General features: G+C 36.9%; 4 protein-coding genes across 4 annotated transcripts; all 4 read right to left on the reverse strand.

The window, feature by feature from the left end:
• Positions 1-15,693: 15,693 nt before the first annotated feature.
• On the reverse strand, positions 15,694-19,077 carry LOC111885922 (KIN14B-interacting protein At4g14310). Its single transcript, XM_023882159.3, has 3 exons — positions 17,246-19,077; positions 16,479-17,095; positions 15,694-16,393 (listed from the first exon to the last, which is right to left on the reverse strand). Exons 1-3 carry the CDS (start codon positions 18,923-18,925, stop codon positions 15,838-15,840), a joined length of 2,853 nt encoding a protein of 950 aa, XP_023737927.1. The 5' UTR covers positions 18,926-19,077; the 3' UTR covers positions 15,694-15,837.
• A 6,109-nt stretch (positions 19,078-25,186) lies between these two features.
• On the reverse strand, positions 25,187-26,407 carry LOC128127571 (uncharacterized). The gene is made up of 2 exons (XM_052766162.1): positions 26,328-26,407; positions 25,187-26,231 (listed from the first exon to the last, which is right to left on the reverse strand). Exons 1-2 carry the CDS (start codon positions 26,405-26,407, stop codon positions 25,187-25,189), a joined length of 1,125 nt encoding a protein of 374 aa, XP_052622122.1.
• Positions 26,408-28,946: 2,539 nt separating this feature from the next.
• Positions 28,947-31,746, reverse strand: LOC111885953 (uncharacterized mitochondrial protein AtMg00810-like). The gene is made up of 5 exons (XM_023882195.1): positions 31,577-31,746; positions 29,969-30,200; positions 29,813-29,866; positions 29,060-29,707; positions 28,947-29,015 (listed from the first exon to the last, which is right to left on the reverse strand). Exons 1-5 carry the CDS (start codon positions 31,744-31,746, stop codon positions 28,947-28,949), a joined length of 1,173 nt encoding a protein of 390 aa, XP_023737963.1.
• A 32,345-nt stretch (positions 31,747-64,091) lies between these two features.
• Positions 64,092-65,601, reverse strand: LOC111885954 (CRIB domain-containing protein RIC5). The gene is made up of 4 exons (XM_042898414.2): positions 65,300-65,601; positions 65,105-65,211; positions 64,928-64,976; positions 64,092-64,589 (listed from the first exon to the last, which is right to left on the reverse strand). Exons 1-4 carry the CDS (start codon positions 65,343-65,345, stop codon positions 64,309-64,311), a joined length of 483 nt encoding a protein of 160 aa, XP_042754348.1. The 5' UTR covers positions 65,346-65,601; the 3' UTR covers positions 64,092-64,308.
• Between the last annotated feature and the right edge of the window lie 6,488 nt (positions 65,602-72,089).

Genomic DNA, 72,089 nt, shown 5'->3' on the forward strand with positions numbered 1-72,089 from the left:
CCACCTGGTCCAGTCTCCGAGTCTACAGTATGACTGGTTCGCCCGCACCGGGCCTTCAGTCCACCTAGTCCATTCTCCGAGCCTCGGCATGTATGGACCGCCCTCTTTGGCCTTCAGCCTATCCGGACCGCTCGTTGGGCCTTCAGTCTATCCGGTCCGCCCTGGGTATGTTGGCCTACAGCACAAAGCAGGACCCGCCTCAACCCAGCCCCAGCCAAATAACCATATGCACATAAAACAGTTAATCACATAACAATTCTCAGCCAAGCAAACGAATCTATCAAATCATGCAGCATAGTAACATCCTAACCAGGATACCGACCTAACCGGTCACTAACATAACATTACCCTACATACCAGGATACCGACCTTAACTAGGTCACTAACATAACACCATCCTAAAACCAGTATACCGACCTTAAACAGGTCACTAACATAACAGCATCCTAAAACCAGGATACCAACCTTAACCAGGTCACTAACATAACACCATCCTAAAACCAGGATGTAGATCTAGAAACTCAAAAACATATCAAACAATACTCGGATTCCCATCCGATAAAGGGCCGGCCTTGGTGCCTTAGACCCTGTTGATATAGTGAGGATAACTCACCTTGCAACTGTCGAACCAAAACACGAAAGCATAAACCCAAAGTACTGCCTCCAACTTCAACACCTATAATCATCAATGATCCAAAGACATAAATATCCAAAAATTACCATAACACCCCTAAAGGTCAAACAGGTCAAATTCAAAGTCCTGGCCAAAGTCAACCTTCCTGATTGACTCTACTCGCCGAGTTAACCCGTCGACTCGCCGAGTTCTCAAACTGAGAAAACTCTCACAGCACGACTCAACTCGCCGAGTCACACCAAGACTCGTCGAGTCCAACGATCTCTGAGTTCCATCCTGCCCAACTCACTGAGTCGCCAACTGACTCACTAATCCGAGGTTTTAACCAAAAGAGGTTGGGGTTCTACGACCTTACTTGCCGAGTCCAAGAACAGACTCGTCGAGTCCACGGCAATCTTCAATAGACTCGCCGAGTTGTTCTTCCAACTCTTCGAGGCCATGCCCATCTTCATATGACTCGCCGAGTCCACCCATGTGACTCGCCAAGTCCCTTCAGTCCTTAATCCATACTGAGGCTTTTCGAGCCATGCAGGGGCTCCAAACTGTAGATCCACTCTTCTAGTGCATAACTCCCACATAAAGTTGCAAACTTTACGCGAAACCAAAGAGTTAAAGGTCTAAATCGCTCTAGGGCTAGGGTTTAAGACAAAGGGGCTTCACCAACAACTCAATGACTGATGCTTTATGACATTCTAGACCATCACAAGTCTAGATCTGGACTAGCAACCTCAGATCTAAACTCCAAACCCGAAATAGATCTCAATCATACCAAAATGGCCCCAAATCTCATTCAAGAATGGATCTAGAAGCAATCAAAGGCAAGGTAACAGCTTATTACCTCCAAGATGTGCCCAAACTGCAGTAGATTCTGGATTTACACCACTCTCTTGATGCAAGCCCTTTTGATCTTCATGCTTCTTCCACTAGAACACCATTCAAAGCTTCAATCTCCCTCCAATGGCCTCACACACACGAGCTTAGGGTTTTCTGTCTCTCAATGGTAATAAGGAGGCTGAGAGAAGGACATAAAGTCCTTTAAATAGGGTGCAAACCCTAAGATTAGGTTTTTTCTCATTCCAGCACCAACTCGGCGAGTTGGTCACTTAATTTGCGACCCAAACCCGCTCCGACTCGGTGAGTAAGCATACCTACTCGTCGAGTCCCTTCTTCGAAATTACACTTTAAACCCTTAAATCATACTTCTGAAATTTGGGATGTTACATGTTTATGCTTATATTGTGTTGTATATAGGTACTTTTCTTGTGAGTTTTGTGCCTGCTTTGGTGTTATTTGACTCGGGTGCGTGTCGATCTTTTGTGTCTCTATCCTTTAATCGTCACATTAGTGTCAGACGCGAGGCGTTGAGTCGACCACTGAGGGTTTCTATAGCCGACGAGCAAGCAGTTTTTGCCACCGACGTATTCTGGGGATGTGTATTGGAGATTTTCGTTGTTGAGTTCCTAATATATCTGGTGCCGATAGCGATGGGTGACGTTTGTGTCATAGTGGGCATGGACTGGTTGAGCCAGTTTGGAGCTGTAATTGACTGTGAGCGTCATATGGTGACCATACGAGACCCTAGTATGGGAGTGCTTATTGTGTATGGCGAAGGGACCAGATATGGATCAGCTTTCTGCTCTGCTGCCAGGGAGAGGCAGAGTTTACAGCAGGGATGTATGGGCTTTTTAGCATATGTGATGGATACAAGAGCTTCCACTAAGTGGTTGTGTGTGAGTTCACAGATGTTTTCGCCGAGGAGTTACTAGGTGTGCCTCCCAAGAGGCATGTGGAGTTCCGAATTGATTTGATTTTGGGTGCGGCGCCTATTACCACGGCACCTTATCGCCTTGCGCCGCCCGAGATGCAGCAGTTATCCTCGCAGCTTCAGGAGCTGTTGGGGAAGGGTTTTATTAGACTGAGTAGCTCACCGTGGGGAGTGCTGATCCCTTTTGTCAAGAAAAAGGATGGTTCACACCGGATGTGCATTGACTACTGGGAGTTGAAAAAGCTGACGGTTAAGAACCGTTATCCACTACTGAGGATCGACGATTTATTCGATCAATTGTAGGGGGTGTCGGGGTTTTTCAAGATTGATTAGAGATCTGGGTATCATCAGATGAGAGTTTTCAAGGAGGATATCCAGAAGACGACCTTTAGGACTCGTTATGGGCACTACGAGTTTGTGGTGATGCCTTTCGGACTCACCAATGCACCGACATCGTTCACGGACTCATGAATCGGGTGTGCAGACCCATGTTGGATCGGTCAGTAATCGTGTTCATCGAAGACATTTTGGTATACTCAAGGTCTAGAGAACAGCACTAGGAGCATCTCTGGGAGATTCTTGGAGTATTGAGGACGGACAGGCTTTATGCCAAATTCTTCAAGTGTGATTTTTGGTTATGAGAAGTCCAGTTCCTAGGAAACCTCGTTAATCAGAATGGGATTTTGGTTGACCTGGCCAAGATTGAGGCAGTTATGCAATGGGAGGTGCTGAGGTCCCCATCCAAGATTAGGAGTTTTCTTGGCCTGGCAGGCTACTACCAGAGATTTATCTGAGATTTCTCCAAGATTGTTGTTCCTCTTACCAGATTAAGCAAGAAGGGTGTTACTTTTACTTGGGGGCCCGAGTAACAGGCCTCATTCGAGACTATTCGCTAGAGATTGTGCAAAGCTCCAGTGTTAGCCCTTCCCGAGGGAGTGGAGGACTTCGTAGTTTATTGTGATGCATCTATATAAGGTATGGGTGCGGTGTTGATCCAGAGGGGACACGTGATAGCATATGAATCGAGGCAGTTGAAGCCCCACGAGACGAGGTATCCTACCCACGATTTGGAGTTGGGGCGGTGGTGTTCGCCCTCAAGATTTGGCGCCACTACCTTTATGGTGTCCGGTGTACCATATACACGGACAATAAGAGCCTGAAGTACCTTATGGATCAACCCAACCTGAATATGAGATAGAGGAGGTGGTTGGATGTAGTGAAAGACTACGACTGTAAGATTTTGTATCACCCTAGCAAGGCTAATGTGGTAGTCGATGCCCTGAGTCGTAGAGCAGTGAGTACTCCGATCCGAGACGTGTGCATGAGGATGACGGTGATGACTCCGGTCTTAGATACCATCCGAGAGCCTCAGGTAGTAGCCGTGAGACCAGAGAACCGTAAGAGAAAGTGGGTGATCGGACACATTTTTGAGTTTGGGACCGATAGTCGGGTGCTTATGACCTTCCGTGGGCGGATTTGGGTGCCATATATGGGTGGAGCTCAACGTATATTGATGGAGGAGGCCCATTGGTCAAGATTCTAGATCCATATGAGAGACACCAAGTTGTATTTGGACTTAAAAAGGGATTATTGGTCGCCCTACATGAAGAGAGATGTGGCATGGGTAGTCGAGAGATGCTTAACCTATCGTCAGGTCAAGGCAGAGCACCAACGTCCACATGCCTCGTTACAGCCTCTAGAGATTCCCCAGTGGAAGTGGGAACAGATTTCTGTGGATTTTATCACCAGATTACTGAGGACCGCATGAGGTGTTGACGCGATATGGGTGATTGTCGACCGATTGACGAAGAGTGCTCACTTCCTGGCTATTAGTGAGAGCTCTTTTGTGGAGTGGTTGGCCGAGATCTACCTTTGAGAGGTGGTAGCACGGCATGGGGTGCCGACATTGATAGTATCAGATCGAGATGTGTTTTTTACTTCCAGGTTCTGGAAGAAATTTCACGAGGATTTGGGGACCCGGTTGCACTTCAGTACAACATATCACCCACAGACAGGCAGGCGGAGCGAGCGGATGATTCGGACACTTGAGGACATTTTGCATGCATGTGTTATGGACTTCGGTGGAAGTTGGGACACTTATTTTCCCTTGGCTGAGTTTTCATACAACAACAGCCATCACTCCAGTATTGGCATGCCTCCCTTTGAGCTCTTATACAGGAGGAGGTGTCGGACTCCCATTTGTTGGGGAGAGGTAGGGCAGAGAGTGATGTGGGGCACTGAGATAGTGCTCAAGAAGACAGAGCAGATCCAGCAAGTCAGATAGAGGTTACTGGCAGCCCAAAGTCGTCATAAGAGTTACGCGGATCGGTATCGTTCAAAACTGGAGTTTCAAGTCGGAGATTTTGTCCGCCTTAAGGTATCCCCATGGAAAAGAGTGATTCGATTCAGGAAACAGGGCAAGGTGGGGCCTAGATACATTGGTCTCTTCAGGGTGATCGCCCGAGTGGGTAAGGTAGCTTATCGGTTGGAGGTGCCTACAGAGTTGAGCCGGATTCATAACACCTTCCACGTGTCCTAGCTGAGGAAGCGTGTAGCCGATGTGACAGAAGTGGTCCCTTTAGTGGACATTTAGGTTGATGAAAGCTTGAACTACATTGAGAGGCCGGTAGCGATCTTGGATAGGAAGGTGAAGGTCTTGAGGAATAAAGAGGTGACTTTGGTTTAGGTTCAGTGGCAACATCGGAAGGGATCCGAGTGTACTTGGGAGTCGGAGTCCGAGATACGGGAGCAGTACCCAAAGTTGTTTCCAGAGGATGACTTCGAGTGTGACATCCCCAAAATCTCGGCCAGAAAAGACCAATTTTCATTTATGCTTTTAAAATAATTTCAGAGTAAATCCTTTTGATTTGAAAGAGTTGCGGAATTTGTTCCTAAAAACAAAGTATGATAAATTAATATTTACCAAAGCATTTCATAAAGAAATGTATTTTCATTATATAATCAAAACTCGGGATGTCATGTTCCGATACAGACCATAAAGCATAAACGATAACATTACAAGTCGTTCAACAAATATATACATATAGAGACTTGTAAATAAAACAAATTGATGATTCATCCATCTTATGCCCTTGCGCCACTTCCTGTAATACAAATAAAACTGAGTGGGTCGGGCTTGGGAGCCTGGTGAGCATATAGGGTTTTCAACCCACAATAAATAATTATATTTAATTCCACCAACCAACAATAACCCAATTACCCATTCCCATTATTCTCACTTTACGTCCCTAAGACAACTAACATAAGGGACCTAGTCTAAAAATATTTCATCGGGGCGACAACACATGCTTCGGGGGTTCCTCAGCAATATAAGTCAAATAAGGCAACCATGAGGGGGATGGAGTACAGCGAATGAACACCCAAGTTCATTAACACCTATAGGTGGCAAGCCTGCTAGCGTTCCACAAGACTGTCTAGAAAAGTCTGTTGTCATCATCTAAACTCCGCTAGATGACTAAATCAAAAACATCGAGGCCTCTCATCTTTTTATCACAAGACAACTATCTATCCATGTTCTACCCAACATTTTAGTAGATAAAATATACATTTTTATACATAGTTTAAAACCTGTATAGTATGTTCATTCAAAACACATTCCAGATAAAAGATGAGGCACATAAACATAACACGTATTTCATAGAGAATAAATCATATCTATGAGATTAGAAGATAACATCGATACACTCACATAACACATATACTTAGTACGTTAAATCGATACTTGTATAAAATCGTGCATTTGAAAGAGATTATGTACCCCCTTCAAATCAATACCAATATATATAAACACATAACACGTATTTCATAGTAAATACTTCGTATTTATGTATTAGAAGAAAGTAACTACACACTCACTTGATCAGAAGATGATCAGACAGCACTACGACTTGTAGAAGTAGTATTCTTCGGTAGATCTGGAAGATCTTCACAAAAACCGGACTCCTCGTGGGCAGAGCTTCGGCTCGGAAACTCTTTTCTTCTCGGGATCTTCTGGCTTCGGGACTCGCTTCGGGTCTCGGGATATTTCTTGCACGTAAATCGAGGTAAAACGGGAGAGAGAGGAGAGAAAATAGCAACCCTAAACAGTTGGCCCTTCAAATCTATTTATAGGGAAAATTTGGCCCTTGCCACGTCGTGGCACCCTTTTTCCACGTCGTGGGCTTGGTCGTCACTGCATACATCATCGCAAGTTGTGTCTGGGGGACTCCCGGAGGTGTCAGAAGACTTGCCACGTCGTGGTCTCTGACACAGCTTTGGGGTTCGCGTCCCGAACTTCAGAAATTCATAACTTTCGCATATGAACTCCGTTTTCGACGTTCTTTATATCGACGCGGAGGTGAGATTATGCTCTACAACTCTTGTTTAGACTCCATTGGCTAATTTTGAATTGATTTTTAATATATTATAAGTATATTACTTATATATTATTTTAGTAGGCCGGGACAGAAAAACTCCATTCAAAATTCATAACTCCTTCATCTGAACTCCGTTTTCGTCTGTCTTTTTATCGTTGGAATACTATTGACGAGATCTTTGACTCTCGTTTAGATTGTTTCGGTTAAGAATCACTCGATCTCATTTTTGAGTATTCGGGCTGCATACCGCTAACTCGAAACTTCGGAAAATCATAACTTCCTCATACGAAGTCAGATTTGGGCATTCTTTTTATGCATGCTCTTGGTTTAACGAACCCTACGACTTTCGTTTAGATCACTAAGGCTAGATATCTCTCTATCTTAAATTCATATTTTACGTCATTCGGCGTCGTGCCGGTTCTGGCGCGAAACTTCGACAGGTCATAACTTCTTCGTTATAACTCGGATTTAGGCATTCCTTATATCTCTGGAATCCTTGTTTCGACCGCTACAACTTTATGAAAAGATATCGGGCTTATCTCACACTTTAATTTTGACGCTTATTTTATTCTTAATTCAATTAAGCCACACAACTAAGCATAAAACACATAATACTCAAATATTTCATCATTAATACTTCAAAAGAATTACAAAGGTTAACTTAGACTATATCAACAATAATGCCTAGCCTGGAAATGCGGGCGTTACATCGAGGGCGAGAATTATAAAATCCCGACTCCAAGGTATAATATTTAATTAATTTGCATTCATAATTTCAGAGCAACTTGACAAGTTGGATGCCCCAACTCGCCAAGTAGAGGAGTTAATGGTCGCGTGATTTTTAGAGTCTACTCGACGAGTTGGAGGACCCCAACTCGACGAGTAGGTGTTGAGTGAGAAAACCCTAATTTTCAGGGTTTGTGTCCTATTTAAAGGAACTTAAGCCTCCATTTCTGCCTCCCTTATCACCCTAACACTATGTGAGAAACCCTAATCGAGCTATAACCTTGTATGAGAGAAAGAGAGGCTAATATTGTGTGTTCTAGTGCACTTTTGGAAGGAGGTTGGAGAGCATCAAGGCTTGGAACAAGGAGGGACCTTTGGATCCAATGTTCTTCAGTGATAGCTTCTGTTTGGAGGTAAAAAGCTACCAGCTTGGTCATTTCTTTTGTTAGATCTCTTTCTAGGGAGTTTTAGGGCTTTCTCCCATCCATCTTTTGGGTATTGAGTCATTTGAACATGACATGAAGTTGAAACATCAGATATGGACTGAATGAGATCCTTTGAGTCCAAAGATCCAAGGTTTATCAAGCTAGTGACAAGCTTTTATGCATTAAACCCCATATAGAGCTTATTATGGCATTTCGAGCCTTAGATGTCATGCATGGACATAAAGCTTGCAACTTTACGTGGTATTTCAGCCTTGGGAGGCCAGGTCTAGAGATTGGGACATTATTTCTGCTTAGAATGGTCTGAATGAGAATTGGTTTAGAGGGACTCGACGAGTGCATGAGCCAACTCGACGAGTCAGCTAGGGTTTTACCCGATTGACTGGACGAGCTACAACTCGGCGAGTTAACGAGACAACTCGACGAGTTGAATTGGATTTTCCCGATACTTCGGAGAAAGTGAAGGAACTTGATGATTCGCATAGATGCACTCGACGAGTTAAGTCAGCATGGACTGTTGATTTGAGTGTTAACTTTCGTTAACTTTTAGGATTTGGTCAACTGTGGACCTTGGAGACCATGGAGGGGTAAAATGGTCTTTTCACCCTTTTTAAGATTTAGTGGAGGAGTTAGCTTAGCATCTCGGAATGGTTATTTCGATTTTCTTATTAGAGATAATTATATTGTGTAGGCGGAGTCTAGATTGTTCGTGGGGTACTAGATCTATTTGCTTACTTCCGAGGTGAGTTTTCTCACTATACTTACCTGAGTGGTAATACTGAGTGACCAGAGGGTCTTATTTGAGTTATCGATCGGAGGGTCCTATATGCTTATATTGAGTTATGTGATATTATGCATTTTGTCTTTGTAATAAATGCTATATTATTTTGTGCTTTACTGAGTTAGGACCGGAGGGTCTAAACCGAGTTGTAAGACCAGAGGGTCTTCACTGAGATATAGGACTGGAGTGTCCAACCCGAGCTGTGAGACCGTAGGGTCCACACCGAGCCGTGAGATCATAGGGTCCTCACCGAGACGCATGAGACCGTAGGGTTCGTGTCGAGTTATAGCCATGAGAGGCTTATTATTTGTGTATATGGTATTTTGGGGAACTCACTAAGCTTCGTGCTTACCGTGTTGTGTGTTATGTGTTTCAGGTACTTCTCAGGATCGTGGGAAGGCACAGGCTTGATTGTTCACACCTGTTCGAGACTATGTTCGAGGATTATGGGATACTATCAGTTATTTTGTGGATTTGTGTTTGACATTTGATACAATTGTGGTTTTTGAGAAATGTGACATGAGTTTTTATGTGTTTTGAAAATAAAAATTTTGTTTGAAATTTTAGGGTGTTACAAGATTAGAGTATGAGATCAGACTGTTAGGTCTATATGAGAAAGAATGTTGAGGCATTCGAGTTGAGAATATAAAGAGATGAAGCGTAAGCAGAGCATGAGCAGGCATGCTAAGAGATAGAGAAGAGTGGATAAGAAATGGAACAACGAATAAAGTATAAGATGGAGAATAGACAGAGTAGAGAAGAGTTAGAGAACAAATGAGATAGAGGCAGATACAGAGATAGAGTTAGAGACGGAGATAGAGATAAAGTGTGGATAGAGTATGATAAGAGCCTGAAAAGAGGCTAAGATAAGAGTATGAGAAAAAGAGTAGATGACAGAGAAAGATATAGATGAGGTGAGAAAGAGTATAGAGAAAGATTTAAGAAGAAAGATAAAAGATATAGATGAAAGAAGAAAGGATAGCAGTGTATGTTATTAGAGAAAGTGTTAGATGATAGAGTATGAGAAAAAGAAGCAAGGAGAAAGAAAAGAAAAATAGAAAGAAAGAATAACTCACCTGACACATTATGTCTGATATTCTAGAGACTTTATGTTTTATAGGTTCAAGTAGCAGCAATCATGGTACCAAAAGAGAAGACAGGAGCACACAAAAAAAATAGATAGTAGGATGATAGTTATTGTACCTCCTTGTTATTCTTTTATGTAACAGATAGATTTTCTTCTAAACCCGTTATTTGTCTTGGGAAGTAAAGTGTTTTAATTAGAGTAGATTTTACAAAAAAAATTATCCTTTTCGTCACTTAAGTCACATTTTAAGTCACATTTCCATAGACTTGGTATGAAACGCACAAGCCTTTTCCCGTCCTACATAAATGCACAAATTATATGTGAAACCCTTTTCAAAACACTTGTCATTTTCTTCTTATTCAAAACTCTTTAATGAAAACCCTTTTTTTATAGATGCATATAATATGCATACATAATATAACACATAGCATACAAGGTGTAAACATATATAGATGAATGTAAGTCTTAAAAACGTATTATTATATATAGGACATGTATTCGGTAGTACTCACCTCAATCGTTTGTGTTTTTATTCCCTTTTTCTCATACTTCCTAAGAACTCTTTAATCCTCACCTATTGATTCAAGATAAAGGTTAAAATGGTCTAAAACATTCTTACTTCATCCCAACACTCATAGAAGACTTCTAGTACTTAGAAAGTAAACAAACAAGAATCGGGATAGTTGTGTCAGGACCGACATCTTAGACGCCCACTTCAACATCACGGTCCCTAAATTTGATGCCCATTATTCATAAATGACGTCTCAGACGCTCACTTCAATTCCACTACATATGATTTTCACTTTTAGCGTCTTATTTACCCCCCCCCCCTATCCCAAACTTTCCCAACCTTTACCAGTGATTCATAATGACTTTAAAACATCTTAATAATACTACTTTATCTTTTTAAAGTTATATCTTAACTATATCATAAAATTCAAAGGATGGCTTATGTAGACATCTAACAACTTCATTACTTAATGAGCTCTTAATAGCCTTCAAGTTCATTACCAAACATTTAATTCCCTTAATGAAATTTATTAAACTGTTAATAACCTCTTAAATATCTTATTAAACCTTGGAGTGCCCAATTACATTGGGTTCATGTATTGGAATTGGTGATTCTTGAGTATATGTCTCGTTTAACTATTTTATTAAAACTTTTTAATCTAATTAATATATTTTGGAGTAGCTTCAATAGTGAAGAAACACACAAATGGTAAATCGTCATTAAAGTTACAATGATAGTGTGGCAGTGGCATGGTGGTCATAAGGGTGATGGAGCAGGTGTGGTGTTGTAGTGGTGGTGATTAGTAGTAGTGGTGTTGATGGTAATTAGCGATAGTGAAGTTGATGATGGCAGGTGGGTAGGGTAGTGGTGGGCAAGTGGTGGTGAAAGCAACAGTAGAAGGTTTTTTTCGTCTTTTTGAAATGTTTAACATCCCTCCATTAGGGCTGTTAGAGGGGAGGACCTCTGGTGTTATCCAAACCCTTAATAAGGACCATTAGTGTTATTTTACCAAAAGGTAGACCAAGAGTGTTATTTCATATGAACTACAGGGACTAAGACTATAATTTACTCTGTATTTTTATCAAATTATACAAGTTAGATTATCATCATTTAAAGTATTAAACTATTTTTTACATAGCCATATAGCGTTTTATGTTATTTTATATTTTTTTTCAGCTTTCTTATCAGCTAGTTTTTATCAACCATCATCTTTATCAACTAATTATCAGTAATCAAATATTTTGCAGCTATCAACTAGCTTTTTCAACTACTCTCTCAAACATAATCTTATATATTTACACAAAAAAAACATGTCAAAAAAATGTTATTTCATGTTTACATAGTTAAACATTTTTACAAAAATTAAATTCATCATCGTTTTATGTCTTAAAAGATGTTTAATAATTGTTATTGAGTAAAATCCAATTTAGTTAAAACCTTATTAAGTCAAATTCAACTTCTTTCAGAACCAATATAAAGAATACCAAAGACTATAAGATTGAATCAAACCTTATTAATTGTAGTATTAAACGACCTAAATCTGACCGAGTGAGATCCGTCCTCATACGAGACTCAATAAAATACATATCAAACTATCCATGTTTATAATAGAAAATTAGTTTAATGACTTAGGAGGGTAATAAGGTTTTAACTTTGTTCACATTAGGTTATTAAAGTTTTTTCTTGCACATATTACACCAACACGGTTGTTATAATCGTTTAAAAAAAGATATAAGGTTTTAATTTTGTCCACATTAGGTCCCTAAGATCTTTTTTTGTACATACTACAACAGCATGGTTGTTATAACTGTTTAAAAAGGGGTAATAAGGTTTTAATTTTGTCCACATTAGGTCCTTATTTTTAATATTTTTATCATTTCATCTAATTCTTTTATAATTTATATTAGTATCTAGTTTAGTCGTCTATTCTACACAACCACAGTTTCAATTGAAAGGTTACATAACAATTTTTTGTCATTTAAAAAAAATAGTAATCAAAATCTTAATGATTAAGGTTATGTTTGGCGCACCACAACTAGCTGATAAGGTAGTTTATTTTTCGATCTTTTTTAAGTTGTCATGTTTGACAAGCCAAAAAGTAGCTTATAAGCTAGCGTTTTAAAAAGGTACTTAGACTAGTTTTTTAAAAGTTTTTTTAAATTTCCAAATATACCCCTTAATTAATTAAGAAAAAATATTTGTAAATGTCATTTTATGTTATTATATAAATTTCAGATAGCTTATAAACCAGTGGTGAAGTCAATGTAAAAGTAAAAGAATATCCCAAAAAAAGAATGGGGTATCCTTAATAAGGAATGGCTCTATCAAAGGGTATCCCCAATATGCCACTACTTATCAGGGATACCGCATTACTTGTTCGAGATACTCATTTACTTTGCCCTTGACTCTGCTACTGACTTATAAGTTATTTGAAAATTATATAATGACATAAAAAGACATTTAAAAAATATGTTTTCTTAATTAATTAAGGAATATATTTGGAAATTATTTAAAAATAAATAAATAAATAAAAATAAAAAAAACTAGTCTAAGTAGTTTTGTAAAACACAGCTTATAAGTTACTTTTTGGCTTACCAAACATAACAAATTAAAAAAGATCGAAAAATTAAGTAGCTTATCAACTAGCTGTGGCGCGCCAAACATAGTCTTAATCATTAAGACTTTGATTATTATTAGTTTTTTTTGTAAAAATGACAAAAAAATTCTTATGTAACCTTTCAATTGAAATTGTGGTTGTGTTGAATAGGCGATTAAAATGAGAAGATGAAATGATGAAACCATCTAACTAGATACTAATATAAATTGTAAAAGAATTAGATGAAATGATAAAAATATTAAATTATGGACCTAATATAAACAAAATTAAAACCTTATTATCCCTCTTTAAACGGTTATAACAACCATATTTGTGTAATATGTACAAAAAAAAGACATTAGATACCTAATATGGACAAAATTAAAACTTTATTACATTTTTTAAACGGTTATAACAAGGGTAAATGTCATTGTAACCCAACCAACTATTGGGTTTTAGTTTAAAAGGTCCCTTATTTATTTTTTTAGTCGTTCAGGTCATTAAACTTATATGTGACCTGTTAATTATACCAACAATCTATTTTTTATCCGTTTTTACCGGTTACATCCACCTATCTCGAATGTATCAGTGGGGAAATTTCATCCGGTTTTGTAGAATGGTAGAGCTTGTTTAGGAGAAGTTATATATCGTTATATAACATCAGAGCAATTCTCACCGGAGTGTTTTCTACATTGTCTCGATCTTTCATTTGAACACGTCCCTTTAGAAATCGCCAACCCTATTGAGGCATCGATCTACGTGTGTCAGAAAAGGATTCAATCGAGGCCCTTACCTCATCCAAACATATCTTTGTGGTATATGGTGAATGATTTAGGTGTTGTTTGTTTTTTAAAAAAACTTCTTCAAACCACTTACTGTTGCGCGACGCAGCACACACGCAACACTTTCCCTCTCACAGCAGTTTGTTTTTTTGGAAGACTTCAGACTACAAAACCTTTACGCGTGTGTTGCGTGGCGCAGCACTTGACTTGCCTCTTCTAACCTCTTCAGCTTTCATTTTTTCCAAGTGTTTTTTTAGAATTTTGGTATAACTTTTTTTTTTATAAACTTTGATTTTCTTAAAGTTTTATTTACGGATTTGATGCAATTTCTTTTTATAGTTTCCACAAATTTTTTTAACTTGATTTTTTTTTTTTTTTTAAAAAAAACTTTGGTTTTTTTAATTTTTTACCGTTTCTATTAATAATATTTTCAGTTTCAATTGCATCTTTTTTAACGTATTAATTTTTTACGAACTTTGTAAACATCGTTTGCAATATTTTCTTAATTTTTTTTATTATTCTCTTTTTTTATGTTTATTAAAATTAGTTTTTCTTTCTAGAATAAAACTAATAGCTTCTTTTATATTTTTGAAGTTTTTTTTAAAGTTTTATATTTTTGTTTTTTACATGTTCTTTTTAGTATTCTTTCAATGTTTTAAGACTAGAATTATTAAATTTTGGTGTTGAGAATTATTTTCAGTTTATAAAGTTAGTTTATTTTTATTTCAGTTTACTGCAGCAGTCTGCAGATGTTAAAAAACAAACATACTTTTTATTATAGGTTGCAGCCGTTTGTTCCACCTCTTCTGCTACAGAGGATTGCAGAGGTGGTCCGCAGACTTCATAAATTTTCGCTTCGAAAAAACAAACAGCACCTTAATGTGGATGATACAAGAGAGACTCATTAGTTGAAGGTATCTTACTTTGCTTGAAACATCGTTTTCCAGTCTAACTCAAATCTCATTAGACATCAGCAAGATTCAATACCAAAAGGTACTTCAAATTTCAAAAACCCTAATTTTATTCTTCAAAAACCTCAATAGGAACCTGATTTATAGACGATTTTTTAGATGAACATTCAGGAAGTTAAGAAATCGATCTTGGAGAGCTACTATAGGGTTCTGTAAAGTCTTACGTTCAATCGGAGATGGTGGTGTTTGGCAGGTTGTGTTTCATTTTGGAGATTCGGCTTGAGCGAGTGGTTGTTGAAGGAAGCTTGAATTTTGGCGTAAGGTGGATAGACGGTATATCCGTTGAAGGGTTTTTTTCACAGGTCGTGATGATGTATGGCAGTTGATGGTGAAGCCGGTGGTCGAAGGTAGATGACATGTGGTATCATACAACATCAAATCAAAATTGAGAATAAAGCAAGGAAAGTTTCAACAACTATGTCAACAATATCTCAGATGCTTAACAATTTTGTTAAAGGTTTACAATAAAATGGAGCTTCAATTTGTGGTTGTAACTGATAAAACCGAATGAAAAATAGAATGTTGGTACAATTAGCAGGTAACATAGTTTAATGACCTAGACTACTAAAAAAATACATTAAGGACCTTTTAAACCAAAACTCAATAGTTGGTTGGGTTACCATGACATTTACCCTTATAACAACCATATTAGTATAATATATACAAAAAAAACCTTAAGAACCTAATGTGGACAAAGTTAAAACCTTATTACCCTCCTATATCATTAACCCTAGAAAAACCAAGGGATTGCTTTCACATGCCATTGATCTTTTAATGTTAACTTAAGTTCATCTTTCAAATGTAGCATTAAGACCTATTTGCCATTTATCTTTTAATGTAACTTAAGTTCCTCTTTCAAATGTAGCATTAAGACCTATTTTTAAAGAGTTGAGCACAACTATTCTTTGGGACGAGACAACAAGAGCAATTCATTTACATAATCATGGAGTTCTACTTATATCCAACATTTGGGAAAGACGTTCTTAAGAAGATCAACATAACATAACAAAGATCCATAATATTTAATAAACATCGAACAAGTGAACTCGATGATCAAACTTATAAATTAAAAACATTCCATAATTTTCCACATTACAATAAAAAAAAACATAAAAACACATATTACACAAACTCAAAAACCATAAATCATATTCATAAATCATACCTAAGCCAAATACCTCCAAAACGCAGGCCTATCTCTGGATATAACCAAAGCACGTGACCCCAAATAATCAAACGAAGGACAATATAAATTATCCGGCCCAACGCTCTCTCTCACCTTCACACCACCACCATAATCACCGCCACCACCACCCATTAACGGCCGCATTCCATCCTCTTTCAAAGCATCAAACACAAACAACCCTAAACCAGAAACAGCCATGGTGAGACTGGAGTCACCCCAGACTTGTGTTATGGCTTTGTGATGGTGGTGGGCGGTGGAATTGGATTCCGGGAGGTGGTAGGTGGTGAAGAGTTTCTGTTTGCGTATAGAGAAGTGTTGGATTTGGGCGGTGGATGGTGGTTTTCTGGCGGTTGGTGGTGTGGCGGTGGATCCACCGAGGTAGATTGAGTCTCCGCGAGAGAAGATGGAGTGGACGGTGGTTGTGGGTTTTGGAATTTTGATTCCGATTCCAGAAGGGTTGCGAAAGTCTAGGACGTTGATGGAATCGGAAGTGCAGAATACTCCGTCGTTTCCTTCTGCTTCTGATGAACTTACTCTGTATTTCAAAACAATCGTTAGATTTGTGGATTGCGAATTTGCAATGGAGTAACGATGGAATTGGATTTCAGATCAAACATTACCTTTGGCGAACACCTCCACCAAGTTCTGCATCGGTATTATTCACATGAAGTCCCAAAATCTTCTTCCCGTTCAAATTCACAGACACCAAAGGTTCAGCAGTAAGCGACGCCACATCCCACAACCCAACACCACCGACCTCCGCCACCACCACTTTCCCCCTATTCCGCCATTGCAAAGGACTCGAATTCTCCATTCCGACCACCAAACTCCCCAATTCCCACTTCATAACATCTTCTCCATCACGAATATCAAAAACCCTAACACCTCTCTGGTTACTAGCGGTTGAAATCATGAGAGGGCCACAAGGCTTATACCACCACTGTCGATTCTCCGGGGGTAAATTGGTCATTTCATGTCGTCGGTTTAAGACATTGTTGGGTAATGGAGCGAGTGCTGTTCTTGTGGTGGTGGTGGTGATTCCGTCTTCGAGGTGAAGGGATTTGACTTCTTTGGTGTAGAAATCCCATGAACAGAAACCGGATTCAGGGCTGTTTCCGGCGGATGCTGCCACCACGTATCTCCCGGAACAACCGTCTGCACCTGGTGCGCGAAGTATCCAACAATCTCTCCATAAATTCGGTGAAACTTCAGCTGGTGCCTTGTATACGGATTTTTCCTGAATAACACAAATTATTTAAACGAAACAAACCAAATATCAAAGAAATCATGTGAATTTCACAGTTTTTATAACACTTATCAAACAAATTTGAACCTAATCGGATCAATAACGTGTAGATTAAGTCAAAAAGAAACAGAAGATTAGTACCTCAGAATTGGCAACATCATAGAAGGTGCAAGAACCATCATCATGAGCAAGAAGAACAGATTCTCCTTCAGACACAAACCATCCACCTGTACAAGTCTTGTGCCCAATTTCATTTAATTCGTTGTTGAAACTATCATCAACATCATCTTCATATATCATGAGCCCCTTGTTTTCTTGATCATCAGATTCTTCAAAAGTTTCATCAGCTGTAAGCATCGACTCAACATTACCCTTTCCACTGTAAAAAGATTCACGTGATTTTGGATTGACAGTGCTGTCTGTTTCTTGAACTTCACATATCTCCAAATTACCCCTAATTGTAACTTTAGATTCACTATTACTTAAAGATTCTGATAACTCATGTTTAGTCTCACTAATAGCTAAAGCAACCTCGGATTTTAGGGTTTCATGGTTTTTTGTTGTCCTGTCTCTTAGTAACTTATGGTGAGGAAAGAATCTTGCTTCTAGTTCATCAGGATTCAATCCCTTGGATGAACTTTTTGCATCAGTTAACTCCTTGATTGGACTAGTTTTTGTCACAATAACTTGTAGATTATTATCATCACCTTTTTTCTCTGTTTCAACATTAACAACATCACCCATTGCCTTTTCGATACCTGCAACTGTTTCTTGAATGTCAGAAAGCATCACTTTTGATGCATCAGGGTTGTTTAAATCCAGCATTTCCTTTGTTCTTTTGATATCTGAAGCTATCCTCTTCACCTTTTCTTCTAAAAATGCAAGCTTTCCATGGAGTTTACTTGGGTACTTGGCATTTGATCGAGCAGTTAGAGTGTCTTCACTTGTTCCCTTCTCTTTTGAAACATCTGAAGTACTACCCCTGCTTGATAACTTCCCACCAGAGTCTCTGAAACTTGAACGAACACTGATCTCCTCGTTTTCAGTTGAATTGCTAGACTTTAAACCTACACTGGATTTTGATCTGAACTTCTCAAATAGTTTGACACTTTCAGAGACTTTCACAAACGAATCTGAGCTAGATTGGGTGTTTGAAATCTCTGGATGTGATGTATTGTCTCTTTGTTTACCACTTTTGGGGGAAACCGCAAAAACCCTAGCATTTTGGGGTTTCACTGTAGGTTTCGGAATTGATTCTTTGCAAAGTTCACTGCTTTTCTCCAAACTCGCTATGGAAACTTTTGAAGCCGGAACTCCATTAGCAGAAGTAGATTTAGAATTAGTATTTTTCGAAGAACCTTTGTTTTGTAGGCCAACCCTATCCGAAACCCTAGCAGACCTATCAACGCTAACACTTCTCTCGTTTCGATCCACTGAAACTCTAGAAACCCTAGTTTTACGCACATCATTTGTAACCCTAACAAATTCAGATGGACTTTGGCTCCTACCTCTTGGTCGCACAGACGAACTTGTCGACCACCTGGCACGCTGTTCCACGCTATCCTTATCGGCACGAACAATCGGCGGAACGAGTGGTTTCTGGGGCTTCGCTGCAGTCCGAATCCTGGAAGTGGGTCTGCCACTGTTGGCGTTTTCCTTGCCGGTGGTCATATTTACTGGATCTCCACCCCGACAGATGATTCTTTCCGATAACGGAGTTGTGCTTCTGGATGTTTTTGATGGTGGGACGGTGGTGACCTTAGCTCCACCGCCGCCGCCGCCGCTGCTTTCTTTCACCCGGCGCACCGCAGACGATGACATCGAAGATTGAAATCAATTAATCGCAAGTTTTGTTAAAGATTTGAGTGGTTGAGGTATTGATAGATCTTGGATTTTGGTTTTGATTAAGATTTGAAGTTAAGCGGGAAATGAAATTTTTGGGTTTGGGGTTTTGAATTTTTTGAACCAGTCCATTAGCCCATAGCCCCATACATATCATTTCCACCAAGACACACAGTTTCGTGTACGTGTGATAATATTTAATATTTAAATCTTATACATTTCATATTTTATTACACAAAAATCTAGGGTGTTCGGATTAATTTTAAAGGATAATTTGATTTTACTGTGTGGTGTATTTTCATCAATGGAAGTTGCTCGCCTGATCCTTTCTCTGTAACTTGATTCTACAATTCTTGCTTTTCTTGTAGTTTCTTAATTCGAGACTCATATTCTCTGTTGTTTGTAGGGATGAACATATGGACAGGGGAACCGGTCCCTAAACCAGAACCCAATGGAATCGGTTGGGCCGGGACCGATACTATAATTTCGTCAATTTTTGGAACTGGGACCGGTAAGAACCGGTCGTTGGAACCGGCCCAAAACCAAGAGTCGGACCGGATAACTCACTCAAATTTTGAAAGTTGCATGACTCGCTCAATTTAAGTTTTTTCGACTTGAATCTTTTTCCTACACGTAGTTTAGGTTTTGTAGTTAAGTTTAGACTATAAAAACGTTTGATTTGGTAAAAACTGAATGATTTACAAGTCTCGCAAAGAAGAGTGTCAAATCAGAATTTTTTTTATGTTACAACAATTAAACGTAATCTGACTTTGTTGTTAAAATGTGCATAACTCACTCAATTTAAGTTTTTTTGACCTGAATCTTTTTCCTACACGTAGTTTAGCATTTGTAGTTAAGTTTCAACTATCAAAACGTTTGATTTGGTTAAAAATTGAATAAGTTACAAGCCCCGCAAAGAAGCGTGTCTAATCAGACCGGTTCCAAAATCGAAAATCCGCCAAAAACTGGAACCGGAACTGGAACCAGTAGACCGTCGGGTCGGTTCGGTTCTTGATTTTGGCTGAAGCCAGTTCCCGAGTCGGGCCAGTTCCGGCCGGTTCGGTCCATTTGCTCATGCCTAGTTGTTTGTGAGTATGTTTGCGATTTATGATTACACATTTATACTTTTTTTAAGGAAATTTGATTTCACCATAGCATATGGATAACTCTTGGATGAACATAATTCATAGGACAAAGAGCCCAACCTTATAGAATATACTCTTACTGAAAAGTAATTGGTGTGATATAAAATAAAATAAAAAGTATTTTTTTTCAAGTCATTTGTTTAGTCCTTAACTAGAAAAGATTTCCCGACGTTGTCGGGGTCGGAAGGTATTGTTTTGTAAAATAAAGTAGCATGTTGAATTGCATTGAGATAATCTAGTAAAGGAAGATAAACAATGTCATCTAATTACATAAGTAAAGAAATCTAAATCATTATTTCTTGCAATAAATGAGGAAAATAAAGAAATGGTCTCACAAATTGAACTTTATTGTTATGTATGGCAGCGGCCGGAAAACCAATCTGGAAAATATAGACCGTTGTTTTTTGTCCGTCTAATGTGAGGGTAATTTGGTCTTTTAAGGTAGTAGAGACTGAATTTGTGACGAAGGGTAAACCATATGGACCATTTATGTAATTTTGGCGGCGGTGGTGGTGATGGTGATGGTAGTTGGTGGGTGGCTTTATGGTATTGGGTGGGTATTTTCTAATAAATAAAACATTAATTTAAAACCAAAAGGAGAAATATAAATTAATTTAAAAAATCGGATTAGGAGTAAAATAGTGATTTCGGTTTCCATCGTTGTCCTCAATGTATTAAATCTGGTAAACCACAGGGACCAATCGTGTAATAATAATAATAATAATGAGGGACCATTTCTGACAAAAGACTAAATACTAATAATATGTAATAAAAGGCGAGGGTTATGAAAAATTCAAACGAAAGTGAAAGGGTTGTTTGTGAACAAAAGCATAAAAGTGAAGGGTCAATGTTGTAAGTAGTTTTTTAAAACCAACATAAGTTGGAGGACCAAAAGTGACAAAAAAAATCGACAAAAAAAGAAGAACAAACATACATAACCTTAGGGACCAATCTTGCCAAATACTTAAGAAGTTTACTATTCCTAACTTTCATATATATATATATATATATATATATATATATATATATATATATATATATATATATATATATATATATATATATATATATATTGTTATAAATTCAACGTGATTAAGATATGTTAAAAAAATAAACTAAAATAACATACGTAAAGAAACTTGATGGAGAAGAAGATTTAGAAAGATATCAGATATTTTATCTTTTGTGAAATTATTGCATCGTATTCTTACAAGAGCATGTTATATATATACAACAAAACTACCTATCATACGTAATATAAATAGTATGACATGATATCTTTTACCAATTCACCAATTATTGGTGTCATTCACAATAATTTACAACACTCCCCCTTGGATGACACCATTTCTAATTTAGGGTTCAGTTTTGAAGTACTGCCTCATTAAAAACCTTGCTAAAGAAAACCCAGTGGGAAAAAACTTTAGCGAAGGGAAAAAGAGTGCAGTGTATAGTTGACTCCCCCTTATTTAGACATCTGTTACATTATATTTTATGCACATGTCGCATTCCAATGCCATGTACATGTTGCCTGAAGGTTGTAGTAGGAAGTGCCTTCGTAAAAAGGTCTGCTACATTGTTGCTGGATTGAACATAATTGATTTCAACTTGATGATTCTTTATAAGCTCTTGAGTGTACTCAAAAACTTTGGAGGTATATGTTTTGTCATGTCGCTCTTGATATATCCTTCTTTCATTTGAGTGACACGTGCTGAGTTATCTTCATATATCAAAGTTGGACCTATATCTTTTTCAAGTCCACATGAAGTTAAAACTAGTTGTGTCATCGATCTCAACCATGTACATTCTCTACTAGCTTCATTTAGTGCAATCACTTCAGCATGATTTGAGGATGTGGCAACAAGTGTTTGCTTTTGAGAACGCCAGGAAATTGTAGTACCTCCATTCATGAATACGTATCCAGTTTGAGATCTAGCTTTATGAGGATCAGACAAATAACCTGCATCTGCATAACCAATTAAACCTTGTTTTGAATTGTTAGGATAAAATAATCCTAAATCACTAGTTCCTCGAAGGTATCAACAAATATGTTTGATTCCATTCCAATGTCTTTTTTTTTTGGGCTGAACTAAATCTTGCTAGCAAGTTTACAACAAAAGAAATGTCAAGTCTAGTACAATTGGTAAGATAGATAAGAGCTCCAATTGCATTAAGGTATGGTACTTCTGGACCAAGGATTTCTTCATTTTCTTCGCATGGACGAAATGGATCCTTGTCAATATTTAATGATCTAACAACCATTGGAGTGCTTAAAGGATTAGCATTGTCCATATTAAAATGTCTCAATACTCGTTCTGTGTAATTTGATTGATGTACAAGTATTCCATTAGGCATATGCTCAATCTGTAAACCAAGACAATATTTGGTTTTTCCAAGATCTTTCATTTCAAACTCTTTCTTTAAAAGTTCAATCACTTCAAGGATTTCTTTATTCGTTCCAACGATGTTTAGATCATCAACATAGACAACTATGATCACATACCCAGATGTTGTTTTCTTAATAAATACACATGGACAAATAATGTTATTTTTATAACCTTTACTTGTCAAATAATCTCTCAAACAATTGTACCACATGCATCCAGATTGTTTCAACCCATACAAAGATCTTTGTAATTTTATAGAATACATTTCTTTGGGTTTTGTACTTAATGCTTCGGGCATTTTAAATCCTTCAGGGATTTTCATATAGATATCACTATCAAGTGATCCATACAAGTAAGCTGTAACAACATCCATAAGACGCATCTCTAAATTTTTAGAGACTGCCAAGCTAATTAAATATCTAAAAGTGGTTGCATCCATTACCGGTGAATAAGTTTCCACATAATCAATTCCAGGTCTTTGAGAGAAACCTTGAGCAACAAGTCTAGCCTTGTATCTTACAATTTCGTCTTTCTCATTTCTTTTTCATACGAAGATCCATCTATACCCTAATGGTTTCACAACTCCAGGTGTGAGGATAATGTTCCCCAAAACCTTTCTCTTGTTAAGAGAATTTAACTCAACTTGCATAGCTTCCTTCCATTTAGCCCAATCACTTCTTCTTTGACATTCAATGACAGATTATGGTTCGGGATCATCATTCATAATATCACATGCAACTAAATAAGAAAATATTGTACTTATATTTTCAGTTTCATTTTGGTCACATATTCTATTTGTTTGACCATAATTTTGTGCATCATCCTCCTTTCCTGGGGGAATTTGAATAATTCGTGTCTCTCCAGGAACACTTTCCTCATGATCCAGTGCAGTTTCTGATCCTCTTCTTTTTCGTGGGTTCTTATCCTTAGAACCAAATGGTCTTCCACGCTTCAGGCGTGTTTTAGAATCTTGAGTGACTTTATCATCAGATTGTCCATGTGGAATTTTAATTCGAGCTGGAACATTGACAACCGGTATATATGATTTAGTCACTCTTTTTGTGTCAGTAAATGCATCAGGAAATTGATTTGCCATTTCTTGGAAATGCATTATCCTTTGAATTTCCATGTCACATTGCTTTGTGTGAGGGTCAAGATATGATAAAGAAGGCTCATGCCATGACACATCTTTTTCCATAATCTTCTTTTCTCCTCCTAATGATGGGAAATTTGCCTCATCAAATTGGCAATCTGCTAGGCGTGCTGTAAAAACATCACCTGTTAACGGTTCAAGATATCTTATAATAGATACTGACTCAAAACCAACATATATCCCTAACCTTCTTTGAGGACCCATTTTGGTCCGTTGAGGTGGTGCAATAGGTACATATACTGCACACCCCAAAATTCTCAAATGGGATATATTTGGTTCTTGACCAAAAGCAAGTTATAGTGGAGAATATACATGATATGAACTTGGTCTCATGCGTATCAATGATCCAACATGTAAGATTGCATGGCCCCAAACAGATACAGGAAGTTTGGTCCTCATTATCAATGGTCTAGCTACCAGTTGGAGACGTTTAATCAGTGATTCAGCTAAACCATTTTGTGTATGTACATGAGCAACTGGATGCTCAACAACAATCCCTACAGACATACAATAGTCATTAAATGCTTGTGAAGTAAATTCACCAGCATTATCAAGTCTCACTCTTTTGATAGTATAATCAGGGAAATGTGCCCTTAATTTAATAATTTGGGCAAGAAATTTTGCAAATGCCATATTACGAGTTGATAATAGGCAAACATGAGACCATTTGATGGATGCATCTATTAAGACCATAAAGTATCTAAATGATCCAGATGGTGGGTGAATCGTTCCACATATATCACCATGAATTCTTTCTAAAAATATAGGTGACTCCCTTTCAACTTTCATTGGAGAATGCTTTATAATTAACTTTCCAAGGGAACAAGATGCACATGGTTTTATGCTGTTGGATTAAGGGAATTTTTGGTCCTTCAATGGATGCCCATTCGTATTTTCAATTATCCTTCGCATCATTGTTAATCCTGGGTGGCCCAACCTATCATGCCATAAACTGAAAGTCCCGGGATCACAATTTTTTTCTTTAATTATCATATTTGATTCAGTCATATGTATATATGTATAATGAAGACCAGAATCAAGCGTTGGTAGTTTTTCAAGCACATGATTTTTGTCTATAATATACATGTATTTCTTATTTTCAATGGTCACAGTTTTTGTATCATATCCTTTGAAATATATGTCATTGAACTGAGTAAGTTTCTATTAGACTTTGGAGAAAATAAGGCATTTTCTATACAAAAGCTTCTACCATTTGGTAATATAAAATGGGCTTTCCCGGTTCCCTCTATCATGTCTGCAGGACCTGATATTGTATGTATGATTGTTTTTTGTTGGTACTAATTTTGAAAAATATTTCTTTGATTTCAGAATAGTATGTGTACTACCACTATCTGCTATACAGATCTCCAATCTTTTCTTGGTGTTGCGCTCCAGTTGGACTCATATTAAACTTCACATATGAAAGGAATAATAAGTGAATAAACATAATAATAATTATTATTAAAAAAGAAAGTTCATTTATTGAAGGAAAGGAATTACATAAAAACAAGCGAAGGAAAAACAGTTTTACTAGAACAACAATAGATTTTTTTTGTTAGTTTATGTCTTCCATGTCATTGCAGAAATCAACAACATTTAGCGGAGTGAATTCAACATTATCAATGAGGTTTGCTTCTTTTCCTTTTCCTTTAATGGACTCTTGATAAAGTTGACAAATATGTACAGGTGTGCGACAGGTCCTTGACCAATGGCCTATGCTACCACATCTATAACATGAACCATCTGATTTTTGTGACGTCCCAGCATCATGCTTTGGCACTTTGGTCTTATCTTGTGTATGGACATTGCTTCTTTGTGAAGATTGGTAATTATGTCTTTTCTGGCCGCGACCACGATTATTACCTTGTCCACGACCAAAATTATGGTTCTGATTATGGTTTTGGTTTCGATTAAAATAGCCACGGCCTCGTCCTCGGCTACGACCACGCCCTCGTCCACGTGTATTGTTTCGATTACCATCAGTATTTGTAGCATTTGCTTCAGGAAGTGCTACTGATCCTGTTGGACGAGATTCATGGTTTTTCATCAAGAGCTCGTTGTTTTGCTCTGCAACAAGCAGGCATGCATTTAGTTCAGAATATCTTGGGAACTTTTGCATTCGATATTGTTGCATCAAGGTAATGTTTGTTGCATGAAATGTGGAGTAAGTTTTCTCCAGCATATCTTCATCGGTAACTTCTTGTCCACAATACTTGAGTTGTGAACATATTTTGAACAAAGTTGAGTTGTATTCATTCACTTTCTTGAAGCCTTGAAACCTTAGTGTTCTCCATTCATCTCTAGCATTTGGAAGTATAACTTCCTTTTGATGATCAAATCTTTCTTTGAAAAGATTCCAGAGAATACTTGGATCAGTAACATCAAGATATTCAAATCTCAACATTTCATCAATATGCTTACGAAGGAAAACTTGTGCTTTTGTTTTGTCTTGTGCCAAACAATTATTAAATTCGTATATAGCATTTGAGATTCCCATGGACTCAAGATGCATTTTTACATCTATCATCCATGGCACATAGTTTTTCCCACTAACTTCAAGTGCTGCAAACTCGAGCTTTGCAATGTTGGACATAATGTAACTATAAATTTTAAACAAAATTAAAAAATTAAAATTAAAATCCATTTATTTAAATAATATTACACAAAAAAGAAGCGGTAAAGCTAACATTGTATACAGGCCTAAAAGTAGATGAAATTCCATATTATCTTCGATGTTAAGACTTGGGATGAGAAGTAACATGACTATTATAGTCATGATTATCACAAAAGGGTGAATCATCTTGAAGCTTGATTTCTTGAAATTGATTTGTTTGATAGAAAAGAGAAAATATTTGTTATGGGTAAAATAAACAGGGTAAAGATGTTTATTTATAGTAAAAAAAATATAGCCGTTGTTTTTGTTGTTTATAACCGTTACATATATATATATATATATATATATATATATATATATATATATATATATATATATATATATATATATATATATATATATTCGTTGTGTGTATATGTATTCTATAAATCATCTAATAACACTTATAATCAATACATAACCTTACTTGGTATAATTTTAATAATTAGAAACATGAATAAATATTAGTAAATGTTTAAATAAAATTAAGAAGAGTATCTAAAATATAAATAAACATTGACATGTATAAATAAATATAATTTAAATGTTAGTATGCATAAATAAAAGTTAGTTGCATAATGTAAATGTTAATTTGCATAAATAAAAGTTAGTTGCATAATGTAAATGTTAATTTGCATAAATAAAAGTTAGTTGCATAATGTAAATGTTAGTTTGCATAAATAAAAATTAGTTGCATAATGTAAATGTTAGTATGCATAAAAATTAGAATACATAAAGAAATGTTAGTATAAGAAATAAAAAAAAAATGTTAGTAGTCCATAATGTCCATAATGTATAATTTTATTAATTCATTAGTATTATTGTTATTTTAATATGATGGAGGTTTTTATAATTAATATTGTTTTTACTAAGTAATACATACATTGATTAAGATAGATGTGATTTCCACTTGTTTAATAACCTTGATAAGAGCTTTCGTGCTGATAACGTGTTATAAATTCAACATGATTAAGATATGTTAAAAAAAATAAACTAAAATAACATACGTAAAGAAACTTGATGGAGAAGAAGATTTAGAAAGATATCATATATTTTATCTTTTGTGAAATTATTGCATCGTATTCTTACAAGAGCATGTTATATATATACAACAAAACTACCTATCATACGTAATATAAATAGTATGACATGATATCTTTTACCAATTCACCAATTATTGGTGTCATTCACAATAATTTACAACATATATATATATATATATATATATATATATATATATATATATATTCTAATAAAAGAATAGTTTTATTCTAATTTTGACATGTGTCACCCTATTAGGCCTCCTAATTAATGTATATCTTATTCTTCTTTTGCCATGTGTCACCCTATTATGTCTCCTAATTAATACATGCCACTTGTCAACTTATTCAATCTCCATTTCAAATTTTAAATTTGTCATTTTAATTACATTAAATTAATAATATTATAATAAAAATTAAAATAAAATTAATACAAATTATAAAGTGATATAATTTCATATATTTATTTAAATAAATAATTATAATTTTATATAACTAAAAATATCTCTTAATTAATCATTTATTATAAACAATTGATTAATAATTTTGAATTTTTATACTATAAAAGTTTAATTAATTTTGTAACCGTGGTTTCCACGGGTTATAAACTAATATATATATATATATATATATATATATATATATATATATATATATATATATATATATATATATATATATGTATTAATGATCAATATCGTTGTCGAAAATAGGTAAAGTTCCAATTTTCAGGTAATTTTCTTTAAAAAAATAGATATTTACATAATTGATATTCATGCCCATGAAATCGCAAATAATAAATTGTTTCGGTGAATTTGATGTTTCTGCATTTTTGGCAATATGCTATCTTATTTTCACCATCTGCAGATTGTGATTTCATTGTACCAATCAATTACAACCTTGTCGGATCAACGGTATGCGTGTTTAATTTTTTTTTTTAAATTATAAGTGTAATACAAAAATATAATTATAAATCAAAGTTGATTTCAATTCCATTAGGTTGGGGTTTTGTAATCTGATAACGAGGGACAAGGACAAAAGCATTTGTATATGGGTGATTGAAGCGACTGTATATGGGTGGTTGAAGCGAAGCGATTGTATATGGGTGGTTGAAGCGACTGAAAACTCTAACTTACTTTTTTAGTTATATGATGGTGTAAATTCAAAACACTTGAAGGATGCAACTACTTCTGCTGATCAACAGGCAAAAGCATCTACTCTATTATCAAACAAGGAAAATTACTTTTTAACCCTAATACACGTATTATAATAGTAATAACATATTACGACAACAAGCAAGATTGAAATGAAATCGCTTCATTACTCTTAATGAAACTTAAAATGAAGTTTAAATACAGACATTTTAAAGGGAAAACCAACTAACAACTAATAACAACTTACTAACTAACAATTAGTTAAATTACTAAGTTGCCCTTGTCAGTTAGAACTGTAATAAGCACCCCTCAACATTGAGATTCAAGAATAGATATTCTTTAATACCATCTTGAACATAAAAGGCATCAATTTTGTAGCTGACAACGGTTTCGTGAACATGTCGGCTAACTGATCAAAAGATCTAATCGACATCAATTTGATTGTTTGGTCAACAACCTTATATCTCATTAAGTGGCAATCAACATCAATGTGTTTTGTACTTTCATGGAACGTTGGATTTGTAGCAATTTGAATTGCTACATCATTATCACAAAAAAAGCACAAAATCAACATGACCAACATTGAAATCTTTTACTAATTGTTTCAACCATACGAGCTCAGAAGTAGTAATGGTCATAGCTCTATATTCTGCCTCTGCAGATGAACGAGAGACTGTTGACTGTTTCTTTGACTTCCATGAAATAAGAGAATCTCCCAAGAATACATAAAACCCAGTGATTGAACGCCTTGAATCTGGACATTTAGCCCAATCTGAATCACAGAAACCTTTAAGATGAATATAATATGATGAAGAGAAGAATATTCCTTGACCAGGAGATCCTTTAAGATACTTGATTAAATGTGTTGCAGCATTGGAATATTGAACTTTGGGTATGAGCATGTATTGAGACAATTGTTGGACAACAAAAGTTATATCTGGTCGTGTAATATCGAGATACAATAAACGACCAATGAGCCTCCTATGTTGAGAAGGGTCTTTGAAATCATCTCCATTTGCACATAAGTTGACCATGGGTACCATGGGAGTAGTCTTAGGCTTAGCACCTAACAAACCAACATCTTCAATAAGTTGCAATGCATAATTGCGTTGTGAGACGAAAATGCCCTCAGTGAACTTGGTAATTTCCAATCCCATAAAATTACCCAAATTGCCTAAGTCTTTCAAGTTGAACTCATTACTTAGCAATTGCTTCAAAACCATAAATCCCTTTTCATTTGAACAAATGATTATTATATCAACGTATACTAAGAGAACAACATAAGTATCACCAGATCCTTTATAAAAAAAGGAGTAATCAAATTTTGATTAAACAAAACCTAATTTAAGCATAAATTGTGAAAACCTTTCAAACCACTGTCTTGATGCCTGTTTAAGACCATAAATGAACTTATTCAATTTACAAAAAAGTGTTGAAGAGCTTTTAAAATATTGATAAACATCAAGACCAGGTGGGATGTCTATGAATACTTCTTCATGTAATGCTCCATTCAAAAAAGCATTGTTGACATCTAATTGCACCAAATTCCATTTCTTTATAATTGTAGTGGCAAGTAATATCTTTATAGTAACTAATTTGGCCACTGTTGAATATGTCTCAATATAGTCTATTCCTTCCTTCTTGTTAAAACCCTTTGCCACAAGTCGGGCTTTATACCTTTCAATCTTCCCATCACTGCCATGTTTAATCTTATAAACCCATCTGCATCCCACTAAATTCTTTCATTTTGTAAAGGAACTACATCCCATGTAATGTTGGCCTTCATAACATTCAATTCATATTCCATAACATTACACGACTCAGGATATCGGGATGCTTGATTATAATGTTTGGGCTCAAAATTGGCTAAAATAGACATGGAAAAAGCTCTATGTCTACGAGAAAGTTTATCATAAGATAAGACATTTTGTATGGGATAATGAGTAAGTGAAGTAGAAGTATTATCCAAATCAATCGAATGATAAATTTGATTATAATGAAAATCTCGCAAATAAGAAGGAGGATGAGACACACAAGTGGTTCTTCTTAAGGTATTATGTTGTGTTCAACATTAGGAATCACTAAAATATAAGATGGAATAGGAGGGTGAATGGAATGTGACTCATGAATTGAATCATTATCATTGAAAATACGAGGCAAAACAGTATTTTGAAACATATCATATTGATTAGAAATGTTATTTGGGGACAAAAAATGGAGAATTTGTTCATGAAAAACATCTCTAAAATAGAAAATCCAACTAGTATGAAAATCAAGAAGCTTGTAGGCTTTCATACTTATGGGTATCCAATAAAAACACACATTCTCGCTCTTGGATCAAATTTCAAACGATTATTGGTAAGAGTAGAGGCATAAGCCAAACATTCAAAGGAACAAAGATGTGAATAATCAGGAAAATTACCAAATAAACGTTGATATGGACTGACATCATTGAGAACTTTAGAAGGGGTTCTATTTATCAAATATGTTGCAGTCAAAACACGTTATCCCCAAAACTAAATAAGAACTTGAAATTGATACAATAAAGAACGAACAACATTTTTAGTAAATGTTGATGTTTTATTTCAATAATTGAATTTTGTTGAGGGTTCCCAACACAATATTTCTAATGTTCTGTTCCCTTTTCAGCAAAAAAAATATTTCAAATCTAGCTCTCTAGCATTATCGGATCTAAAAACTTTAATTTTCTTACCACATTAAGTAAGAATAAAAGTATAGAACCTGAGAAATATCTCCTTGATTTCAGATTTCTATTTCAACAAATATATCCATGTATACCTACTATGATCATCAACCAAAGTATCAAAGTACTTGTATCCATTATGATTTAAAATAGTGTATGGACCCCAAATATCACAATGAATCATATCAAACACTTCATCTCGAATATGATTAATTGAAAAAGAAGTTGTTTCTGTTTAGCTAAGAGACAAACATGATAATGTGAATTGTTTGTATTCAAATATATATCAACATTAAGCAAATACTTAATAGGAAATATCCTTTTATTTGAGGGATGTCCAAGCCTCTTATGCCTAACATCTAATGAAAAAACATTGAACCTTAAGCTATCTTACTGTGATTTGTTACTTGTAGAGCCATTTCCCATCATATATAATCCTACATCATTCTCAGCCTTACCAATCATCTTCATGAGCTTGATATCCTGAATCAAAGCATGACTACATGTGAAATAAACAATAAATCTTTGTGTTCTTGTTAAATCACTGATTGATATAAGATTCATATCAGATGTAGGAACATATAAAACATTCTTGAGGGTGAGAACAGAATCCAATCTAATATCTCCAATCAATTAAAATGGTAAAGTAATCTTGTTGGGAAGAGTAACAATATATCTATGAACCTTACAGATATTGTGAAAGATAGATATATCATGACAAACACGTTGAGATGCCCCCGAATCTAAAATCCATAATGAAGCTTTTGAGCCATGTTTGATAAAAATGGAATAACATTTACCTGATGTAGTCTCTTCATTTGGATTAACATAAATCATATGAGAAGAAAGAGCAGACAAGACTAGTTGGCACTGTTATTGAGAAAATCCTAGGAAGATGTTGCTAAGACTTTCATTGATATCACTTTTCGCATTGACATATTCATTTATAATAGCAACAACGTAACACTTGAATACTGGTATGTTTCTTATTTTGCCCTTGCTATTAAAATATTTGCATTTTTGGTCCTTGGACAGTACGCGGGGAGTACCACTTGGTACATTAAGCGTACAAGTTGTAAACCAAGTATGCGGGGGTACCACTTGGTACGCTTAGCGTACTGATGCGAGGTTGGGTCGGGGCTCCAAACACGTATGATGAGCGTACATTTATGTACGCACCACATACGTGAGAGATATTGAAACCCTAATTTAGGGTTTTGTACCCTATATATAGGCCTTAAGTCCTCATGGATTGCCTCTTTACCAGCCTCTATTACCATATAAACCATAAAATTAACCCTTAAGCCGTTTTGTGGTGTTCTTGAGCGATTAAGAAGACTTTGGTGCCATTTTTGCCTTTGTGAAGGAAGTAGAGAAGCTTGAAGTTGCTTTGTTTGGTGAGAAGGTGTTGGATCCAGAATCATCATCTTGTGTGCAAGATTTTCGAGGTATCAAGTATGCATCTTGGCTTATATATGTTTAATATCTCTTCATAGTTGTTTTGTTATGCTTTTGGTCCCTTTTTGGTTTGATGGAAGATTTAAGTCCTTTTAAGGGCTTGTTCTTTTATATATGAGTTTGTATTGGACTCCTTAAGCATAAAGGTGCAAGCTTTATGAGATTTTGGTTACATGCATGCAATAAGTCACTTATTAAGTCCCTTTTAAGCTTAAGAGCTTCAATTAGCCATGAATAAACGTAAAGTTAGCATCTTTACGTGATATTCCAGCTCAATGAAGTCATATCTATGTTTTGGGGATATGTCTTGAAGGATTAAGGAGTGGAATCAAGTTTTGGATGAATGGGTGAGTATGCTGGGCGTACAAGCAGGTACGCTTAGCGTACAAGCCCTCAAGCGAGTACGTTGTGCATATGTGTTGGGTACGCCCTACGTACTCAGTATGGTGTACTTCGCATGATTGGGCTTTGGGTTTGGGCTATTCTTTGGGCTTGGTGGCTTGGTGGCTTGTTGGGCCACCTGAATTTAAGAGTTTGGAGTTGGAAAAAAATTAGTGGGCCTTAGGGTAAGGCCCATGTAGGGACTTGGGACTAATTTGGAAAATTGGGCCATATGTGGGCCTTGGATGGTTAATTGGTTTTTGGGCTTTTTAGATTTAAAGTTTGGCCTTAGTCTTGGACCAAATTAGGTAAGGGATAAAATGGTCTTTTTACCCTAAGTATGTATTGAAGGATATAGATTTGACTCCAATTGTTAATTGGGTGTTATTTGATATTGATAGCTTGGGGATTTGTCATACCAGCAGCCAATAATTATCAGTGTGATTCAGTAGTGTGAGGTCAGTTTCCTCACCATGTTTAGCGGGTTGAAGGAACCAATGCCAACCCATGATATGTTATGTTAGAATACTCATTGTTTGTGTGACACTAGTATGTGTATGTGCTTGTATGCTTATTGGGTGGGGCCCGATGATTGTTCTGTATGTTATTATTTGTTATGTAGTATGGATTTTATATGGGCAGGGCCCGTTATGCGAGTTAGAGCGGGGCTCGTAATACATATTGGGTGGGGCCCGTTATGTGAGTTACGGCGGGGGCCATTATGCGAATTAAGGCGGGGCCCATTATACTCTTTATACGAGGCCCGTTATTTGTTATATGTTTGGTATGTGGTATCTTGGGGAACTCACTAAGATTTGTGCTTACGGTTTTATGTTTATGTTTCAGGTACTTTCAGTTCCAAAGGGAAGGGCTCGGGATGATTGCAGAGCATACACCACCTCGTTCCACTTTTTGGTGTTTTACTCTGATTGTTATGATGTTTGATACATTATTTTGTTTGGCTTGTATCGATGATGTTTTGGAAATACTGGTTTTATTAAATTAAAAATGAAATTTTTGGGACTTATTTTTGGGACCTTACAAGCTGCCTGAAAGTTTGTCATTGATTTTGGTTTATATCCTGGTGGATAACCATGAAGTTTGTAACACTTATCAATGGTGTGTCCTTGTAATTTGCAATGAGAAAAGAAAGGCCTTTCTCTATTTCCATTTTTGTTGTTATTAGCAAATTTACAATGTTGATTTTGATTAGCCTTGGCAAGAAAAGCCACAGTTTGTTGAGAATCATTAGAAATAGATTTCTGTCTTTCTTCTTGGGCAAGCAATGAGAAAACACGATTAATAGAAGGTTAAAGGTCCATTAGAAAAATTTTACCTCTGACTTGAGATTGACTCATTTAATCCCATGAAAAAGTTCATTATGTGCTCGGTTTGAAAGTACTTCTTTATTTCTTGAACTCTATTGCAGGTGCATTTGTTGCAAGTGCAATGAGGACGAAAATTAACGAGTTCTTCAGATAATGACTTCAATTTTGTGAGATGAAATCCAATAGAGTCTTGATTCCAAGATAGATTGACAAGTTCTCTCTGAATTTGAAAGATGTGTGGACCATTGCTTTGTTAAAATCGATCTTGCAAATCCTTACAAATGTCAATAGCAGTCTTTGTGAACATCATACCGATATAAATCTCCTTTAAAACAGAATTCAATATCCAAAATGGTATTCTGGGAGTTTTGGTTGCGCGAGGTGCAGTTTTTGGGGCACCTTCTCAACCAGAATGGTATTCTGGTCGATCCGACCAAGGTTGAGGCCGTGATGCAGTGGGAGGTTCTGATGTCTCCATATGAGATTAAGATTTTTCTTGGTTTGATAGGTTATTATCGGAGATTCAACCAGGATTTCTCCAAGATAATTGTTCCTTTGACTCGACCGGCAAAGAAGACAGTTATATTTCATTGGGGGCCCGAGGAGCATGCAACTTTTGAGACTTAGAGGCAGCGGTTATGTTGAGGTGCCGATTATGACCTTACCAGAGGGGTGTTGATGATTTCGTGGTTTATTGTGATGCATCGATCATAGATTTGGGGGCAGTGTTGATTCATAGGGGTCGCGTGATTGCCTACGCTTCGAGGCAGCTGAAGCCTCATGAGGCGAATTATCCAACACATAATTTGGAGTTGGGCCCTTGTTTTTCGCCCTCAAGAACTGGTGACATTACCTATATGGGGTCCGTTGTACTATTTACATGGATCATAAGAGTCTAGGGTACTTGATGGATCAACCAAATCTGAATATGAGACAGCGTTGATGGTTGAATGTGGTGAAGGATTATGATTACAATATCCTTTATCACCCGGGGAAGGCCAATGTAGTGGCTAATGGTCTTAGTTACAAGGCGGTCACGGCTGCGATCAGAGATATATGTTTGAGGATGACCATGACCACTCCATTGTTGGAGCAGATTCATGAGGCTCAGACTAAGGCTATGAAAGAAGAGCATCGAAAAAGCGAACGTATTGTGGGTCAGGTGGCTTCCTTCGATTATGATAGTCGTGGATTTTTGAATTTACAACGGCGATTTTGGGATCCGTATTGGGGCAGTGTACGTCAGATTCCGATGGATGAGGCCCACAAGTCTAGGTTCTCCATTCATCCCCAGGCGATGAAGATGTATAGGGATCTTCGTCCAGATTATTGGTGGCCCTGCATAAAGTGGGATGTCGCCTGGTACGTGGAGCGGTTCTTGACTTGCAGGAAAGTTAAGGCTGAGCATCAGCGTCCTCACGGAAAGATGCAGCCATTAGAGATTCCCGTATGGAAATGGGAGGATATGACTATGAATTATATCACGAAGCTTCCCAGGATTACGCAAATAGTGGATTCGATTTGGCTCACCATGGATCGTTTGATCAAGAGCGTGCATTTCATTCGGATTCAGGAGAGTATTTCGTAGAGAAGTTGGCTGAGATTTATATCCAGGAGGTTGTGGCACATCATGGGGTGCCGATATCAGTGGTTTCCGATAGAGATGTCCGGTTCACTTCCAGGTTTTGGAATACGTTCCATGACAAGTTGGGTATTCATCTCCATTTTAGTACAAATTTTTATCCGTAGAACGATGGTCAGAGTGAGTGACTATTCAGACTCTCGAGGATATGATGCGGGCGTGTGTTATGGATTTCGGTGGGAGTTGGGATACATATCTTTCGTTAGTGGAATTTTCGTATAACAAAAGTTATCACACGATCATCAATCGACCTCCTTTCGAGATGATCTATGGGAGGAAGTGCAGGACCCCGATTTGTTGGGGCAAGGTCGGTCAATGGGTTATAAGGAGTACCGGGGTGGTACTTAAGACTACTGAGCTGATTTAGCAGGTTCGGAGCAAGCTCCAGAGAGCTTAGAGCCAGCAGAAGAGTGATGCCGACAGTCGCCGCTCAGACTTAGAGTTCTAGGTTGGAGATATGGTCCTCCTAAAGGTGTCACCTTAGAAAGGTGTCATTTGGTTTAGGAAGTGGGGCAAACTGGGCCTCACGTATATTGGTCCCTTTAGGATTTTTACTCGGGTGGGCCAGGTTGCATATCGCTTAGATCGTCCAGTCGAGCTCAGTTAGATTCATAGCACATTTCATGTCTCTCAGCTGCGGAAATGTTTAGTAGATTATTCTGCAGTGGTACCTTTGAAGGATATTCAGCTGGATGATCACCTGAATTATATTGAGAGACCGGTGGCGATTCTAGGTCGGAAGAAAAAATCTTGAGAAACAAGGTTGTCAAGTTGGTGAAGGTGCAACGGCAGCATCGCAACAGTTCAGAGTGGACTTGGTAGCTCGAGCGTGAGATGAGGGAGCATTATCCGGAGTTATTCGGGGCAGCGGACTTCGAAAACGAAGTCTGGTTCAAGTGGGGGAGAATTGTAACACTTGAATCCTGGTACGTTTCTTATTTTTCCCTTGTTATTAAAAGATTTGCATTTTTGGTCCTTGGGCAATACGCGGGGCGTACCACTTGGTACGCTTAGTGTACAAGCTGTAAGGCGAGTATGCGGGGTGTACCACTTCATATACTTAGCATACTGATGCGAGGTTGGGTCGGGACTCCGGACATGTACGTTGGGCGTACGTTTATTTACGTGGGGAGTACGTGAGATATATTGAAACCCTAATTTAGGGTGTTTTACCCTATATAAAGGCCTTAAGTCCGCATGGTTGGCCTCTTTACCAGCCTCCATTTCCATATAAACACCCTTAATACTCTTTGTGGTGTTCTTGAGCTATTAAGAAGACTTTGGTGCCATTTTTCCCTTTGTGAAGGAAGTAGAGAAGCTTGAAGTTGCTTTGCTTGGTGAGAAGGTGTTGGGTCCAGAATTATCATCTTGTGTGCAAGCTTTGTGAGGTGTCAAGTTTGCATCTCGGCTTGTATATGTTTAAGATCTCTTTATAGTTTTTTTTTATGCTTTTGGTCCCTTTTTGGGTTGATGGGAAAGTTAAGTCGTTTTAAGGGCTTGTTCTTTTATATTTGAGTTTGTATTGGACTCCTTACACATAAAGGTGCAATCTTTATGAAATTTTTGGTTACATGAATGCAATAGGTCACTTATTAAGTCCCTTTTAAGCTTAAGAGATTCATTTAGCCATGCATGAACATAAAGTTAGCAACTTTACGTGATATTCCAGCTCAAGGAAGTTATATCTATGTTTTGGGGCTATGTATAAAAGGATTAAGGGATGGAATCAAGTTTTGGATGAATGGGTGAGTATGTTGGGCGTACAAGCATGTACGCTTAGCGTACAAGCCCTCAAGCGAGTACGTTACGCATATGTGCTGGGTACACCCTGTGTACTCAGTCTAGTATACTTCACATGATTGGCCTTTGGGTTTAGGCTATTCTTTGGGCTTGGTGGCTTGGGGCCTTGTTGGGCCACCTGAATGTAAGAGTTTATAGTAGGAAAAAAAACATTAGTGGGCCTTAGGGTAAGGCCCATGTAGGGATTTGGGATCAATTTGGAAAATTGGGCCATATGTGAGCCTTAGATGGTTAATTGGTTTTTGGGCTTTTTAGATTGAAAGTTTGGGCCTTAGTCTTGGACCAAACTTGGTAAGGGATAAAATGGACTTTTTACCCTAAGTATGTATTGAAGGATATAGATTTGACTCCAATTGTTAATTGGGTGTTATTTGATATTGATAGCTCGGGGATTTTTCATACCAACAACCAATGATTATTAGTGTGATTCAGCAGTGCGAGGTGAGTTTCTCACCATGTTTAGCGGGTCAAAGGAACCAATGCGGACCCATGATCTGTTATGTTAGAATACTCATTGTCTTTGTGATACTAGTATGTGTATGTGCTTGTATGCTTACTGGGTGGGGCCCGATGATTGTTCAATATGTTATTATTTGTTATGTAGCATGAATTGTATGTGGGTGGGGCCCATTACGCGAGTTAGGGTGGGGCCCATTCTGCGAGTTCAGGCAGGGCCCGTTATACTCTTTATGCAAGGACCTCCATGTGTTAGATGTTTGGTTTGCGGTATCTTGGGGAAATCACTAAGCTTTGTGCTTACAGTTTTAAGTTTATGTTTCCGGTAATTCTAGTTCCAAGGGGAAGGGCCCGAGATGATTGCAGAGCGTGCACCATCTCGTTCCACTTTTTGGTGTTTTACTCTGATTGTTATGATGTTTGATACATTATTTTGTTTGGCTTTGTATCGATGATGTTTTGGAAATATTGGTTTTATTAAATTAAAAATGAAATTTTCGGGACTTATTTTTGGGACCTTACGAGCAGCCTGAAAGTTTGTCTTTGATTTAGGTTTACATCCAGGTGGATAACCATGAAGTTTGTAACACTTATCAATGGTGTGTCCCTATAATTTGCAATGAGAATAGAAAGGCCTTTCTCTATTTCCATTTTTGTTGTTATTAGCAATTTTACGATGTTGATTTTGAATAGCCTTGGCAAGAAAAGCAATAGTTTGTTGAGAATCATTAGAATTAGATTTCTATTTTTCTTCTTGAGCAAGCAATGAGAAAACACGATTAACATAAGGTAAAAGGTCCATTAGAAGAATTTGACCCCGGATTTGAGAAAAATGACTCATTTAATCCCATCAAAAAGTTCATTATGTGCTCGGTTTGAAAGTACTTCATTATTTCTTGAACTTCATTGCAGGTGCATTTGTTGTAGGTGCAATGAGGATGAAAATTAATGAGTTCTTCAAATAGTGACTTTAATTTGTGAAATAAACTCCAATTAATCTAAGATAGATTGACAAGTTCTCTCCGAATTTGAAAGATGCGTTCTTTGTTGAAATCGATCTTGCAAATCCTTACAAATGTCAATAACAGTCTTTGTGAACATCATACAGGTAGAAATCTCATTTGAAAAAGGATTCAATATGCACAAAATAACAAGTTTGTTATTCCTCATCCAGACACCGTAATTTGGATCAGAAGATATAGGTTTCCCAAGAGAACCATCGATGAATCCAATTTTATTTTTCACAGATAAAGCGAGAACAAAACTAGGACTACCGAAATGGTGCAGGTAATATGGAGGTGTTCTGTCATCAATCAGAGCAATAGAATGCGTAGAATAACTCAAATCGATGACAGTCGGCATCTCAAACCAAATTGAAAGAATAAGAAATCGATCTGAGAAACAATCAATTATTATGAACAATTGAATGGAAAAGAAGCACAATCAGTGAAGCCCACACAAGATGTGCGAATGACTGATTGGAAGGAGGAAATCGATTAAGAAATCCATAAAAAAATGACCGGAATCTAATTGGAAAATTGATCAAAGATGTTCAATTGAACAGAAGCATGAATTCTTCTCTCTGATACCATATTACGAGAACAAGCAAGATTGAAATGAAGTCGATTCATTACTCTGATTGAAACTCAAAATGAAGTTTATATGCAGACATCTTGAGGCAAAACTAGCTAACAACTAATAACAACTTACTAACTAACAATTAGTTAAATTACTGAACTGTCCCTCTCAGTTAAAACTGTAATATAACAAGTTAACAACCCATATTATTGCAATTTTCCTGAAGGAAAAAATATCATCTATTTTTGCGAAAGGTATAACTTCTTTTCATCAACGTGGTATATTATGTGTGTACAATTTATAAAATGGAAGTTCCATTTTCTTTCTCTGTAATGACTTAATAGACTACTAGTATGTCTGCAACTGTTATGCTTAAAAGAAATTATAATACAATATAAGACCAAATAATATTTATCAAAGTAATATAGGATAAGACAAAATGTTTAGCTGGTTCAGTATATGAGCTAATATATGAGTTATGTACATAATCTTCTACAAAAACAAATAGTCTGCGAAGCTAATGCCTGCGTATGATTTACGTGGCACAAACAAAAATGGCCAAGAATATCTGAAGACAAAAAACAAACACCACTTTAGTTTTATTTAGGTTGCTTCATATTTTAGTAATAATTGTTACATGGTATTTATTTAAAATTTTGAGGGTGTTACATATTAAAATGTAACGACCCAATTTTTATCAAAAGAAAATTTTCATTTTTGATTAACCAAATACATCTCCATAAATCATGAAATCCAAATATAATTGTTTTCAAAACTCATATCGATTACAACTTTTATTTCAAAACATCATAGTGTCCCATAAAATGCCTGAGAGAGTGCACGCCGCGCCATCAAGCCTTGCCATTTCCCTTGGGCTCGAATGTACCTGATTCAAATCCACAAATTGTAAGCTAATGCTTAGTGATTCCCCAGAGCATACCCCACACACACAATCCACAAAAAACATGTCATATTCTCTATAAAAGCTACATATACAACATAAGCCATGCATACTAATATATAAGGATGTCGTGGGCTCCCCCATGGTCTTCACCTAGGAATGTCATGGGCTCCCCCACATGGTCTTATATCCAACTGCTACGGGCTCCCCCCGGGGGTCCTCCATGCAATAACATTCATAATCAACTAGCATATCATATATCACAGAAGTATCTATCATACTACATAACGCATACATAAACATATAAGGATGTTGTGGGCTCCCCCAGTGTGACATCCCCATTTTTCACGGCCTGAAAAGACCGATTTTGTTTATGCTTTGTAAAAAAAATCAGAGTACCTCTTTTCATAAAAATGTTGCGGAATTTGTTCCCAAAAAAACAATAAATACGTTATCAAAACATTTTCGAAGAAACGTATTTTATTCATTTTAAAACATTTGGGATGTCATCGTCAATATAGAAACATAAACATAAACGGAACTTACATTTATTTACAGTAGTGATCTACATCTCTTTAATCTCTTAGTGTAATGTGACTTCATATCAACACCTGTGATATAAATAAACTGAGTGGGTCAGGTTGGGAAACCTGGTGAGTAAACAGGGTTTTCAACCCACAATAATATAATTATTATGTTTAAACAATCAAACAATCAACCTAATTACCCATCCCCATTATCTTCTTTAGTCTTAAGGATCTACCCTAAGAATCAGCTATTCCTCGTTTATTTATTCCTAAGGATCATCCTAAGGAATCGGCACGAAGTCCATCATTACCAAGGCTTATAGATTATAACTGGTGAACACGTAGTCCAAAACATCTGGTAAACACTTAGTTCAAAAGTAACTACTGAACACACTTAGTTCAAAATACCTAGTGAACACACTCAGTTCAAAGATACCTAGTGAACACACTCAGTTCAAAAATACCTAATGAGCACCTAGTTCAAAAACACCTATAGGTTACGAGCCTGCTAGCGTTCCACTGGAATGTCTAGTATCGTCCAGGGTCGTCATCTATACTCTACTAGATGACTGGATCACTGTCAACATTGATGTCTTTCATCGTGTTATCACAAAACAACTATTTCATATACCCATGTTTTACCCAACACATTTTGTAGATATAAAATACATATATAGTTTAAATCATATAAAACATGTATAAAAGTTTTCACCCAGCATAGACAACATGTATTCAGACAATATGCACACATAGCACGTAATTTATATTAAAATACTTCATATCTATGTGTAAGATGAAAGGGACTATGCACTCACCTGATACGGTGGTGACTCGGTACTCGTACAACACTTCGTTAGTCTTAAAACAATTTCCCTCGACAAAACCTAGTATCATTACCACTAGGGTTTAGTTAAGTATTTACCGGGACTAATTTAATAATCTAGCTGTTATTATTATTATATAAACGTTAAACAACACTATATAACTCATAATAATAGCCCACATAATTATTTTAAGGTCCTAATAATGTTACTATAATTAATTAGAAGTTATATTAAAAATAGCGTAGGCGTAGCTCACTTACAACGGGTTTTATCGAAAACCAGGCTTTGCTGGAGAAGCGTTCCCGAGCCGAAAGGCTCATCCTCTCGGAGCTTCTCGGTGCTACGGGACTTGCTTCTAACACCTTGGAGGTGCTAGGGAAAAACCTTGAAGGTTTGGGGGTATTTGGGAAGAAAGAAGTGGAGAGTTGTGAAGAAAATGGGAGATTTGCGCCTCTATTTATAGGCTGCCAGCGCCGAGTACGTCGAGCGTACTAAAAAATTACGCTAAGCGTAATGGTTACGTTGAGCGTACTCAAAATTACGCTGGGCGTAATGTGCCACGTGTCACCATTTGGTGGCTAGCCTTGGGGAGGAAGCAATGGCTGTGATCGCGCCACGTCACCCAAACTCGCACAGCACCCTCCTGACTTAGAAAAATCATAACTTTTGCATACGAGCTCCATTTTCGACGGTCTTTATATCCAAGCGAAGGTGGGAATGTACTCTACAACTTTCATTTAGACTTCGTCGGCTAATTTTGACTTTATTTTAAATTTTATATTTTTAACAGGCCGGGACAGGATTGGTCCGTTAAAAATTCATAACTTCTTCATCCGGCGTCCGTTTTCGTCTGTCTTTTTATCGTTACGCTACAAATAAAGAGATTCAATTCTTGTTTAGGTTGTGTCGGCTAAAAATCGCTCGATCTAATATTCGAATTTCGGGTTGTACACCGCTAAGCCGAAACTTCGAAAAATCATAACTTCTTCATACGAAGTCAGATTTCGGCGTTCTTTTTATGGACGCTCTTGGTTTAACGTATTCTATGACTTACATTAATATTGCTAAAGCTAAAACTCACTCTATTGTAAATTCACTACTTACGCTTCCAGGTGCCGTGCCAGTTCCGTCGCGAAACTTCGACGGGTCATAACTTCTTCGTTATAACTCGGATTTCGACGTTCTTTATATGTACAGAAACCTTGTGAAATATAATACAACTTGGTTCAAGTTATTTATTCTAAATAATATTTTGTCGAAACGTCGTTTTCGACACTTATTGCCTCTAAATTGACTAGCCCGGATCTACGGGCGTTACACCCATGGTCTTATACCATCATGAAATGGGCTCCCCCACATGGTCTTTACCTAGGAATGCCATAGGCTCCCCCACATGGTATTATATCCAACTGCCACTGGCTCCCCCCGGGGTCTTCCATGCAAATATCATATAATCACTAGCATACCACTTAGCATAAAGCTAACTATCATACCACATATCTCTACTACATCTAGTGTACCACATAACATAAAATGGGTCGACCTTGGTGCCTTTGACCCATTGGTATGGTGAGAAGACTCACCTCTATCTACTAAATCTGAGAGATGCTCTCCAAACAGTCCGTAACTGCCTGTGCTGAACAATGATAACATTACCCGAGGTTAGGGCTAAACACCATCCAATTGAAGAACCCAAACTCCAAGTCCTTTCATAATGGCCCAAAAGGTCTTCCTTAGTTAATGGGCCCAAAGTCCATATCCAAAATCACTAATGGGCATCATGGCCCAATAAAGCCCAACCATAACATCCATGGCCCAAAACAAATAAACTAGCCCACTAGCCCCAAAACTTGACCAGGCCCAATGACTAATTGAGGCCCAAAAGCTCAAAGGCCCAAACAAGTCCAAGTCCATTTGCTGTGCGTACGCCTCGCGTACCACCCTGGTACGCGCAACGTACTGATTCCTTGAGCAGTACGCGTGGTGTACACTAACTTATGCCCATCGTACAAACAGTTAACCACTTTCTTCCAATAAGTGCTTAATACTTGATGTTCTATCGTCCAAAACCAAATCTGAGCTCATTAAGACGCCCTAGGGCATAAAGTTGGCAACTTTACGCCCTTTCATGCTCTATGGGACTTAAAAACTTCATTCTTCACATTAGGACTTCATTTAAGGCTCCAAACTATTGCATGGAGTATAGATACTCTCCAAGCTAGCACCTTTATGCATCTAGCATGCTCAGAAGGATTAGATCTAACCATTTCAGCCTCTGGAGTTGCTCAACTCTCAAGAGAATGTACAAAACCAACAAAAAGGACCATAAAGAAAACCCTAACTAGATCTAAAGAATAAGAAGGCAAGATCAGAGCTTTATACCTCCAAAAACTCCTCAAGGTGAACTAGATACAGATTCTTGAGGTCCAATGCCACTCCAAGCTTTCTTGACAACTCCTTCCTCTTAAATGGACACTAAAATGGCCACAAATGCACTCCTTAAGCTCAAAACACACTATCTAATGGTTTTAGGGTTTTTAGAGACGTTTGAAGGTGAAAGAGGTTGATTAAGGTGAGGATCAAATGAGATAAGGATGCTTATATAGGTCTCAAGTCCGGAAATTAGGGTTTGGACATCCGTCATGTACGCCCAATGTACGGCTTGTCCCTCCGTGATCATTTATACATAGTATGCTAAGCGTACCCATGAGTACGCCCATTGTACTTATGGGACTTATTATGCAACATTTAAAAATTTCAATGGATTCAAAAGTAATACCTGGTTTGGAGTGTTACATAAAAGCATTTTGCCATCGATTTTTCCAAATTAATGGTGATGGTTTCATGTTGAAATCCACCACTCTATTATCAAGATACATACATACAAGAAACCTACCACAGACAGAGGTTTCATAACATGATATTGCTTATTTGGAATTATAAAGCAAATTTGGTTAAAATTCAACCCTACACACCACTCTAACTATTGTAGTTGAGAAACAAAACTATAACATCCTGATGATAAGGCTCTTATAATTTTAACCCTATAATTTAATTATGTTATATTATGGTCCCTAAGTAGATGGAAGTGTGCATTGGAAGCCTTAGTGGTATTTTTGTAATTTGGGAATTTTGGGAGTACGCCATGCGTACGTATGTATGCTTAGCGTACTAAGGCTGCCTTAGTACACAAGGCGTACATAGGTATGTAGGGCATACGTGTCATACATGAAAACCATAATTTTTAGTGTTTGGCTCATATTTCAACCCCATTATGGATTCATTCCCCTCACCTCATCAACATCCATCCCCTTAAGATGTTTTGCAACCCTAGTTCATCTTGAGAAGCCATTTCAAGCCTAATGGTGTGTGTTTTTGTGCTTAGAAGAAGAAGGAAGGAAGCGAAGCTCATCTTGGAAGAGTGAAGCACCTTGGACCTGGGGTTTCTACTTCATTTGCAACCTTTCTAAGGTATAAAGCTTGCAAATTTACCCCTCTATCATATATATCTAGGTTTGGATGTCTTTATGAAGCTTTTTGGTCCCAAAATATTAGATCTTGATCATGGCATGTTCTTGACCTTTAAGCTATCCTTTGAAAACCGAGGAGGGGTCTTAAGTCATAAAAATGATGCCCCAATGGTTGGTTTTGATCCATGCATCTCGTAGAATGTCTTAATGGATTAAGAAGTTGAGCTAAGCACTTAATGGGCATGCAAAGTCATAAAGTTGGAAAATTTATGACTCTTGAGCGTATTTTAGCCATGGATCTAAAATATGGACGTAGGATCTTAATCCATTAAGCTCTTAATGAGTTTTGAAGCCTCTAGGAGTACGCCCCGCGTACTCGGAGTACGCTCAACATACGTGGTCAACCACCCCAAAGGTGGTCAACATGCGAGTACGCCCAACGTACCTTCGGAGTATGCCCCACGTACTCACTATGAGTTGACTCGGTTGGGTTGACCTGCTAGGTTGACTGAGTTGATTTTTGGAAATTGACAAGTTTGACCTTGAATTTGACCAAGTTTGACCTTAAGGGTATCTTGGGATTTTAATGGAAATTGGTCATTTGGTTGGAATATGTGTCGGTTACAGAGCTGAGATTCGGAATCGAGACCTCATCAGTTTTTTTTTCTAGTTTATGAGGTGAGTTTTCCTCACTGTACTTGTGGGTCGAAGGCACCAAGACCAACCCTTTGGATTTGATATCTTGTTATGTATGCTATCATGTTGTAGTGATCTGTTAGATCAGTATTCTGGTATATAGGATGATGTTATGCTTAATGATCTGTAGATTTGCATGACTGTCTGTAGACTGTTATTATATGTTGTCTGTTATATGCTCACATATTTGGTTAGTGATTGAGGCTTTACTGCTTTGTGCGTAAGCCAACAAGTCGAGGCATACCAACCCGATGGTTGACTAGGCCGGAGGGTATTCCATCCCAAGGATGACAGGACCCGTTGTAGATTGGCATTCCAACCCGATGGTTGATTGGGCCAGGAGGTATTCTAACCCGATGATTTATTGGACCTGACATGCTGTTATTGTATATGGTATCTGTTTATGTGTTGGTACTTTGGGGGAACCCACTAAGCATTAGCTTACAGTTTTGGGTTATGTTTCAGCTAATTCGGATGACCGCGAGTATTATATCCATAAAATTCAATAAAAATTTAAAATTTAAAACAATTCCACAAACCACCATTGGTTACATAATAGTTTTCAAAACATTTTTATTATCAGAGTTTTCCCAAAGATCATAAAACAAAACATGAGGAGGTGAAAAAATGCCTTTGCCTACCCACGATCATCTGAGGTACATGAAACATAGAACAAAAATGTAAGCCCAAAGCTTAGTGAGTTCCCCCAAAATACCAACCCAATAAAAAACAAGAATAATAATCATAAACAACATGAATACATAGCTTTCAATCTGACTGGAATGCCCCACCGCCCTACAGTCTATCTGGTATGCTCACAAAACCTTCAACATGACCGGTATGCCACATTGGGCCTTCAACATGTCTGGAAAATTCTTTGGGCCTTCGGCCTAACTAGTACGCCCTACTGGCCTTCAGTTTATCCAAGATGCCCTGCGTCTGTTGGCCTTCAACACAAAGCAGGACCACCTCAACCCACCCGCCATCACATATCAACATATATCATATCAAAAACTAACTAGCAAGTATAGACAGTCATACAAATCTAACAGATCACTAATCATAGCATCATCCTATATATCGGATATAAATCTATCTGGTCACTACACATAACATAATCCTATATACTAGGATACAGATCTAACAGATCACTACACATAACATCATACGATAAATCAGGATAACAATCCAAAGGGTCGGCCTTGGTTCCTTTGACCCAAAAGTATAGTGAGGAAAAATCACCTCTATCTGTTGAATCACACTGAAAGTCTCCGATTGCTGGCTCAATAAAATCCTCGCACTATCACAATAGAATAATTAACCAATTAATACTTGGATTACAATCTAAGCTAATGGTCCATTATTAAGGTAAATGAGCACTTTACCCTTTCCTTAGTTGGGCTAAGACCCAGGCCCAAATCTTGATCCAAAAAGGCCTAATCACTAAATTACCACCCAAGGCCCATAATTGGTCCAATTTTCCAGATTGGGCCCAACTCCTACTTGGGCCTTACCCTAAATCCAATCCTCCACTTGACTTAAAACATCAACACTTAGATGGTCCAATAAGGACCCAAGCATCTAAGCCCAAAAGGTGGCCCAACTTGAAGCCCGAAAATCATAAAGCCTACAGACTAAGTACGCGGGGTGTACCCAGCTGTACGCTAAGCGTACTTGCATTGAGGCTCGTACGTCGCACGTACTGGCTTGTACGCCCAACGTACTCCTTCATGATAAGCCATCTTCCCATTAAGCTCTTAATACCATAAGATAAAGTTCCAAAACGTAGATCTGACTTCCTTGAGTTGGAATAACACATAAAGTTGCTAACTTTACGTTCATGCATGGCTAAATGAGGCTCTTAATAAGTGGCTTAATGCATGCATGATGACTAATACCCCATAAAGTTTGAACCTTTATGCCTAGGAAGCCTCTAACAAGTCCATATCTGATGAAATGATCCCTTCAAATTGACCCAAACCATCAATCAATACAAAAGGGACCAAAAGCGTGCCAAATCAATCCATAAAGAAAACTAGACATTGACAAGTCAAGATTTGAACTTGATACCTTAGGATGCTTGTAATGTGATGAAGGTTTCTAGATCTCAAGTCTCCCACCAACCTATGAACTTCACTATCTTCAAGGTTCTTCAATAATGGACCAAATCAACACAAATTTCTCTTCAAGAGCTCAAGGATACAAGAATGGAGGCTAAGGGGATGTTTACGATTTTCTAGAGGTTTAAGGACAAGCAATGAGGCCAACCCTAAAGGTTATGGATGAATATATAGGGTGCAAAACCCCATTTTAGGGTTTCTAGAAGTCACATGTATGCCTAGCATACGCACCCGGTGTCCTGATCCTTCTCAAGCTAGTACGCTAAGCATACCAAGTGGTACGCCCCACGTGCTACTCAGAGGGCTAAAATGAATCTTTTATATTAATGAAGGGCAAAAGTGAAACATACCAAGATCAGGGTGTTACAGCCGGAAGGCGAAGGCATGACTATACACATCCTCTTGTTTATGACATATGATTTTGGGAGACTCTAATGTTTGAAATGTTTTGAAAACAATGATCGTAAACATCTTATGAAATTGGGTTGGTTTTAAAAAGTTTAAATTTATTGTGTTTTTTATAGGTGTTACAAAAACAGACATATTGCCGAATATTTTTTAAGAAAATTGTGTCTAGCACTAATATCAAGGACCCACGTTGTAATTTTCAACATTTCTATCTTTATATTTCGACTTTTTTCTTTGTAATATGTAATCAAATTGTAAGCACTCTAAGGCTAAGTGGAGTGGAGGTTTCCACCGGCCTCGCTACGCTCGCTAGCAAACTTGAAACATCGCCCCGTAGCACTTGTTAGGGGGGCCGCTGTTGGGCACTCGTCGAAGTTTTGGCGAGAAGAAAGAGAAACTTCAACACATTGTGATTGGTTGGAAGAAGACGAAGCGGAAATAGGGTTAGTGTTATTTTGCTTTTGATCTGGGTTTGCGCTTGATGTTCTCCAAAAAAATTCAAATTTTTTATCAAAAGTACAAAATTCTTAACTCAATATAAACAATAAATATCCAGAAATTTTGAAGTCAAAATAATGTCCAAATGTCACCGGGATAACATCGCTGCCGCCACCCAACTACATCTCCCCCACCCGTCTCTGTCGCCAATTGTAGAACAACCTCTCCGTCACCGGACTGTCACTTCTTTGCTTCGCTATATTTTCCCCGGTGTTCGCTCCTCCAGCCGCCAACAACCACTCTCCCTCTCCGGTCTCCTCTCTACAACGACAATATCGGTATTTTTCTTCTTTCTCTCTCTAAATCTCTTAGAATATCACCCTGTCTCTCTATGCCTACTAAGGTGGTGATGGTTCAGTGTAAATAGGTATATGTGACAAAATGATCCGACAATTTTACTGTATCAATGTTAACACCTATATTTATTTTATTGATTAAAATTACCCCTTATTGTTTTTTGTGGTACGTAAAAGAGTATATAAACATTAAAACGTCTTCTATTAGTATATAATGCAATTGATATCAATCATAATATAATATATGTTATTTATTTAGGCTTTGATATATTTTTAAAAGAATTCTATAATTTTTATTTAGGGTTTTATATAATTTTAAAATAATTCTATAATGACATTAACCTTAAGAAAAGGGGGTATTTTTAATGGGAGAGGATTTGGATTACAAAATGTTTGTGGTTTAAAAAAAATAAAATGTATTTAATATTTGTGCATAAAAATGTTTGTATATTAAAATAAATTAATTTAATTAAATTAGAAAAAGAAAAAAAATGGAGTGCTAGGAGTGTTACCACTCCCTACCAAATGCTAAGATTAGGTGTTAAATTGTAAAAAATGAGGCGACACTCAAAAATCTGATGTGACAAGATGTTAGGAGTGTTACCACTCTTTTTAGCCGAAAAAAAAGTTCAATAGAATGTTCATTAACAAAAATTTGGGGATGCAAAAATCATTTATACTTTAGGGAGTTTTAAATGGTAATCTTTAAAGATTGGATGGGCATCTTGGAGAATCAAAAAGTCATCTTGGATAAATTCAATGATCATCGTGGAGATTAAATGACGAACCTTGTCCCTATACAAGTACCATAACACTTTTTTTTAGCAACTAAGAAAATTTATAAAACCAGCTAGGAGAGAAAAATTACAAAGAGTCATGGATCATTGGGTTTTGTAGCCACAATGTCCAAGTAATATTACTTCTACTAAGTCTAAGTCTATTTGTAAGCCGATCAAAAGAAAGAATTAGAATGCTTTCAAAAATATTACTCCTCTTCATACTTAGTGTCTGGAGGACAACATTGTTCCTATACTGCCAAATCATCCAAATAATGGTCAAAACTATGGTCTCCAAAGATTTCTTCTTATTTATTCCCAAAGAAGCAGAAGCTTCCCATGCAAAAATCTCTCCATTATTAGAAAAAAGATGGAAATGAAGATTGAGCCATTTAATGACCTTCTCCCATATTTTATTAGCCGCATCACAACTAACAAAAACATGATTATACTCTTCCACATGCAAGGAACACGAAGGAATAACACGGTGGACAAATCAATACCTTTATCTACCAAGTTTACTCTTAGTGGGAGGTCTATTCAAAAGAGTTCACTAAATAAAAACATTTACCTTTATTGGAACTAGATTCCACCATCTAGTACCAATAACCCCTTCTTGAAGTATAAAGCTATCAATATGGCGCCTAGTACCACAAACTGAGAAAGAACCATTCGGGTCTAACTCCCACTTCCAAGTATCCGACCGATCACTCATTTGAACTTGACTAAGAAGCCCCCTCAAAACTGACATCTGATCAATTGTAATACCACCACTTCTAATCTCTTTGAACCAACTCCATATCCAAGTATCGTCTCTTCATTTATCAGCAACTAAGCACTATTTATGAACCTCCAAAGCATAAAGCCTCAGGAACCTATCCATAAGAATTTCATCTCCCAACCATACATCTTTCCAAAATGAAGTACCACTCCCATTTCCAAATTTTTTACGTAAAAAAGAATGAGAAACAATTTGTTTTTCATGCATTTTATCAAAGAGTTTAACCATTTTCGACCACACACACACCCCTTCGGTTTATGAACAAGGAAACCCACGCGCCCATTTACCCCATGAATGCTTCTAATCACCTTAACCCTAATGGAACTTATGTCCGTAACAAACCTTCAACGCCATTTTTGTAATAACGCCAAGTTAAGTGCCTTTAAACTTCCTACCCCCAACCCAACTTTATCTATAGAATTCAAAACAATCTCCCACTTAATCCAAGATATCTTCCTTTGTATATCATCTCCAACCCAAAAGAAGGTAGCACTTAAGGCTTCTAAAAGATTAACAATCGTCTCTAGAATCTTGAACATAGACATGTAATATATACCCAGACTACCAAGAACAGAACGAATCAAATTCAACCTACCTCCAATTGAAAGAAGCTTAACTTTCCAATTCACTAACCGTTTCTTGAATCTCTAAACAACCTCCTTCCAATTATCCACCTTCCCTATATTCAAACCTACTGGCAAACCAAGATAAAAAATTGGTTATTGGCAGCCGAGTAACCCGTAACCACAACCATCTCTTCAACCTATTGCATAGACGTACCAACACCATACAACTTCGATTTATGTAAATTGATTCTTAACCCAAAAACTAAATAAAAACAATTTCGAATTATGATAAGATATTCAATGTTCCTATCATCCCATTCTCCCATAAACAAGGCATCATCTGCATAGAAAAGATGAGTCAAAGAATAACCTTCCTCTCCAACACGAGCACCACGGAATAAACCTTGTTCGACAACATCCTCCATCGCAACATGCAGACCCTCCATAGTCCAATGAAAGAATAAATAAAAATAGAGATAAAGGATCCCCTCGATGAAGGCTCGTTGCATAATGAACTCCTAAGTAGGGATCCCATTCACGAGAATAGACACACAGGAAGAAATCAGGCAAGCATTAATCTATCTTATCTATTTTCTGATCAAAACCTATAATCCACAAAAGATAATCCCAGCTCAGTGAATCATACGCCTTGTCAAAATCAACTTTTAAGATCATCACTATCTTCTTTTTCTCTTGTACCAATCCATAACTTCATTAACCATCAACAAACCATCTAAATTTGTCTGCCTTTAACGAAAGCAGACTGTTCCGGACTGACAACATAACAATAACATTTGTCAACTGATTAGCTAAAAGTTTTGCAATATTTTTATATTTCACTCCAATTAGACTAATCGACGTATATTCTACATGTGGGATTATCAATTTTTGGAAGAAGTGTAATGAAAGACGAATTACACCCATTAGGAATCAAACCATTCTAAAAAAATCATCAACAAAGTTGTAGATATCATCTTTCAACATCTCCCAAATTTTTTTTATAAAACGAAACGAAAAACCATCCGGTCCCAGAGCCCGATCACTCCCACAAGACCAAATAGCACTATGATTTTCTTCAATAGTAAATCAAGAACTCAAACTCTCTGTGTGAACTAAAGCTAGCCTTTTCAAACGAGGACTTGGTTGAGAAAGCATTGCACCCAAAAAACTTTTGATTTTTTCTTTATAAAGTCGTAAGAAATGATCTTTAATTTGATTTGGATTACACACCCACAACCCATCCACCATCAATCCGGAAATGGACAACTTTCTTCTTTTCCTTTTTAACATAGAATGAAAGAATTTGGTGTTTTCATCTCCTTCCACACCCCATTTAGTTTTTATTTTTTGAGCCACATCCAATCCATCATTTTTTTTCTAAATCAGCCAAAGCTTTAAGAGTATCAATCCTAGCTGAAACCAAGGTACAATCACGACTTCCACCATTAAGCACATAATCAATATCATCTTACTTTGCAAGCAAGTCTCTCTTAACTCCCCGATTTTGCAACACCACCTGTGTAACGACGTGAAAATTTAAAACAAATTTTCATTTTTCAAACATAAAATGTCTCATACAAATCATCTCAAAACTTAAGTGTATCCAATGTTATCATGGTAAAACATATCCCAAAATCTCAAATACAAAGTCCTCTATCAGTGTGTATAAATCATGCCGGCGCCTTCCCGCGATCCTCGCTAGTACCTGAAACACATATCACATAACACGGTAAGCATAAATGCTTAGTGAGTTCCTCAAACTACCAGATACAACACATAAGCCACTCGAGACTATAACTCAGTATGACTCTCTGGTCCATGTGTCTCAGCGGGACCCTCCAGTCCCGTAATGTAAAGTGAGAAGACACATCTCTGGTAATCTTGGAAAGTCTCGAACTCGAAATACTGATCTAGCCTTCGCTTAATCACATAAAGTAATTTACCTCCAATTAACAACGATTCTCAAAGGATAGACTAATCCCTTCCTATAATCTCATAGAAGGGGAAAAGACCATTTTACTCCCCCGATGGTCCAAATGTCCAATTGTTGACCAAACCCTAAAAGTCCTCGAAAGTCAACTCTAGTCAACGGTCCAACTTTGACCAGACTCGCCGAGTGCACTCGGGTGACTCGACGAGTCCATGCGTGTCCTCTAAATCCTCCTAAGGCCTCACTCGACTCGTCGAGTTAACCTTTCACTCGACGGGTTACCACTGATCACGAATCGCGGAGCAACCCGATCCGACTCATCGAGTCCTTCCATGGACTCAACGAGTTTCCTCCATGGAAATGCTCAAACGACCTTCTGAAGGTCAGATCTATTTCTCTAAGTTATAGATATGACCTTCTAACACCCAAAAGTCACGTAAAGGTCCTATCTTTATGTTCATGCATCACACACATGGCTCTGTTTAATGAAATAACTCTTATAATGGTTACCTAGACTCAAAAATCTTATGGGACTACATAAAGCTGGATGATTGGGACTCTCTGGACCTCTCAAGGTCCAAATCTAAAGGTCTATTCCTCAATGGGACTCCACATGCTCTATATTCCAACTAAAGAAAGGGGGTAAAGAAACCCTAGATTCATGAGATATACTATATACATGAAAATAGGTACGGATTCATACCTCAAACAGCAACCTTTGATGAAGTGATAGTAGATCTGAGCTCCTCAATCAGCCTAGCTTGAATCCCCTCCTTCCTTCTTGCAAGAATGCACTAATGGTGATGAAATTAGCTCCTTCCCTCCCTCTCTATCCTCTCTGGTTCGTTAGGGTTTCTCAAGTGTGTGTGTGGCCGCAAATGCAGGCCATAAGGAACCTTAAATAGGGCGCATGCCCAAAGATTTAGGGAATCTGTCCACAGTGCGGACTCGTCGAGTCGACTTGCCGACTCTTCGAATCCACTCATTAATCCGAGTCATCAGTTGTGATCCTACTCGACGAGTTTAGGCGTCAACTCGTCGTGTCCCTCTTCTTAACTCAAAAATAAATACTTAAATTACGATACCTGAAAATATGGATGTTACAACCTGCTTATGCCATATCTTCAACCTTTCTTTTACACTTTTTAATTTATTTTTAAAAAGAATGAAAGAATTTATATTTTCCTCATGACTATAATTCACCCACACATCCTTGACTGTGTCCTCAAAACCGTCCAATATGAACCATGAGTGAAATAATTTAAACAGAGTAGGACCATAATCAATTACATCATTTTTCAACACAACATGACTATGATCCGATCATAAACGAGGAAGAACCAAACAAACCATATTATGGAATAAATCCACCACACCACTAGAAACAAGAAAGCGATCAAGCTTGACCATTTTAAGCATTGCTTCTCAACCCATGTAAAACGTCTCCCCCATATGCACATCCACAAGACCCATATCAATAATAAAGTTGTTAAAATCATCCGCCGTCCGAGAAAAAAAATTTGTTCGACTCCTTTCATAAACCGTCCGAACAACATTAAAATCTCCAAAGATAATGTATTCACCAACATTTTCTCATAAAAGAAGACATACAATCCTACATTTCTTTCTTACGATATCTATCCTATGAAGCATACAGATTAATAAGGTAACATTTAACATGAGATGCTAACACTTCTCCAACAATAAGAAGATTATCAGTAGACCAAACCTTGGTTTTTCTATAAATAGCAGGATCCCAAACAATCAGTAAACCAACCGATCTTCCCTGTGCACCACTACTAACCACCTCAAAATTGATAATTACCCCATATCGAACAAACTAAAAATAAATCAAAACTGATCATTTTGGTCTCTTGAATACCCAACACACTAATACAATTATCCTTACAAAGATTTTTTATCCACTTCCTTTTCCTGTGACATTTAAGACCACACATATTTACCGAAAAAATATTCATTTAAAACCATATTTCTCACCACTTCTTTCAATCAGGTTGACAATATCATCTTTACATCGTGTAAAATCATATCCAAGTACTTGCCCATACTCCATATATCTTTCCATAACTTCAATCAAAGACCCAACAATAACATTTTTTTTCTTAATTTTTTTAACATTAATATTACTTAAAGAAGCATGTGAGAATTGCGTTTTTCTAGAAGGTGCTGATCGAGATTGAACTGGAGAGTGAAAACGCATCCCATCAAAACCAGCTAGAAACTCATCCGAATTAGACTTCTGGGAGCCTGGACTTGCCTCGTCTCCATGCAAAACACCTCCACCGTCTTCTTTTATATTTATATGTACTTCATCTTTGTTACCATCCATGTTATAAGCAACCTTGATATTGTTTCCAGCATCATCATGACTCTCGTATGCATCCTCTAATTCTCCAACTGCTTGATCAGTTTGCGGTAATGTCTCCTCTTCCACAAACCCTTCCTCAAACCCATCATATTTTCCAATATCTTCATTCCTATTGTTTTCTAGAATAAACCAATCCAAATTCACCCTACCCTCATCAGCCACACTGTAATCATCTTCTCCATATTCTGACTCTGTCTCATGTTGTTGCGACTTTCTATCCATATTATCATCAACTCTCTTAATGTCTGGACACCAAGATGAAATTTCACAAACTTGTACCATGTACTCCTTCCCTTAAATAGAAACAATTGGACTGTCACATATAAAATCGGTAATGCTTTAACTTACACACACTTTACCGCTACTTAGTTGCTCCTCCAAGTCATCATCTGAAAAAAGTATAGTCTCATATAAACCCAACAACCTTTTTGTAAGCTGCTAAAGTCCAAACATATAATGGTCATCCTTGGATTTCAAGCCACATTGTCCTTTCTTTCACAAAAAAAATCTGTCACTATTAGTCAATGTTCTAAAAAGTTTCTCATGACACGTCATGGCTCCAAGGCTTGTATTTGTTGTCAAGCTTTGAGAAAATACTGCCTTAAGTCACATATGTATATAAAAATGAATAATAGTAGAATATATATATATATATATATATATATATATATATATATATATATATATATATATATATATATATATATATATATATAGAGAGAGAGAGAGGTAGGTTCAAATGTTTCTCACATCTATTGTGTGCTAGAATGCACCAATAAGAATTTAGTAAACATTAAATGTATATTAAATGATATTCATACATATAATTCTTTTTTATGGAAACTAATTAAATTTGTCATTAATGTCAACAGTAATATTCTTTCAGAATGAATTCGTATCTAAAAGAATAAGAGCGTATTCAAGTAGAACGAGAGTGTATTATACTATAATACACTTTCATTCTTCATATTCCATACAACTTTATTGTATTTTAAGTGAGTGAGTTCTGAAAGAATGTTATTGCTAACATAAAAACGTTGATACGAATTCATTCTGAAAGAATGTTATTACTGACATTAATGATGAATTTAATTAGTTTCCAGAAAAATAAAATTATAACTATGGATATCATTTAATATGCATACAATTATGGAAATCATTTAATATCTATCTTTATTTAATTAAATAATTATTTAATTTTACTAAATTCCTATTGGTGTATTCTAGCACACAATAAATGTAAGAAACAAATTTACCTAGCCATATATATATATATATATATATATATATATATATATATATATACAATTATTAATTATTAATTATATACAAAATTGTCGCCTTAAGTCATGCTTTACAAACGATGTGGCTCGCCATGACTCAATAAAGTTTGAGGCTTACATTGCCGCCAAGTCACGCTTTACGTTGTCGTTAATAACTCCCTAAAATACAATTTGATCATTTCGTGTTGTTTGAATTGCAGACATGTTTACACTGACATGAACTCAAACCAAACCCACATTCCTCCAACATACTTTATCTCCACTTCTGTAAATCCGTTTGCTTGACAGACTCGATACAATTGTGGGATTAATGTTGCCTCCTTAACTTTTCCAAGAACAATCTTGTTACTGTCATCAAGAAAATGAAAATCACCAGCCCCAAGAAAAACCTTCATACTTTTATTGATAATCTTGTGTTTCTTTTCCCTTTTCACAACATTTTCATAAGACACACCATTCATAGGCACTTTTCCATGCATAGTATTTTTATCATTTGGTCCTTTATTCTCTTGATCCCTCAAACCACGACTTTGAAAATTTGTTTTATAATCTCTGTTAAACCTTGCAATATAGGAAAATAAGTGATAATTTCCCACCCAAATGGACGCAAGATTATTCTCCAATCTTTTTTCATCTTTTACATTCACGAATCTGATAAATGCAAACTTCCTTCCATTTTTCGAGAGTAATAGCATTAAGTATTAAACAAACACGTGTATATTACTTTGTAAATTAGTCTTTCAGTCAAATAGCCATAGCAGATATGTAGGAGTTTATATCTCCACTTTAGTTTAGCCATAGCAGATATGTAGGAGTTTATATCTCCACTTTAGTTATAATTTCCTATATGTGTATTTAAACTGATGTACCCCTCGTATCTCAAACACAGAAATTGAAGATATACAATTTCATTCAATATCTCTATTCTTTATGGTATCAGAGCTTATAATACTTTGATTTTTCTTCGCTATGGCATCTGCATCTCCAAGCATTCTCAATCTGGCTACTACCACAGCCCCCACCTTGAATTTTCAAATACCACAAATCACTATGAAACTTGATCGCACCAACTACCCACTTTGGTGCACAAATATTATCGCAGCCCTTGAAGCCTTCGATCTGGAAGATTATGTTCTGAATCCTCAACCACTGACTGAAACAATAACTGTTCCTGCTGTTGCATCCATTCCAGCCACTGATTCTACTCCGACGGTTGCTGCTGTTCCTGCCACCACAACACCAAACCCCGATTATGTTGTCTGGAAGAAACGTGATAGGTTTGTTTTGTTATGGCTCAAATCCACAATGACGGATCAAGCTCATGCTCTGGTTGCCCTCTCAAACTCTTGTTACACAGCGTGGCAAACTATTGAGACCTTGTATCAAGCTCAAACTAGGGCTTGTCGTATGCAAATAAGAAATCAACTTCAGACTCTTACAAAAGGGTCAATGACCATGATGGAATACATTGAAAGGAAAAGGTCATTGGCTGATTCTTTAGCAGAGAACTTACACCCAGTCCATGAAGAAGACCTAATCAACTACATTCTTGTTGGCCTGGACTCATCTTATGGCAGTTTCATTACTGCTTTTATGATGAAATCTGAAATTCTAACAGTTGATGATCTCATAGGTCTTTTGTTACAGGAAGAAGCTAGACTTGAAAAAGATCATGCTCGCCTTGCGTCCGTCTCACAAGCCCCCGCTGCTGCCCTAACTATAAATCGATCAAATCATCGCTCATCTCACTCCTATGCTGGTCACGGATCAAGTACTCCATCAAATGCTGCTCAAAGGGAAAATTCTTCTAATGCAAATTGCAACTCTGACCAGAGGAGACGACGCCAATTTGTCAAATATGTACTAAACCTGGTCACGAAGCTATTGACTGCTGGCAAAGGGGAAACCAAACAGATTTTCCATCTAGAAGGCCCAATCCTAAAGCAAACCAGCACCAAGCTTTTTTAGCCCATCAGCACAGTCCATCATCTATTGATCCAGCTTGGTATTTTGATACCGGTGCTACTGATCATGTTTCTCCAGATATTACCAAGCTGAACATAGCTGATTCATACACAGGGGATGAAAAGCTTCAAGTAGGAAATGGTAATCACTTGTCTATTTCTCATGTTGGCTCATCTTCCATATCTCATCTAAAATTGCCAAATGTGTTAATTATTCCTAACCTTACTAAAAATCTTCTTAGTGTTTCAAAATTGACAGAAGATAATGATGTTTATATGGAATTTTGGCCTAAATCATGTTCTGTTAAGACATTTCAGGGACAAACAATCCTTCAAGGGGATAAACATGAAGGCCTTTATCGACTACCTCCCTCTCATACTCACAAAGCTTTTACTAGTAGTCGCACCTCACTTCATGGATGGCACAAGCGACTTGCACATCCACATGAACCGCTTCTTCGACGTTTAGTTTCTACATTTCATCTTCCCGTGTCTACAAATAAATTTCCTACTGTTTGTGAGTCGTGTCAACTAGGAAAAAGTCATAGACTTCATCTCCCTAGTTCTCATGTAACATCCTCAAAACCGTTTGGAATAGTTTATTCTGATGTTTGGGGACCTTCCCCCGTTTTTTCTTTTAATGGAAGTCACTATTTTGTCTTATTTATCGATGATTGCACTAAATTTGTATGGGTTTATTTCTTATCAAAAAAATATCAAGTTTTTGAAACTTTCTTATAGTTTCGAACAATGATAAAAACCCAATTTCAATGTGATATCAAAAGTTTACAGACCGACTGGGGGGGGGGGGGGAGAATATCGAAATGTTTCTCAGTTTCTTCATCAGCATGGTATTTCACATCGTCTCTCTTGTCCTCATACTCCTGAACAAAATGGAGTTGTCGAACGTCGAAATCGAGTTATTGTTGAAAAAGGTCTCACCCTTCTAGCTCAATCCTCACCTCCTCAAATTTTTTGGGAGCATGCTTTCAAAACTGCTACCTATCTACATAACCGAACCATTACCCCTAGTCTAGCTTACGAGTCACCATATCAACGTTTATATCACAAGATACCCGATTATGATTTTTTAAAAACCTTTGGTTGTCTTTGTTATCCATATTTGAGACCATATAATCCTCATAAAATTGACTTTCGTTCCAAACCTTGTATTTTTCTTGGCTATAGCGCCTCTCATAAAGGTTATATATGTCTTCATCCACACACCTCTCGTCTATATATTTCACGTCATGTCATATTCAATGAGGATTTCTTTCCTTATCAACATTTAAACAAACCTCAACAATCAAGTAATGATCCTAACACATCTTCTGATCCTTCCCCTACGGTTGTCATTGAAAATCCAACCCAAATTCCTAATTCACCAAACTCAGCTTCTTTCATTCCTTCAACCAACCCATCAGGCCTAACTATCACCCCTGGTCCACCTATTACTTCGTCTAGCCCATCAGTCTTTCCTTCTACAAACCCTTCGTCCCCCGTCCCTCAGTTATCACCACACATATCTTCTAATACTCCCCAACCTCCGCCAACTACATGTATTTTTCGACCAGCTGAAAATAGCCAACACTCGATGGTCACCCGTGCACGCAGAAACTCTCTCAAACCCAAGATATTCACTGTCGATCTTTCTCATAACCCTACCATTGAACCTCGCCTTTTTTCTCACGCAATTAAACACAAATGTTGGCAGGATGCGATGCGATCAGAATATGAGGCTCTCATGAAAAATAACACTTGGTCACTTGTTCCTTGTCCTACTAATGTCAATATTGTTGGTTCTAAGTGGATTTACAAGGTCAAGAAACGATCGGATGGTACAATTGACAGATACAAAGCGCGACTAGTTGCTCAAGGTTTCAGTCAAGAAGAAGGCGTGGACTATTTTGATACGTTCAGTCCGGTCATTAAACCGACAACAATTAGACTGGTGCTTTCGATTGCTCTCTCTCAAGGCTGGTACATTCGACAATTGGATATCAATAACGCCTTTCTTAATGGCGATCTATTAGAAGTGGTGTATATGAAACAACCAAGGGGCTTTGAAGATCGAAATTACCCTCATCATGTCTGTCGATTGAATAAAGCTCTTTATGGCCTTAAACAGACACCAAGAGCTTGGTTTACAAAGCTCAAAAATTATCTAGTCTCTCATGGTTTTCGTGCTTGTCAAGCTGACACCTCGCTATTTGTTCATATTACTCCTACTGTTACCATTTATGTTTTAGTCTATGTGGACGATTTGATTCTCACAGGTACTAATAATCTTCAACTTCAAGTCTTTATTGATGAATTGAATCGGATATTCTCACTCAAGGATCTTGGAGATCTGCATTTTTTTCTTGGGTTACAAATTCACAGGACTAAGTCTGGACTAACCTTGTCACAACAATCATATGTCACAGATATTCTCAACAGGAGTAATATGTCATTAGCTTCATCTATGTCTACACCTGCTGATCCGTACAGTCGACTACAAAAGGCTGGTGATCCGTTTAGTGATCCAAAGCTATACAGGCAAGTAGTAGGGTCACTTCAGTATGCAACAATCACTAGACCTGACATTGCCTACTCAGTAAATCGTGTGTGTCAGTTTATGCATTCACCAACAAATCGACATTGGCAAGATGTCAAACGTATTCTTAGATATCTCAAGGGAACGACTACTCATTGTTTACACTTCACACCTACTAAAGCCAAAGGATTACATGCCTTTTCTGATTCTGGGTGGATTTCCGACACTGATGACAGTCGATCACAATATGGTTTTGCCATTTTTCATGGTTCAAACCTCATTAGCTGGACTTCTAGAAAACAAAAAGTTGTTGCAAGATCTAGTACAGAAGCTGAGTATCGATCTCTAGCCTATACCACTGCTAAACTCATGTGGCTAAAACAGTTGATTATTGATCTTCAAGCTCCAATTCACACTCCACCACTATTACTTTGTGATAATGTAGGAGCCATTTTTATGTCCAAGAACCCTGTTATCAGTACTAGATCAAAGCACATTGCTTTAGATTTTCATTTTATTCGAGAGCAAGTAGAAGCTGGTGAGCTAAACATCTGTCATGTGTCCTCTGTTGATCAATTGGCAGATTTATTCACCAAACCCTTAGGCAAAGATCGTGTTTCATTTCTTCGTTCCAAGCTTCAAGTTCTTCCCGCTCTTGAGCTTGCTGGGGGGTAATAGCATTAAGTATTAAACAAACACGTGTATATTACTTTGTAAATTAGTCTTTCAGTCAAATAGCCATAGCAAATATGTAGGAGTTTATATCTCCACTTTAGTTTAGCCATAGCAGATATGTAGGAGTTTATATCTCCACTTTAGTTATAATTTCCTATATGTGTATTTAAACTGATGTACCCCTCGTATCTCAAACACAGAAATTGAAGATATACAATTTCATTCAATATCTCTATTCTTTAAGTTTCTTTGCAATATACATATTTGCTAACTTTCCATATTATTCAAACAATTTCCACAATCCTTTCTCAGTCATGTCTTTTGGAAAATTCGTAACATAGAAAGTAACCGACATCTTCTCCAATTCACGTTGAGTAGTTTTACTTCCATTCTCTTTCGATCTTTTATACCAATCTTCCATTCATAACCCCTATGAATCATCATGAAAACTCAATTCAACATTTATCAACAGGATAACGAAGATAACAATAAGAAGAAGAAAAAAAAATCCAGTTTCGGTGTGTGATCCCGCCGGAAAAGCTGTCGCCGCCGAGAAAGTCGTGATCGCCGTAATGGGGTTTTTTCGGAATTAGCTAAACGATATTACAATAACACTCTATTTTGTTTTGATATTTTTAGAGACATATTTTGAATAAGAGTCGCATTGTCAATGGAGAGATTCACCGAGTTGTAAGGTGAGACTCTATATCTACCCTCTTTATTTCAATTTCTTCATCCTTGAGTGAACGTGTAAAATCACATCGATAGTGAAACCATGTAAATTTGTAAATGCTTTGTGTTTAATTTACTTTGTTTATTTTGTTGAAGTTCTTTGAACCAATGGTTATTGCATTACTTTTTTCAGTTTTTGGCGGTATCACTTCTTAATTACATTTGGGGCTTAGTTGATACTTGATACCCCACCCCAAGAAACAATGAATGGAATTTATGTTTAAGCATAACAAATGACAAATTTAGAGTTATGAATAATATAGTTGAAGAGGAAGACAAATATTGTTGGTGTTAAAAATTACACATAAAAATTACACAAGTCGTTCATATGATGAAACTTAAACAACAAATATTGTTGGTGTTAAAAATTTGGACCATTACTATAAATTAAATGTGATTTTAAATTTACTCATATAATCAATATTTTTATCTCTATATAAATATTTTTTTATATATATAATATGAATGATGATGTTATATGATTGGATATAAATATTAAAATATATAACAACCATAAAAAAGTGTTTTTAATATGACCCTAAACTACCTATTCTCTATTTTAATTCCAAAAGAATATCCTTGAGTATTTAGACATTATCCGCGATGCAATTTGTAATTTACTTCAAACAAAATACTACAGTGTAAATGTTATTTATTTATTCTTTAAGTTTTGTGGGTCAATCTTTATCTATTTATAATTTTTTGAAAGAAATATTACTATTACTATCTACTTGAAATGCGTGAGATTCAAACATAAATTAGTTTGATTTTAGAATCTTTCATCTTATACAAAACGACATTCGCAGTATATGACTAATAATCACATCCTTTATTCAGATAACATTATTAATTACTTTCTATTACTATTTTTTTATGTGTTTGTCATGAGACCGGTTGGTAGAAATGCCAAAATATGGCACTTACCCTTTTGTCTAGAAAACATTTAAGAATAAACTGTCATCTCATTGTTGCATATGTGCAAAAAATACAAAACATGGTAGGTACGTTCTACTAATTTATACATAAAAAAACAGTCGTAAAATTCAGTATAATTTGTTACAAATTCACGTGAAGGAGTCGAAACCAAGGTATATTTTATGGTCAACCGAATTCATGAAACATTTTCTTTTAGACGCATCTCGTTGCCTTTTGGATCCTCATCATTGTTTGATGCTCTCTTTTTATTTCGGTCCTTTTTTGCTCGAGGGTCTTGTGCTGGTGACTCTGACCCCATACTCGAGTTTTTGGTCCGCCTAGCACGACTACTTTCATTATCACTAGCCGAGCTCTTGTTCTTCCTAGGCTTAGGTTCCCTATCCGGGGTACTTATTGAATTGCTAGAACCTTGCTTCTTTTTCTTTGACTTGCCACGACGATCTGATGACTCTCCACCTAACACCAAATGACAAATGACCTTGAATTAGAAAAAAAAACTTAGATAGTGTACCTTAAGTAAAATAAGGTATATGCAACCTCATGCATGGGAGATAAATCACGTGAGTCACATCCTTAACTATGACACTTAGGTACAAAAGAAGTATACACCAACTCGGGACATCCCTAAATAGTGTCCCAAAGGCAACATGGGGGAAGGTAGTTCAAAATGTCTCCAAAGCATTGAAGGTGATGAAGAGACATGATTCTAATGCTTTACTTATGACTTCTCACTTATTACAACTAGTCAACAAAACAAAACGAAACCGATGTGAAAAGTGTAACCTTTGTCCCACCTTTTAAATCGGATGATCCGGCATCTGAAGAACCTTGAAACTCGTTCATCTGTTATAACAAAAAATAATCAAGAATGATATCGTCCAAAAAAACAAAGATCACCAAAACGATGTTTTGCCTCAATATTCACAATCACATTAGACACACCAATACACTATAATGAAATTGGGGATTACCCAACTAGGCGCATTCGAAGAAGGACCATCACAACCAATATGGGCAACATGCTTAACATCCGTGGGTGCACCGATCTGTATTTCAGGTTCCTTTTCGTTATCTGCTTCTGTAATTTGAACCGATTCAATGAATGTTATAACTTGAAACATATAGAGATTAAACATCTTATTGCAATCAAACCACGAAAAACATACCAAAAATTTCAGAAATGTAACGCAGGCCTTTTAATAGACCTTTCATTGCGAGCTCATGCTATTCTATCGGCAAAGCGTTAAACAAAACAAGAATCGCGCCTGAAGCTTCTGTTGCTGTTTCTCTATCGTTATTCTATTAGAAAATTGTGAAGAATTGTGCGAAAAGTTATGAGCTCATGGGAACCAATGCACCTAGATGATCGTTCATAACAAATCAACACGAAAATGGTGATAAAAATCGATGGATAATTGTGTTTCGGAAGTTTTGTGTTTGAAAATATAATTTTTATGAACATACGAAATAAAAAGTTTAAGTGGGTGGGAAGCTAGAAATATTTTGTTTAGGTTGTCAAAGAATATGAACCATAAACTGCCCCCGAATTTAAGGGAGCTTCCAAAAAATACGGGCATAAACCCATATTTTGTGTCCCAAAATGCACCTTAACTTTTATTTATTTTAAATAATTTCATGGGTCCCATCTCCATTTTGTTGCAAAGTAAACCAAATATTTCCAGCTTTTGTTATTATTGTATAAGGTGATGTTTTGATGTCTATTAATATTTGATAGCGATAATTAGTCAATAAATTATAATAAAACTGTGTTATAAAAGAATTTATTTTGTTGTGTGGAGTTAAAATAGATAAAATGATAAAATATTAATATTCTTAGATAGTAGGGTATGGGTATCCAATCACCACACTGCCACACCACAGTTAAGTCATCAACGCCTAGAAGGGGATGACGTTTGTCCATGAACCACACCATCATAAGGCAAATAAAGAAGAAAAACAGTGTTGTCTTGCGTCGAGCCCTTTATGCGATGTCACGAGTCATTAGGCCGGAGCGATGTTCCATAAATATCAACGCCACCAAGTCCACCTCAACCTCTCAACTGCATTGAGATGCCCATATCGACCGGTCTTATTAAATGAGAATCTCCAATAAAGTCATACTTTTAGTCGAGTTTATGAAAAAATCTCAAATTTAATTCTTGGGATAGTGACTTAAAAATGTAACCGATTTTTCGATTTGTACATATTTAGTCACTAAGTTTTTTGTCAATATTTTTTCATAGAACTTGTTTGAAGTGTTCAAAAAACATCATTATGACCTGTCTATAGTAGGTTTAGCAGGTTTTCAACATATTTGACAGCTCACTTTAGACTCTGGTCGTCTTCTCCGACGTTTCGGCAAAACATGATCTTTTCAGGAGAAGATTTTTATGGGTAGGTTGTTGTTAAATTTCATGTGTGTGTGTTAGGGTTTTTCTAAAAATCGAATTTCATGAACTATAACGGAAACCCATATCTGAAACAGAGGTGTTAGGGCTTGCAGATTTGAGCTAAGGTACGAGATGAGTGGTATTTTAGGGGTCGAGTAGCGCATCTCAGCATGGAGGCTCGGGTGTTGCAAGCGAGGGCGAGGGCATAGGAGGCGGAGGTGCCGACATTATAATCGAAACTATAACAGGGGAAGGTGAGGAGGTCGGGAAACGATTCATGTGTATGAACTCGAAATCTTGGTTTGTTTATGTGTGTTCATGTGTTCTTCAAAAGTGAGTTCTTCAGAAAAAATCATGTTGACCAAAGAAGATGACCGAAGTTTCGTCGGAAAAAGCATTGGTGGCTGGAGACTCGCTAGAAAAGATGAACGGAGTCTAACCTGAGTTGTTAAATATGTCGGAAACCTACTATAGCAAGTCATACAGATGTTTTTAAACAGTTCAAACAAGTTCAATGAGAAACTATAGACAAAAAAAAAAACTCAATGGCTAAATATGTACAAATCAAAAAATAGGTTACATTTTTAAGTTATTGTCCCTTAATTTTATTTACATAAAAACATAGAATATAGGCTAATTTATTCAGCCCCAAACCTTTTTAACATTTTCTTCCGATAACTTGTTGAGTTGACCTAATTAAATAATGAGAAATTAAGTAATTTAACAGCTTTTTAATGTGTATTTGAAGAAAATAATCAATTTTTTTAGTAAAAATAACCACTTGGCTGCGAATGGGGATTCCAGACAAGAAAAAACACTTGTTTTTACTGATTCCGAAACGAAATTCTGGATTTCGGACCAACATTTTAGATTATGGATTAAAACTTCGGATTTCAGAAAAAAAAAAACTCTGAAATTTCAAGAACAAGTCCGAACTCCGATAAACAGAACCGGAATTGCGAGAAAAAAAATTGTTTTTACTTAAATTTAACAAAAAGTTAAACTAACATAGTAATGTGAACTATATACGATATTAGTGTATAAAATTAGACATTTTATTGAAAAACCGTGAAATTAAACATTTCGAAATGTAACATTGAAAATCCCAAAAAGAAACAAAAATATCTTTGATTATTTTTAAAAACTCCAAAATTTGAACAATACTCCGGCACAAGGGTATTCCGGAGAAAATTGTTATTTTTAAAAAAAACTGAAAAAATGGTTATTTTCTTTGAAAACGTTGTTTATAATGGTTAGATTACTTAATTTCCACTTATTCTTAACTAAATGACATGGAGAAACCATTTTTTTCTTTTGCATGTTCTCAATCATCGACAAGCAAATCTCACCCTCCCTGAGTCCCTTCGGTTCTAGAAAATCGAGAGCCAAGAAGCCCAAAACAAGCATGTTTGCTACCTCTTCTTTCTCTATGTCTGTACCCTCCTTGATTTATGTAATATCCTATTACCGATGCGTGCAATTTAATTGTATGAAATTCTTTATGGACGGGCCTTGGACATTTTGGACTTGAAATTCGCCATTGGGCTTGTCCAGCCAATAAAGCAGGGAGCACTCTTGCAAAGCACGAGGCGCTTAGGCCCATACGTGTAACACCCAGTTTAGGATGTTCCTTATTTTGAGATTGCGGACCGTAATTCGATCATGAAAAGGATTCGGGATTCATGGAAATCAATTTTAGACCTTATTGAATGTTGATAATATTGGTTAGGAGATCTCAACCCTTGATTTGTGTGTTGGGAGCAAAGGGTAAAATGGGAAAAGTAATATCTCAGGCTCCTTGCACTGATTATGGTTTTATTTCAATTTGTCTAAATTCAAAAGTAATTAGATAGGGTTGTGGGGCTTGTTAATACATTCGTGTGCATATAAAGATCGCCGAAAACAGAGTTGAACGAAGAAGTTATGATTGTTTGAAGTTGGAGTGGATTTGGGTGATAACTCGTCGTCACGAGGTGACAAGCATTTTGTCACGAGGTGACAAGAATGTTGTCATGACGTGAGAATCGTCACGAGGTTACAAGCAGGTTGTCACGAGGTGACCGTTGTGCAGCCCAAACCCATGAATTTTAGGGTTTTCAACGTATTTAAAGGTAAACATTTGATGTTTTGGGGTATTTTATTAGCCTCCATCACATATAGAACTCCTTGGGAGAAATTCTAGCATCCTTCTTCAATATTTGAGCCCCTCCCTCTCATCTCTCCTCTTTTGGATGCTTTTGGTGGTATTTTGATGAAGTTTGGGATGAGTTTTAAGCATTCTAACACTCCTAAGGTGTACATGAAACCCTAGAAACCTTGGATCTATGTTTATCTAAAATACATGCAAAATTTGATTTCCAAGGTTCATAATCCTATCTAGCATACATGGGGAACTTTAATCATAAAAGTTTGCTAGAATTACATACCTTGAAGTGATTTGGATTCCTTGAAACCTTGTGAGCCTAGCACCCTAAGTGTGATGCCTCAAATGTCTCACACAACACCAAATGCACTTGGAATAAACTTGAGAGATATGTAGAACACTTAGAAATCGACTTGCCCTCCTTTTGTTCTCTTAGGTGCCGATTTTGGTGTGTAACGTGAATCTTATATAGTGTGTTACAATTAGGGTTACACAATGTAAACCCTAATTGTCATGACCTTTCATTTCCATGACCCATGGGTTATATAACCACCATGGAGCATCCATGGAGCATCCTATGGGTTTTAGCCCAACTTGATAATCCATGGAGCTTTAGCCCACTATACAAGTATGAGTGATTTACACAATCAACCCATATATTTAATTAGTCTTCTTTTGATCACTTAATTAATTCCAAATTAATTCTTGATCAATACTAATTAAATAATACTATTAATAGATTAGAACATATAATATATTAATAAACCTTAAGTGTTATTTCTCTCATTTTTGTCTATCCAAATGCATGATACCATGTAACCCAAATGGACCATGCCAAACTGGGTCAAGTACATACCAGAAATAGTTATGGACTTAGACACCCTATCCAATAGTTTCTTACTTGGATAAGTCCAATAGCTATAACTGTAAGTATGACTTCAGGAATCGATAAACAATCGTAGCTCTTTCAAGGTATCTCAAAACCGAGAAGATGATGATACGCCATTTAAGATAAGTGATCATATAATCCTCTGTTCTAGATATCAGCTGGGCAAATACATGGAACAATGTCTTACTTATTGTCCAACAGTTTGTTTCCTGATTTCCAATTTGTTTGACAAAGAACTTAATTGAACACATCAACTTAGTTCTGACCGGGCCCGGTACATAGGTCAAAACAAAATCATCGAGGGGCCCAAATATCGCTTCTAATCCAAGAAGGAACAGATAAACTTCGACTCATATGCTTGTTCTCCTACTTGTTAAATCACACACAAAAGTACATTTTATAACATCGAGTTACCAATGCATTTTTGTACGGTCAGTGCATAACCAACTCATAGGCAACAAGTCATATCTCTAGGTTTGAAGACTTATATGATATTATCGTCTCACGATCACTCGAGATAAATTCCATGAAGTGATACTAGTGAGCGTGGGTTGAATCCAATGCTCAGAACTTATGAGCACTCATGAGTGTTGTAGCCATGTCCAACAACTTAGACCTCTGCAACCAACTCATGACAGTCTTGATTCATACCTACTTCCAACATATGACCGACTGTGGAGAATTCGAATAATATGATATACCAAACATAATTATTCTGGAAGTCAAAACATGCAAAAGAAATATAGTAAACAATTGACAAAAGATAACAACACTTTACTCGTAAATAAACACATCTTTTATTCATCATCAAATGTCAATTACACTTTACAAATTTCAAAATTATCTAACTACTAAAACTAATATCATCCTTCAGCCCTATGCTCCGAGCATTTTGGAGATGCTTAACTTGACTCAGTCCCTTCGTGAGGGGATCTGCTGGGTTCTCATCCGATGATACCCTCTTTTCTACGAGGAGTCCTTCTTCTATTCGATGTCTGATGAAATGGTATTTTCTGTCGATGTGTCTGGATCTCCCGTGATCCCTTGGTTCCTTGGCTAAGGAAATTGCACTTTCACTATCACAGAAAATTTCCATTGGCTCCTTTATAGCTGGTACAACTCCAAGGTCTCCAATGAAGTTCTTTAGCTATATCGCCTCCTTTGCTGCCTCGCTTGCTGCTATATACTCTGATTCGCAAGTTGAATCAGCCACGGTCTCCTACTTGGAACTCTTCCAAGTGATTGCTCCTCCGTTTAAGGTAAAGACCCAGCCTGACTGAGAGCGGAAATTATCCTTATCAGTCTGAATTATAGCATCATTATACCCTACAACTCTCAAGTTATCGCTCCCACCGAGGGTAAGGACCCAATCCTTAGTCCTCCGTAGGTACTTGAGGATATTCTATACCGCAGTCCAGTGAGCCTTGCCAGGGTTCCCCTGATATCTGCTGACCATGCTCAAGGCAAAGGCCACATCAGGACGAGTGCAGGTCATACCATACATGATCGAGCCTACTGCAGAAGCATAAGGTACTCGACTCATTTCAGCTATCTCAGCCTCAGTACTCGGGCTCCGAGTTTTACTCAGTCTGGCGTTACTCTGGATAGGTAACTCTGATTTCTTGGAATCTTGCATGCTGAAACTTTTCAGCACCTTATCCAAGTAGGTACTCTGACTAAGTCCAATTAGTCTTTTACTCTGGTCTCTCATAATCCTTATCCCTAGAATATAGGCAGCTTCTCTTAGGTCTTTCATAGAGAAACACTTCCCAAGCCAGGACTTCACTTCCTGCAAGGTTGGGATGTCATTTCCTATGAGTAGTATGTCATCCACATACAGTACCAAAAAGCTAACTATACTCCCACCAGCCTTGACATATACACAAGATTCATCTTCACTCCTCGAAAAGCCAAACTCTTTGAACTTCTCATCGAAACAAAGATTCCATCTGCGAGGTTCTTGTTTCAATCCATAGATGGATTTCTCAAGCTTACACACTCTATTAGGGTATTCTGTACTGACAAAACCCTCTGGCTGACTCATGGATTTCTCAAACTTCCATCTCAGAACATGCACACATATTAAATTTCCATCTTTGTGTTTACATGCCAATATGGCTTGAGTAGTTTCGTATCTTTCAACTTGAGGAAAACACAATGTTGGGAGAGTCACAAGAGGAGGAGGCGGAAGAGTTGAAGAGAGATAATGTCCAGTTCCACCATTACCTAATGAAGGGAAGACAATTTCAACTTTACTATAATGTGGAAGACCATCTCAAGAAGATTGAGGAAAACCATTTCCATAAGAACAAGGAACACCATTTTTATCTTCAGAAGATATCTACAAGCGAGAAAAGAAAGAATTCAAGTTAGTTGATTTTAATCCTTAATTATTAACTCAAATTTTAAATTAAGGCTAGGATCCATATTTTCGATTCTAACTTTGAAGAGAGATGTCATAATCAAATTGTGAATCTAATTTAGGCAGGTAAGGCTTTTACCAATTTCAATCTTATGAAACTACTAAATCTTTT

Source organism: Lactuca sativa, chromosome 1, assembly GCF_002870075.4.
Source record: "Lactuca sativa cultivar Salinas chromosome 1, Lsat_Salinas_v11, whole genome shotgun sequence".
Taxonomy (NCBI): domain Eukaryota; kingdom Viridiplantae; phylum Streptophyta; class Magnoliopsida; order Asterales; family Asteraceae; genus Lactuca; species Lactuca sativa.

Coding starts and splice junctions, on each gene's coding strand:
- LOC111885922 (XM_023882159.3), bottom strand. CDS start 18,925: ATGTCATCGTCTGCGGTGCGCCGGGTGAAAGAAAGCAGCGGCGGCGGC. Junction 17,096..17,245: donor ATGATGTTGCCAATTCTGAG/GTACTAATCTTC, acceptor TGTGTTATTCAG/GAAAAATCCGTATACAAGGC. Junction 16,394..16,478: donor GGTGGAGGTGTTCGCCAAAG/GTAATGTTTGAT, acceptor TTTGAAATACAG/AGTAAGTTCATCAGAAGCAG.
- LOC128127571 (XM_052766162.1), bottom strand. CDS start 26,407: ATGACTATAATAGTCATGTTACTTCTCATCCCAAGTCTTAACATCGAA. Junction 26,232..26,327: donor TTTCATCTACTTTTAGGCCT/GTATACAATGTT, acceptor TAAAATTTATAG/TTACATTATGTCCAACATTG.
- LOC111885953 (XM_023882195.1), bottom strand. CDS start 31,746: ATGAATCTTATATCAATCAGTGATTTAACAAGAACACAAAGATTTATT. Junction 29,867..29,968: donor ATGGAGCATTACATGAAGAA/GTATTCATAGAC, acceptor GGTCTTAAACAG/GCATCAAGACAGTGGTTTGA. Junction 29,708..29,812: donor TTATGCTTAAATTAGGTTTT/GTTTAATCAAAA, acceptor TCAAATGAAAAG/GGATTTATGGTTTTGAAGCA.
- LOC111885954 (XM_042898414.2), bottom strand. CDS start 65,345: ATGAAAGGTCTATTAAAAGGCCTGCGTTACATTTCTGAAATTTTTG. Junction 64,977..65,104: donor CTTCGAATGCGCCTAGTTGG/GTAATCCCCAAT, acceptor TTGTTATAACAG/ATGAACGAGTTTCAAGGTTC. Junction 64,590..64,927: donor CGGATCATCCGATTTAAAAG/GTGGGACAAAGG, acceptor ATTTGGTGTTAG/GTGGAGAGTCATCAGATCGT.